Below are 60,948 nucleotides of genomic sequence, written 5' to 3'. Positions count from 1 at the left end.
GAATTGTTTTTGGGAAATTTAGAATTACGAAGTGAGATGCCGGTAAGAGATTGTTACAGTATTAAGGTAAAAAAAAGGTAAAGATTTTAAAATACCACAAAATACCAAAATTTCGGAAACATTTTCTTTAATACAAACAGTAATGTTGAAAATTTTGTAAAAGATGATTATTTTGTTTCTCGTTTTGTGTTTTCCTTTTAGATATTTAAATTATATTTTTTATTCGTTAACTTTCAGAAAATCGTTATTATCTGCCTCGGTTTGGTGTTGATATTTAATGAGATTTTGGGAAGAAAATGTGACGAGCGTTTGTTTCAGCAAGCAACTTTTGGTCTTCCTCGCACCGAAGTCAGGTGGGACAATAAACAGAAACACTTTTTACGTTACATTCAAAACTTGAATGATGTGTGTGGTTTGCTTTATACAAAATGTAAATAAAAACTCCTAATCAGTAGTTACTTTTTGTGTTTTAAAAAAAATAAGTAACGTTTTTCCGCAACCTAAATTGTTTAACCCTAAGAGCACTACGACAAGATTAATTTAGGTTTATTTTTGACATAAACTTTTGATATTTGGTGGGAAATTGTAATCACAACTTAAATAAGTTCACACTACTCATTTTTAGGTTACAAAATCGACTTGAAAAATTAATGTTAAACAATCAACTTAAATTTAAAAGTTTTAAACTGGTTAGCGAAAGACAATTATATCTGGTTTATTACAGCAAGTTAAAGAGGTTCGACTGTTGTTTTATCCCGTATCAAAACCAGGCGAGGGCACCGCCGATGATAACTCTCATAAAAGGAAGCTTTCAGTGTAGGAACTTGAAATCACACGCAATGAGCGCTGTAGCTTGTTTGAGGTGCACCTTACCGCCGGTTTGTACCGATCGAACGTATTTCGGCATAAAACCGGTTCTCCACACATTTTCGAATCAAGACAGATGGAACACAACAATCAATTTCAATTTACCTATTGCTTGTAACTGCGTTCACTACGGTGCATGGATGTAAATATGTTTAGGTGTCGACATGTTTATCCATAACTGAATGAGAAAAACCACACTTTCTACATTTTTTGTCTGATGGCTGAACTTTTATTTTTTGCGTTCTTCTTTTAATTTATGTCAAGTTCCTGTTTATTTATTTATTTATTTATTTACTTTGCTTGGTTTTTAATAAAAGGTTAGTGCAGATCATTTCTGTTTATCCTTGTTACTGCCAGAAAACCCCTTGCCCAAATCCCCAAGTAAATATAGATACCTTAGCTTAAGAAAACACTTATTTATATCATGCTGAATCAGAGGGTTCCACGGATCCCGGGTAAAGGGGGTCCGGTCTAGCCTTACTTAACTCGTTTCTATCGGAGGGTGTTTTGAGATTTAAAGCCGATGCAGTTTTTTGGATGCACCGACCACGACTCACACATTTTATATACACACACATTTTATACAAGTACATAGATGCGTTGGATGAAATTTTACTATAAAAACAAATTGTTTTCGGGTTTGAATCAAATATATTTTTCTTTGCAACTTGATTGACATAGAGCACATTGGACGTTAAACAAGAGCACATGTTTGTCGCGATTTAAAAATAGTAATTGCGATGTTATTGTAATAATCAGCATCGTAACTCCCCATTCGAAATACACTCAAACGCCATTGGTAGTTTTAGATATATGGTTCCGTTGATACGATGCGTAAATGGGACTTCTGAAAAAACTGGAACAACTTTTAGTTTTGAATCTTTTCTTAACTGCCCTCTGTTGTTTTGACGGTAGCAGTGTTTTGCGCCAATCGATATCCGATGAGTCGTAGGGTTTACATTTTTGCAGTTTAACCAACCATGTTTCCAGAAGGGTGAGCCCCTGTTGTTTGAAACGCAATCTTTCGCTATTGTAGTCACATAACAGTCTTCACGAACCAGTCTAAAATGAAATGGACCTTGATATTATAAGTGGATTTATCTCTGACTATAAGTTGCACAATAGTTCCAAACATATGGCTTGCCATACTGTATTGTTTATACGTTAGTAAAGATTTGCCTATATATGTTTTAACAGTTTTTAAAATTTTTACCTTCTGAGTTCTGCTACTTCTTGAGCCTTTGCAATCAGTTTCATCATTTTATGTATGTCGTTAAACGTTGGTTGAACACATAGAACGAAAGGACAGACGACCGATATGAATAGCATGAATATCTAATAAACATGAAAATGGAGTTTTCGATTTACTTACCTAGTTTTCGCACAGTAAAATCGAATAATATTTTGTTTCACGCCCGAAAGAGATCAAACAATAAAGTCCTTGCAAGTTAAATTATACACTAGGGCAATTTTAGTGGGCCCAACCATTGTAAAATACCAAGTTATTGCCAAGTATTCCCTGATCGGGATTCGTCCACGGGAGTGTCCTGGGTTCGAACCCTGTGAAAAAAACAAACAAAAAAACACTGAGCTTGGCTGGCCCCCGGCCTAAGAATTTCTGGTAGCGGGCGCAACAGAGCATAGGCGTTTATGGTGCTGACTCAGCAATTATTCTTACCATAAACCCAAATTGCTGTAACAGCACCATCAACACCTATGCTCTGTTGCGCCACCTACCAGAAATTCTTAGGCCGGGGGCCAGCCCAAGCTCAGTGTTAGTAGCTCTACGTACGTCAACACGTCTGCGACCTTAAACAATTCACGATCAATAGTGAGGTACTTTCCCTTGGTAAACTACCCGACTATACGTTGTCGCCGTTGTGTGAATTTTGAAGTTAAATGAACGGAATTTAGGATATCTCAACTGTTGTGTACCGGTTATGTTTCTTTTTTGACACTTTTCTGATACATTCCCTGCTTTATCCGCAACAACAGGTCACTGCTTGCTCAAACCTTGCTTTTCATATTGAAATAAATTATAGCGTTTTGTTGTGTCAAAGCGTTTTATCATGACACGGTTATGTGAGAAATCAGCATTCATATTTGCTTTACTTCTTCTTCATCCAAAAATAATTTTACGAAACAACTAATAACGATTTTGTATTTGTAGCAGCGTACCTTCGGCGTGGTCATCTTGTAAAACATTCTCTTCGACCCGTTCTCTTGGTTTTAGTCTAAAGTAACTACATCGATAGCTTCACCTTGTGATGCTTGTGACACAACTACAACAAGCTTTTATATTGTGACTGCACCGCTTTCACAATCAGTTTATCCCAACAAAATATTTCCCACAACCGGAAATGATGCAATGCGTTTTACCTAACACAATGTACATAACCTCAGATATCTGTGATGATTTTAAGTGCCCTGAAATGTTTGGTGTTGAAGGGAAATTTTCTAAAGATCAACAAACCTGTGTCAATATTTCTTTTGTCATGTTTATGTTGCGTTGTTGAGCCCAAGGTTTCGGGATAGGCCGCATTTTCCGCCTTATAGTAATACTAAACTGTACTTTATACTAAAAGATTCAATTTCCCAAAATATTGAGGTTTGGTCAAATGGTAAGGTCAACTAGATGCCGTTTCCGTCTACGTTATAGGCTTCTATCAGGAAATAACCAACAATTGCTCAATTGCTTGTAACAAAACTACACATGAGATTTGTAGTAAACTGATAGTAGTCGCATACGAAATCCCGTTCCACATTCATTTTCGCTTTACGTCGAAGATGATGAAACACTTCGTGTGATTCTAAACAATAGACTTTTCGATTAACCCAGTTTAAGGTCTATGCTTTTGATTTTTTGAGTATCCTTTAAAAAATTAAAAAAAAGATATACGTTTTATATGTGTAGACAAAATATATAACTTTAGAAAATCAACAGCTTTGTAAACAACAAATAAACACAGGTCGTTCGGTGATTCGTTTATGAGTGTGCCGCAGTTCTTGATCTGCCTAAATCCTTTAACTGTAATCTTGGTCATGAATACTCTCGTATTGTTGTTGAAACTCTCGTGAAGACTTTGTCAAATATGCCGTCATGTTTCGTGGCTATAACAACAAAACATCAAGGAAACTTTCTGATTAAAATTTAAATAGACAGGGTTGATGTTACAATATTGAACATTTCTGTGTTAAGCTATGATAAGATTTTTTTTGAGCCGGTAATTTGTGTCAAACTTTCTCATCCGTAAGTTACGCGAATCAAATTTTATCGGATATATCAAGAAAATAATCACTATCTGAAACTGACTTTATTGACTTTCAACAAATTTTTGTAGGCTTCGTCTATCTGTGGTGCCATCAAAAGCCTTTATTTATAGGTTGTATTCTGTATGCTAGAATTTTTTTGCTGTGTCATTTGCTTGGCATTTCGTGGGTTACATAACTTATGCTTAAGCGGCGATTTGGGGCATTGTCGCCATTTAACAAAGCCCTAGTTCTAACCGTTCTAACCGAGGCAGGCTTATTTATCTCATGAAGTGGTTCCCAAATGGCAGTACACGAGCAATGACTATCAAATACTTCTTAGTTTGTGTTTTAATCTTGTAATATCACCCTGGGCTGATATTTCTTAAACATTTTTTACATTTTACGTGTATTATATTTTTAATTCTTTAATTCTGGGACGAAAGCGAACACAATTTTTTATAAATCAGTGTTAAACAAGTGAAAAACATTTTCGGAAACACTGACCACCTTGTTTAGATTACTATGCAAACAAAAATGCCCGACCTGTTAATGCTATCCACTATTGACATAGCTACCACGGTGCTTTACAGGTTGGAGGTTAGATAACACTTCTACTGTCAGTTGAGTCTGAATCGCTTGGAGCAAGATTTGTTTAATTGCTAAACATTATCGAGTCGGTGTCTTAAAAAGGGGACTCTTTAAGACATGCTTTTTTTCTTGTAGATAATAACTACATTGCAGACCAGATGACTGACTTGCAAAGTCACGATCGTTGGCAAGTGAATGTTGAAAAGGTTTCACTGACTTTTTTGTAAGAAGTTTATCTGGTGCATGTTGCTAAACATGCATACTACTTTGACCAGTTAGACAAGATGGTGCATGGCAGGGTATTTGTGAAAACATACCCAGAGGTTTTATAGACAAGGTTGCAAGACTAAAACCTTAATTGTTTTGTATAATATAGTGGATTTAAAAGGTTATGAAACACTGCAGAATTGGATATGAAACATGCAGACAGCAAACAAATAGGGCAACCTGTTCGAATTCTCAGTTAGAAAAGTTCGAAACGTAATAATGCTGCCGATTCTTTACGTTGATAGTTTTAAGAGAGTGGTTCGTAACTGTTTTTGTGCTTGTGGCTAGTGATGCACCGAAGTTTCGGTTGGCCGAAACATTTCGGCCGAATCCGCTGTTTTCCAATGTTTCGGTTTCGGCCCGAACTTTTTTAAAAATTCGGCCGAAACCGAACTTTTTTATTGCATTGAATTTAGGCCTTAAACTTCATTTTCGCCCAAACGAAACATCAAGAACTAACTATTTGTTGTATCTATAAAATACGAGCCACGTTGTCTGCAAAATATTAGATGTTTACTAAAGCTTAAACATTGTGAAAGTGATTTTAGTTTGTCAAAATTGAGTTCTCTCGCATCAACAACGCAAGGTTCAATTGAAAACATCCATAAGAAAGGGGATTTTAGGTTCGGCCTGATTCGGCCGAAATTATTCGGCCTCATGGCCGAATATTCGGTTTCGGCCCGAACCTTTTTAGTCGGGTTCGGTGCATCACTACTTGTGGCCTTTGAGCTACTGTAAAAATATATCCATGCCTCTTGTCAGACAAGAGTTATGGAATCGATGTAAAATGTATTTGACATAAAATTGTATCGAAATACTTTAAATCATACTGCAACTTGAACAGCCATTGCTTTGTCACCTTATTTGGTAGGTAACTTTTCTTTGGTGTTTTGTACCCTTAGGACGTACACGTACACACTTACATGCTGGAATTGTTGCTTAGTAGGTTCAAGAATTGTTTGTTGTTAAACTTTCCAATTTTACCAATAGCCTTTGTTATTTTCTTTGTCTTGATTTTAATTGTTTGAAGGATAAAGTGGCACAAATTCTTTCAATATGAAAGTGATAGTAGCAGGTTACAATAAAACTGGCACCAAGTCACTACATGCTGCATTTAGTTATCTGGGCTACATTGTTTACGACTTTATGGAAAATTACTACTACCATAGTAAGGAATGGGATGAAATATATGCCACTGGGGGAAGCACTGAGCTCTTTCGACGAATGTACAAGGACGTTGATGTGGTAATGGATATGCCGGCCTTGTATTTCTGGAAAGAAATTCACGAAGCTTTTCCCGATGTTAAGGTATTTTTTTTATTTTTTATTTTTCGTCGTTCCCAAATTAAAGCCCGTTTCACCAGGTTATATTGACAATCCGCGATCAGGAAGAAGCTTGGGTTGAAAGTTTAGCGCGCCAGATGGAGAGTGTCAACAACAACAAAATGTATACTTTTGCCAAGACTTTTACACCTACTGGAAGAAGAATGACTAAAACCATTCAAAATTCACGTAAAGAAGCAGTTTCTTTAACCAGGTTCTGGTTACACAAAACAGCAAAACTTGGTATTTTAGATGCCATGCATAACATCTCAGTTTTTATTTTATTTTTCACATTACTGTGAGCTTAATATTTCAAGTTGCAATGCAAATGGATTTTACGGTTTATTGTGGTTTGGTAACAAATCCTATCAATACTTTTAGATTGTGTCCAGTTTGGCGCAAATATGCCATATAGTTGGAGTCCACATAGAGTAAACAAGACGGTTTTGAAAATCAAGTATCGACAACACAATGCCGATGTACTGAAGGTGGGTCTTAATTTACGGGCATAACATTCCATTATCAAATTAAGTTAAGATTGATGGCTCTTTATTCTGTTACTAATACATTTAACACTTATTAACTGTCGACAAATTTCCACAGAACGCACCAAAGGACAAATTGTTAGTGTTTCGAGTACAAGAAGGTTGGGAACCTTTGTGCAAATTTCTTGGAGTAGATGATCCGGACATTCCATTTCCACATAAAAACGTTAAATCTTCTTTACTTAAAGATTATGCCGAAGAAAATCCGCTTATGATAAAAATGATATTTGAGGCCAAAATGGCAATGTTATTGCTTGTTTTGCTTGTTGCGATTCTCATACCTACATATTTTATTGTTTTCGGAACATAATTTTTCTCTTTTTATTGACTCTTGTAACTTATGTTTCATGTTGCATATGCTTCGCAAAAGGTTAACGTTTTTACGTGAGCAATGTTTGCACTTGATGGCAGTTAACACGCTACGCGAAATATTTTTGTGTATATGATGCCATTGTGGTATAACACAGATCTACGTGAAAGTAAGTCTGTGCTGTGCAGTGGTATGGGCCATGCGTACCACAGCCAGTTATGGCTCAAACGTAAATGCCCTATGCTTTGCAGTTGGTACTGATGTGCCTATCTAGTTTTGCCAAAGTGAAAAATTTCAGCGTAACTTTTTAATTTCACATTGACAAATCAATATTGTTAGATAGTAATACAGCAGTTTTTTGGTTTCAGTCGTGCGCGACCTCTTTTTGTGCCGAGAAACGAGGCAACAAACATTCTCAGAAAGTCGGTTGGTGAAAATAGGTGAAAAAATGATGTGATGTAGCACAGAGTTTTATGGCAGCAATAGTCTGATTCACACAATAAAGTTATTGCTGTGCTTAACGCATGCAAACTAGGATCTACTGCTCAGTGTTATTTTTATAATTCCTTAGAATTTAATGGAATTTAATCCTTTGTAACAAATTATCAAGCTGTGTCATAAAGTGAATTGGAAGCAAGGGGACCATATGCCTCCGCCTAAAACTTTAAAGTTGTACACGTTTGAAATAAACTTGCTATTTTAAATTTTTATCTATTCATGCCTGATTAATGGAGGGAATACTCTCTGAATCGCCCAACAATGATAAATGTACACCCACAATGGTCATTTACACATTGGCTTCGTAGTTAATGACTAGTGATGACTAGTACTTAATTTTAAAATATTTTTTGGCATGTTTAATGGTGAAAATCTGGTTAAAGAAAAATGTCTGCGGTGGTTTCTCAAAGACGGCTTGTGAAGAGCTATAGCATGGCACTAATTAAACCTGTGTAATCATGCTGCGTCGATGTGGACTTGTAAAGGGGCGGCTACAGTGCAACTAATGATTATTACAGTTGTTTTGTGAAGTCGGTTCTTTGCATCTTAATAACAGCTGACTGATTAACAGCCACACAGAGTGTCTCTTTTTTGTATTCTTGAGTAGGCAAATTAACAGCAATACATTTCAACAAGTTCATGTCCGAAAAGTTCGCCAGAGAAAACCCTTATTTCAAATAGAAAAAAATGTATTTACAGTCTTAGTTTAAAAGTGAACCTTTTCCCTTTAAGTTGTAGAATTTATTTTATGCCAAATGTGCAATTTAATAAAGCCATAGCGCCCCCTAACCGATCTGCTATGCTTTTTCGCAGGTACGCGCGGCTGTGTTCTACTTTAAACTTGAACCGGAAACGATAATATAAACAGAAGGAAGTATGTGCAATGATGAACACCGTATGTTTGTGCAGAACATTGTAGAAGAATAAAATGACTTAATATTTCAAAAAGGGAAAAAGATTGCTAATGTTGAAGTGAGATCTGAGCTTTGTATTTATTCATTGAAGGATAAACATGCCCTTTTGTTTTATGGAGGCGACAAGATTATTTCTTTATCGGCCGGAAGTCACATGTTGAGGCGGGAAGGGGCCTTTACAAAATATATGTATATGTTAAAAGAAAAAAAAAAACTATTTCCTACCTATTGAACGAAACAGAAATGTTATATCTTATTGTGACGCGTTGAAATTCATTTCCCGTCGTTCTGTTTTTGCACACGAAAATTCAAAGTTTATGGTAAACATTACAAACAATAATATGATGGCCGCTACACACGTTAGTGAATTAAATTGGCCAAAAAATGAAATTAGGAAATAGTTATCAAAAATACCTATGGTTTCTCATTGGCTTTCTGTACATTTTTTATTAAGTGTTAAATACTCCAGTTCATTGCGATGTCAAAACTAAAAGAAGCAAGAATGTACTTTTGGCGTAGTGTGCACCTGTAGCAATGACTCACCTACAAAAGTCTAGTTGGTATTTACGTACACCTCTCGACATACTTTGTTTGAAACAAATTGCCTGAGCCTCAACAAGAGCTTGTCCTGTCTGTCGGCATAACTATGTCGCTATTTGTTTTTGTCGGATGGTGTTTTATAGCCTATAACGTTATTATATTTACCCCTCCCAAACTTCCCGTTGCCTTTGCCACTGGGTCTGGCGTCAAGTTTTATGGCAAGTTGGGTAGAGAGGCTATAGGCTTTTGGTATCTTTGGCTCAAGGACAGCGCAGTTACGACCCCGTTTGCAGTAGACCATCTTTGTATTTTCAGATCAGATCAAAACTTGTAAATATAAGAAGTGTCGAAATGGGCACACCCAAAGGTTCATAGTGCAATCAAATCAAACAAATCAAACAAATCAAAAAAATCGAGTGTTATAAATGTACAAACTCACTGCAGTAGCAGCTAATAATCATAGACTTCATCGTTTTCCGTTTGGCCGCATATACCATTAAACGTTGGGCGTGTGTCCCATTTGTGTATGACGCACACATTAGTGGTGTACAGATACAATGCGCGCATTTCTTCTGAGAACCGTGCTCACCAACTACACACTTTCCCTACGTATTTTGTCAAAAGCTCGGATTTATGTTGAACAAGCTAGAGAAGTTAAAACCGGATGCACTTTTCGTACGTGTCTTGTTTGGTACATGAATCACAGTGATGTTAAAATCGTTTACAAGCGATATAACAGCTTGTCAGAGCAAGGTACAGTGTTCACACCTGAAAGGAAGTAATTAAATTTGTTCAGAATTTGTTTCCTTCTGAAATTGCTGTGTTAAACATCGTGTATCACAAAATGCTCAATATGTTTATCATGCACTCTAAGGCAATGGTTCCAAACCCGGTAGGAATTTCTCCCAAGCCGGGATTTAAAAACTTTTGTTGAGGAACTATTTTTGTGCATGTGGTTTGTGAATATACACTTCGGCTCTGGGAAAATAACATATAAATTTTAAATTTTCAGGAATAAATTTTGTATGGTTTAGCTGCTATGTAGTCTAGAGGAATGAAAGTGTTTAGAATTGTAAAGGGAGAAATTCGTCTATTAAAATTGGAACCACTGATCTGAGGTATCAAAGTTTCAATTCTTTTGACAAGCGACGTGGGATAGCCTAAGCCAGCGGTTCTCAACCTTTTTTCTTTCGTGGCCCATTTTCATTGCTCAAAAATTCTGTGGCCCAGTAAATTTTTATGAAAGAAAAAAACAACTATAAAATAGGTTCAGAAAAAAGCAGAACATATTTCAAACAGATTATAAGTTCAAAATAACTTAATGCAAAAAAATTCATAAAACAGCACTTTCCCTTCTTTAATCCAGCACTTTCAGTTATGACCGAGTTGGACAATGGATATGCTGCTATCTGGCTTTCTTGTAATCCCAAAGTAGTTTATTACATCATAAACATAAAGTGTTGCAGAAACTCAAAGTAACTTTATGCCGTAAATAGTTAAATTCAAATTAATTTACATCCCTTCTCAATTTCTCCCCAAGCCATTTTTGTAAAACTGACTGTAGCGACATAAATGAAAGTAAATTCTTCCAAACAGCTTTCTATTTGATTGGTCTGTGGCCCAATCAAAATGCTTCCATGGCCCACCAGTGGGCCATGGCCCACTGCGGTTGAGAACCGCTGGCCTAAGCCAAACAACACTTAAAAAGACGGTTGGTACATCAGTTAATGAACATATGTGCTGGTGTAACGTTTCCAGCTAGCCTATTAAGATCTCATTATCTATCTCAAGTCTAAACTAGCGTCACAAACTAAAATATGATTTTATATTAACAAAGATTATGTCTTTTAATTTATACTCAGTCAAGCGTGAATTCACTCTTACGCTTATTGATCTTTGTGCGCTAATTTCAGTTTAAATTAGAGTTAAACTAGTTAGCAGGGCAATACCTCTAAATAAGTTTACATTAAACCAGGGGTGGCCAACCTTCTACATACCATTCGCCAACTTTTTAACATACTGTGTTGGATGCGCCATATTTATGTGTTTTTCCCTATACCTGCTGTATTAATTTGGACACAAAATGGCGTCCATGAGGCTCTATCGCGTAACAATGGGTTGGACTACTTATGTTTTACATACACTTTGACCGGAACGAGCCGCAATTGTAAACTGACAAAAAATGTGGTGACTGGTGATTATATATATATTTTTTTTTTAACTGCAAGAAGAATAGTGGAAATAAAGATATGTTTGAATAATGTCGGGCATGAATATATATATGTATAAATTTATATATATATATATATATATATAATTAATAGGGCTGGCTTACTTAATTTATTTATTAGTTTATTAAATTGATTTTCATGATTATCAAAAGAAGGCAATGCGCCCTTTCTAATCATGCAATGCGCCACGTTTGGCGCATGCGCCATAAGTTGGCCACCACTGCATTAAACCTTTTACACACCAACATCTAATTTTAATACCTAAAATACGAGCCTTGTGCAAAGGCCATGACATCCTGCTTTCTGTTGGCAAAACGTTCAGCATTTACTATGAAACCTGCGGGAAATGCGTCGTTGTCTGTGTCGCCATAAGGTGTGTTGGCTTAATCACACCATGTTGGATTAAGTCAGGGGTCGGCAACCTTTTTTGCAATGCGGACCGTTTTTGAAAGTGTAATTTTATCGCGGACCGGTCTTCAAAAAACTACAAATATTTAGCAATAAAAAAGCTTAAATTAATTATCATTCCCGGGATACATTGGGAGAATATGGAATAGCATTTAACCGAAAAAATTATATGGCCCGCTACCGGTCCGCGAGGAGTTCGTTGCCGACCACTGGATTAAGCAATATCATACCATGTGGAAATACTCCACAGTAGGCATTAATCTTGGGCTGATTTTTGGACTTACTAAGTATCCTATCTTAAAGTTGTCAGCAATATCCGTGAGGTTAAGATAAACAACTTTGCTTTACCTATTTGCAAAATGTATACAACCATTCTGTTAGTTGCAGCTTACAGGAAAGCTGATGAAATTTTCGACTGAGTAGAAAGGAAATGTAACATCTGGAGGGACACGAAATTATTTTCGTTTCACCACATTGATCCAGCAACTTTTTGACTAGTTGTCTGTGTGTATAATAAGTTTAGCACATAAAAGTGTTATGGGTTAGTTTTCGTGATAACACTTTATGTTTGATTGTTTTTGTGTTTTTTTTTGCATTATAAGTTAGGTATGGTTGCGTCATTAGTCAACTAAATACGTTTGACAAAGGTTGTGGGACACCACTTTAAAGGTTGGTCCTATTTACAGTTAATGGATATACATCAGAACAAACAATTGTATGCTGTCCGATATATCTTTAAAGGATCATTGATTAAACACTGAAGGCACATTTCTTGTCAAACGTTTTATTTTTAACTGGGCATGTTTGACACATGTTTTTTTTTTATTCAAAAACGTGCACTGACTATCAAACCTACGGTATGTATCTTGAAACTGATTGGTGATATCCTGCAAAAATATTGCTCGTTTTTTCGTTTCGAAAAGATTTTCTGATTTCTCTGCATATGTAGAAAAACCATCCTCAGTCTGCACATTTAGGCCTCAGTATGAAAGTTATAATGGCCGGTTATAACAAAACTGGCACCAAGTCGATGAGTGCTGCATTCCGTCAACTGGGTTACACTGTTTTTGATTTTATGGAAAGTTTTTATCTACATCGTGACGAATGGGATGAGATCTATTCTAAGGGAGGAAGCACTGAGCTTTTTCGACGCATGTATGAAAATATTGACGTGGTGGTCGACATGCCAGCGTTCTATTTCTGGAAAGAAATTCACGAAGCTTTTCCTGAAGCAAAAGTAGTTTTTTCTCGAACTCGGTGCTTTTGATTGTTGCTCTAATTTGAATTATGTTTTTGCCAGATAATACTTACAATTCGCGACAATGAAGATAGTTGGGTGAAAAGTTTTGCACACCAGCTGCGAACCACAAACGGAAACATGATGTATAACTTTGCCAGAACTGTGACACCGACTGGGAGAAGAGCAACAGATACAATTCGACATTCACGTGAGCAATTCTGAAGTTATATAGATTGTCTTTGTTTCTTTGTTTAACATGTTGTTATCAGTTTGTAATTCAACATGAGTCATTTTTAGGCCCTGTCATGTATGGCGTACTTATGCCTCACAACTGGAGCGGGTATCAAATTAATGAAACAATTTTAAAAATCAAATACCGGGAACACAACGCAGATGTACTGCAAGTGAGTCATAACTAACTTTTCCTTAGAATGTGGTCGTCCTATGCCGTACTGTCTTTGCACAACATTTTGCAGAACGCCCCAAAGGACAAACTGTTAGTGTTTCGAGTACAAGAAGGTTGGGAACCACTTTGCAAATTTCTGGGAGTAGACGTTCCGGATATTCCTTTTCCACACAAGAACATCAAAGGTTGTTTGCACCAAGATCAGGCCCAAAATAATCCTATTATGATGAAAATGTTGTTCGAGGCCAAAGTTGCACTCTTCTTGCTTGTATCGCTTGGTGCTATTCTTGTACCTGTATGTTTCATTGCGTTTGGAAATTGATCAACAGTTCTGGGAAATGTTAATTTGAATATCTAATTTACAATATTTGAATATTTAATTCACAAAAGGGCGTAGATATGACCGATTCTTATAAATCAGGTTTGTGCAACTGAAATTAAATCAACGAATAAAGTGATGTTCTATATATAACTATCGAAAATAAAATAAATCAATGGTGTGGTGTATTTGATATTTCAATGGTTTATTTGAATGTGGTGAGAGTTCACAACGGTAGAGCTACTAACACAGGAACTCACATCACAAGTTCGCTGATTTCCGGTAGGTGGCGCAACGAAGCATAAGGTTTGCGATGACAAAAATAGGCAATAAGCTTAATTTCAAATAGAAAAAAATACCTTTATATTTATAGTAATGCAAAATCTTAGTTTGAAAGTGAACCTTTTCCCCTTTAAGTTATAGAATTTATTTTATGGGAAATGTGCAATTTTATGAAGTCATAGCGCCCCTCAACCGAGCTGCTATGCTTTTTCTCAGGTGCGAGCGACTGTGTTCTACTTTGAACTCAAACCGGAAACGACAATATAAACAGAAGGAAATATGTGCAACGATGAGCAAACACCTTATGTTTGTGCAGAACATTGTAGAAGAACAAAATGACTTAATCTTTCAAAAAAGGGGAAAGGATTGCCAATGTTGAAGTGAGATCAGAGCTATTTATTTATTTATTGGGGGATAAACATGCCCTTTTGTTTTGTGGAGGCGACAAGATAAATTTTTATCACCCCGTCGTCACATGAAATGTATATATAACGTCTTCAAATATTGGGACGATAAAGATTTGCTGCTGAAAAACGCTCTTCTTATGGGACGAAAGACTCTCGACTTGTTCGTCTTATCAGCTTGTGAAGGAACAGGGGTTCTGGCTTAAGGTGACAGAGAGCAAGCAGTGGACGGACATCAGCACACAGATGGGATTGGGATCAACATCCACATCAGGTTTTACACTGAAGAAGCAATATTGCAAGTATTTGTATTCATGTTCAAAACTGTTTATATATATATGTTTCAAAAGAAAGAAAAAAAATATTTCTCAGCTATTGATCGAAACGGAAATTTTATATCTTTGAACGGAAATGTTCTATCTTATTGTGACGAGTTAAAATCCATTTCCCGTCGTTCTGTGAAATGCTTTTGCACGCGGAAATTCAAAGTTTATGGTAAATATTGTAAACAATAATATGATGGCCGCTACACGTGTTAGTTAATTAAATTGCCTAAAAAATGAAATTAGGAAATAGTTATCAAAAATACCTATGGTTTCTCATTGGCTCTCTGTACATTTTTATTAAATGGTAAATACTGCAGATGCGATGTCAAGACCAAAAGAAGCAATAATGTACTTTTGGCGTAGTATGCACCTGTAGCAATGACTCACCTACAAAAGTATAGTTGGTATTTACGTACACCTCTCGACATAGTTTGTTTGAAACAAATTGCCTGAGCCTCAACAAGAGTTTGTCCTGTCTGTCGGCATAACTATGTCGCTATTTGTTTTTGTCGGATGGTGTTTTATAACCTATAACGTTATAATATTTACACCTCCCAAACTTCCCGTTGCCTTTGCCACTGGGTCTGGCGTCAAGTTTTATGGCAAGTTGGGTAGAGAGGCTATAGGCTTTTGGTATCTTTGGCTCAAGGACAGCGCAGTTACGACCCCGATTGCAGTAGACCAGTGCTTCCCAACCTTTTCCAGCTCGCGCCCCACTTAAAATTTTTTTGAGGGAAGGCGGACCACCGTATAATATTGCGACAAAACCACAATGGAAAAAGAACTAAAATTCAGACAGAGAAATAATAACTGCACAAGCGATGCTTCTGTTAATGTGAAGTCTGAGCTTGCTGATTTGATGATGACATCACTACAACTTTCTGGGATTTTTTTGATTTTCTTTACTTTCCTTGCATTTTCTTTTTGTAAAAAAAAACTATCCATTTTGTAGCTACGCAACGACCAAATAAAGCTTACAAAGACAGTTCTAGAATCAAGATTTTACAAGAGTACAATTACTGTTGTGACGCGACAATTGTATTTTGTTTGTGTAATAAAGCTTTGTTTAACGTGATATCTTATGCGGCTTTTATAGTAAGTAATATTATATTTTTGAGAAAAATGGTTAAATTTGAAAGCACGTTCTCACAAACTGTGTAACTTTTTTGAACTTCTTCATATATGGTTGCAGTAGTTTGAAAAGCTTCGCGGCCCACTAGAAAGTACGTCGCGGACCACCAGTGGGCCGCGGCCCACCGGTTGGGAAGCGCTGCAGTAGACCATCTTTGGTCGAAATGGGCACACCCAAAGGTTCATAGTGCAATCAAAAAAATCGAGTGTTATAAATGTACAAACTCACTGCAGTAGCAGCTAATAATCATAGACTTCATCGTTTTCCGTTTGGCCGCATATACCATTAAACGTTGGGCGTGTGTCCCATTTGTGTATGACGCACACATTAGTGGTGTACAGATACAATGCGCGCATTTCTTCTGAGAACCGTGCTCACAAACTACACACTTTCCCTACGTATTTTGTCAAAAGCTCGGATTTATGTTGAACAAGCTAGAGAAGTTAAAACCGGATGCACTTTTCGTACGTGTCTTGTTAGGTACATGAATCACAGTGATGTTAAAATCGTTTACAAGCAATATAACAGCTTGTCAGAGCAAGGTACAGCGTTCACACCTGAAAGAAAGTAATTAAATTTGTTCAGAATTTGTTTCCTTCTGAAATTGCTATGTTAAACATCGTGTATCATGAAAAGCTCAATACGTTTATCATGTAATCTAAGGCAGTGGTTCCAAACCCAGTAGGAATTCCTCCCAAGGTAGGATTTAAAAACTTCAGCTCTGGGAATATAACTTATAAATTTTCAATTTTCAATTAAAAATATAAATTAAATAAATTTTGAAATTTTGGAATAAATTTTGTATGGTTTAGCATCTACTATGTAGTCTATCAAGAGCAATGAAAGTGTTTAGAATTGTAAAGGGAGGAATTCGTCTATAAAGGTTGGAACCACTGATCTGAGGTATAAAAGCTTCAATTCTTTTGACAAGCGACGTGGGCTAGCTTAAGCGAGACAACAACAATCATAAGTGATTGTTTTTTTTACATTAGAAGTTTGGTATGGTTGCGTCATTAGTCAACTAAATACTTTTGACAAAAGTTGTAGGACACCACTTTAAAGTTGGTCCTATTTACAGTTAAAGGATATACATAAGAACAAACAATTGTATGCTGTCCGATATATCTTTGAATGATCATTGATTAAACACTGAAGGCACATTTCTTGTCAAACATTTTATTTTTAACTGAGCATGTTTGACACATGTGTTTTTGCCTTCAAATACGTGCACTGACTATCAAACCTATGGTATGCACCTTAAAACTGATTGGTGATATCTTGCAAAAAAACTTGCTCGTTTTCGTTTGAAAAGATAATCTGATTTCTATACAAATGTAGAAAACCCATTCTCAGTCTACACATTTAGGCCTCAGTATGAAAGTTATAATGGCAGGTTATAACAAAACTGGCACCAAGTCGATGAGTGCTGCATTCCGTCACCTGGGTTACACTGTTTTTGATTTTTTAGAAAGTTTTTATCTGCATCGTGACGAATGGGTTGAGATCTTTACAAACGGAGGAAACATTGAGCTTTATCGACGCATGTATGAAAATATTGACGTGGTGGTCGACATGCCAGCGTTCTATTTCTGGAAAGAAATTGACGAAGCTTTTCCTGAAGCCAAAGTAGCATATTTTTTCAAGCTCGGTCCTTTTGATTGTTGCTATAAAGTATGTTTTCGCTAGATAGTACTTACAATTCGTGACGATGAAAATAGTTGGGCAAGTTTTGCATACCAGCTGCGAACCACAAACGGAAACATGATGTATAACTTTGCCAGAACTGTGACACCGACTGGGAGAAGAGCAACCGACAATTCGACATTCACGTAAGCTAATCTGAAATTACACTGTTTTTTCTTGTTTAACAATGTTGTTATTAGTTTGTAATTCAACATTGTAGGCCCTGTCATGTATGGTGTACTTATGCCTCACAACTGGAGCGTATATCCAATTAATGAAACTGTTTTGAAAATCAAATACCGGGAACACAACGCAGATGTACTGCAAGTGAGTCATAATTCACTTTTCTTTACAATGTGGGAGGGTTGGGTAACGAGTCATTAGTCGAGTCTCAAGTAAAGTCAAGTCAGGGGGGGTTCGAGTCTCAATTCAACTCAAGTCATTAGCAGTTCGAGTCAAGGCAAGTCCAAAAAAGGTTTTGGAAGGAAAGGTGAAAGGTTTGGATAGTTATTCTATTCGAATGGTTCATCGCGTCTTTTTTCCCCCAAAACGGACACTACTTCATTGCAGTGAACAAAACAAAACAATGCAGTCGATCCATATTCTATTCCGTTCTGTTGTTTGTCCTTACTGTCTTTGCACAAAATTTCCCAGAACGCCCAAAAGGACAAACTCTTGGTGTTTCGAGTACAAGAAGGTTGGGAACCACTTTGCAAATTTCTTGGAGTTGATGGTCCGAACATTCCTTTTCCACATAAGTATATCAAAGGTTGTTTGCACCAGGATTAGGCTAAAAATAATCCTATTATGATGAAAATGATGTTTGAAGCTAAAGTGGCACTCTTCTTGCTTGTGTCGCTTGTTGCTATTTTTGTACCTGTATGTTTCATTGCGTTTGGAAACTGATCAACAGTTCTGGCGAGTGTAAATTTAAATATTTAATTTACAATATTTGAATATTCAATTTACAAAATGATGTAAGTATGTCCGAATGCAATTAATTAGTATTTGCCTTCATGTCCGCCTAATTTAGGTCAGATTTGTGCAACTGAATTTTGATCAACGAGTAAAGTGATGTACTATAAACCAGGGGTGTGCAACCTTTGTTACTGTGGGGCCAAACACAATTGCCAAAATTAGATCGCGAGCGGCACCGGTGTATAACACAAGTGCTTTTTCTTTGTTGCTTGCCAAATATGCTTAACTACAAGTAAAATTCGCATTGAATTCTAGCCACAAATTGCCAGTTGGCAGAAAAATAGCATCGAGTGCATTAATATGCTTAAAAATATATAAAAGTTGGTCTCGTTCGCCAGGACAATTGAAATTCAAGCGTCTCTGCGGGCCGCACAAACTTTAACTAAGGGCTGCATTTGGCCCGCGGGCCGCAGGTTGCACACCCCTGCTATAAACCATCGAGGAAACTGGGAAAAAAATTAAAAACAAATAATTTCAATGGTGCATTTGAGCGTGACCAGTTCACAACGGTAGAGCTACTAATACAAGAAATCACATCACAGGTTTGTGAGTTTTTTTTATTTCCGGTAGGTGGCACAATGGAGCATCAGGTTTGCGATGGCAACAGTAGGCAACAGCACATGTTCCATTGCAAACGCCAATGCTCCGTTGCGCCACTTATCGGAAATTTGCAAACATGTGATGTGAGTTCCTGTGTTAGTAGCTTTACCGTTCACAACTGTTTCTTTAGCGCAGGGGTTGGGAACCTGCGGCCCGCTTCCCTTTTTAAGGTGGCCCGCGTCACAATTTTGATAAAGTATACAAAATAGGATCTAGAGAATAAAATTTTGATGTACAGATTTTTGATTTCCTTGAATGACTTCGACATTATCGGTGATTTATATTCGATATTTCCCCTTTCAACATTATGACGTCAAACTTTCATAAAAAATTACACACATTCAACCACGTGCTATATACGTTGTGCAACATCGAAATTGATATTTCCTCAGTATTTAAGAAAACGACCAAAATATTGCTTAATGCCTAACCGTTGCGTTTGGTTTGTCGCCTCGAGTCGTTGTGAAACCAGTCTTTTTTTGCCGTTACGTCTATTTGTCCATCGTCTGACATGTGTAGCTTTTTGGTTCTGGTTATACATTAACATTTAAACAACATGAGAGCACTATACGGTACAAACAATTTTTTAAACTTTTCCAAACACTATTTCGTAGGGCTGTAGTAATGCAATTTGCGAAAGTATTGAAATAAATAGGTCATGAGCAACTTGATGAGCAGCGCTAGTGCGCTACCAAATAGTTTCAGTCTGTACAAGTAACGGCGTGCAAACCTAAAGAGAGCGTTTTGATACAATAGCCTGGTACCATGTTGCATACTTAAGCAACAGTTTTGTCGTTGACTTACGAGTATTTGCTTCATTACAAATTTAGAACAAGTTTTATATTATAAAATAATTCAGATTCTAAAGCATTAGAGAAGCCAAATAATTAAAGCTTTAAAATGGCAGAAGTCATGTTAGCAAATAGTTTTGTGCAACAGCAAGTAAAAATGGCTCTGCTAAAGGGCACGTACCGGCTGGTTTCCTGTTGTATGCTTTGTTCGGTTCACTGTTTTGAAAGATATATATATCGTTTAATTATGGACACCTTTTCACGAAGGTACAAAGCGCATTATTTGTTTGTTTTTTCTTGCAGTGCACATTTTGGCATGTGTGGTCAAAGCAGCGCATTAATTAATTATGGGTATGCATGTATGTTTGCATTCAGGGCCACTGGTATGTCCAGAAGTTAACATGGAAAAGCTATTTCATTTAATAGTGCAACTGTCAGTAATTAACGCTCCCAATGAAACAAATTCCCACCGTTGCAACCGTTGCGCCATACATCCATTGTTACGTCATAACTGTCGACCTTGCATGCGCCTCTTTAACGGTTTCCTTTGTTTGTGCACGTGCTGTCTAGTTAGTGTTGCTGTGGTATTTGAGTCTTTCATGTGGTGGATAATTTCATGTGATGCAAGTCAGATTATTTCTACTGTTTTGCAGTTGCGATGTTCTTAATTCTATTTAGTTTATGTGGTTGAAAATTGTTTTAAATCACTCTTCCTTTCAATAAAATGCAAGTGAAATTGACCACTTTTTTTCTGCCAGACTGAAAGGTAGAACTAGCACAAGGCTTCACAAATAGCGTTGAGTTGAGTTTATTTGTAGAGCAAGGCTAGGGTTACACCGTGTTAGTTGGTTTGTTTGAGCCTAAACAATGTTTTACAAAATGGTTATCTTTGTGAGTCATCCTTTTGATTTCGGTAAACACAATGAATGACTAACTTTTTTCGAATGACAGAAAAATGGTTTGCATTGTAAGGTAATGACACATTTATTTTCAGGTTTATAATTAGTCGATCGATTGTGAATATGTTCTAACAATGCAAAGTCCTAGTTTTTAGACACATCTTTCGCACTCTAAAAACTTGGTTTGGTTGTCAAGAAGCAAATGTAAAAATTGAAGGTAAACGCAGACTGAATCTACAAAGATTTTGCTTGTGCATCAGCTTTCAGGATGAAAGTTATAGTCGCAGGTTACAATAAAACTGGCACCAAATCGGTTCATGCTGCATTCAGTCACCTGGGTTACACGGTTTACGATTTCATGGAACATTTTTACTGTCACCACAAGGAATGGAATGAAATCTTTACAAAAGGAGCAAGTACGGAGCTTTTTCGACGGATGTATGAAAACGTTGACGTGGTAGTGGACACGCCAGCATTGTACTTTTGGAAAGAAATTCACGAAGCTTTTCCTGAAGCCAAAGTACAATAATTGTGGACTTTGGTGTGCTTTCGGTTGTAAGTTTAAATCTGGATTTTGTTTTGAAAAGATATTGTTCACAATTCGCGACAATGAAGAAATTTGGGCTAAAAGTTTTGCGAGGCAGATGCGTAGCACAAATGAACACAGGATGTTCACATTTGCCAAAACTTTTACTCCCATTGGAAGAAAAGTAGCAAATACTGTTCGATACGCACGTGAGTAAAAGTTATTTTATACCACTAAAACCAAACTGGCCGATCACATCAACCATGTAAACATGAGGGATACAAACTGTTTACATCAATCCGAAGTTTGACCATTTAAACCCCTACTATTTTTGCAGGCGCTGTTCAATTTGGAGTAAATATGCCCTATAACTGGAGTCCATTTCCGATCAACGAGTCTATTTTAAAACTTAAATATCGACAACACAATGCGGATGTACTGAAGGTATGTCATATTTCACTCTACATTATTAATGTTACAGTACTAACCTACAGACTATATTTTTTCCGGTTTTTCCTCCACTGCCTAAATCTAACGTTTACCAGAATGCCCCAAGAGACAAATTGTTGGTGTTTCGAGTGCAAGACGGTTGGGAACCTCTGTGTAAGTTTCTTGGAGTAGATATTCCGGACATTCCATTTCCTCATAAAAACGTTAAATCTTCATTGCTAAAGGATCAAGCCAAAGAAAATCAACTCATGATAACAATGTTTTTTGAAGCAAAAGTGGTGATGTTTTTCATGTTGATGTTTGTAGCAGTTCTCATACCTGCATGTTGCATGATGTTTGTAAGTTAAGCTTATTCGTCTATCATTTAATTGTTTTGTGATTCATGTCCACATTTTTGGTTATTTAGATACTTTTGACCCCTTTCTCAACTTTTTTGACATTTTTTTCGCAACACATTGTCTTGTTTTTTTGCTTCCAAGAAAGCTTTGAGCCCATGTTTCTTTCTTTAACCACTCGTTACGTTATACATGATGCAACTTCGATACTATTCATCTCATTTGCGCGTTGCAACACAATATAAAACACACATACTTTTACGTGAAAGAAATTTACAAAAATGATTCAAATTCTTTCACCATTTAATACAGTCGAAAATGGAAATTCTGTTTCTAATGCGAAGTGGGATATTAGTTTCATGTTGAAAGACGATTATTTAGGCCCAAAAGTTGAAAAGAGACCGCGATTGACTAAAATATGTAAAGCAGCTACGCAGGTGATAAAGGCAATATACTACTGTTGCAAAAGGTAGCGAAAAAGCAAGAAATTACAATTATAGAGCAATAACAAATAGCTTAGGTTTGCGATTTGAGTATACTCAAATTTAAAGTTGCCGGGACTGCTGATCAATTTCCAAACGCAATGAAACATATAGATACAAGAACAGCAACAAGCGACACAAGCAAGAAGAGTGCAACTTTGGCCTCGAACAACATTTTCATCATAATAGGATTACTTTCTGCATGATCTTGGTGCAAAGAACCTTTGATGTTCTTGTGTGGAAAAGGAACGTCCGGAACATCAGCTCCAAGAAATTTGCAAAGAGGTTCCCAACCTTCTTGTACTCGAAACACTAACAGTTTGTCCTTTGGGGCGTTCTGCAAAATGTTGTGCAAAGACAGCAAGGACAAACAATAGAGCGGCATAGAATATGGATCGACTGCATTGTAAACGAAAGTGAATTATGACTCACTTGCATTACATCTGCGTTGTGTTTTCGGTATTTGATTTTTAAAATAGTTTCATTAATTGGATATCCGCTCCAGTTGTAAGGCATATGTACGCCATACATCATAGGGTCTGCAAAAACAACTCGTGTTGCATTAGGAACTGGCAACAAAATGTTAAAACAACATGTTCAACGAGCAAAACCTGTTTCACTTAAGATTTTTGTTTCACAGGGTTCGAACCCAGGATGCTACCGAGGACGAATCCCGCTCAGGTCTTTTTATAATCTGTTTGTGGGTCTTACGTGCATGACGAATCGTTTCTGTTGCTCTTCTCCCAGTCGGTGTCACAGTTCTGGCAAAGTTATACATCATGTTTCCGTTTGTGGTTCGCAGCTGGTATGCAAAACTTTTCACCCAACTATCTTCATCATCGCGAATTGTAAGTACTATCTGACAAAAACAGAATTCAGATTTAAAGCAATAGTCAAAAGCATAGAGCTTGAAAAAATATGCTACTTTGGCTTCAGGAAAAGCTTCGTGAATTTCTTTCCAGAAAAAGAACGCTGGCTCGTCGACCACCACGTCAATATTTTTATACATGCGTCGAAAAAGCTCAATGTTTCCTCCGTTTGTAAAGATCTCAACCCATTCGTCACGATGTAGATAAAAACTTTCCATAAAATCGAAAACTGTATAACCCAGGTGACGGAATGCAGCATTCATCGACTTGGTACCAGTTTTGCAATAACCTGCCATTACAACTTTCATACTGAGTCTCAAATGTGCATGGGAATAGTTTTCCTACAGTTGTACAAAATCAAACTATTGTCTTTTGAAAAGAAACAGGAGCGACAAAAAGTTACAAGGCATTACCAATCAGTTTTAAAATGCATGTCATAGATTTGTTAGTCCGTAATGTTTCTAAAAGCAAAAAATCATATAGACTTATAGAGGTTAGAACATCACTGCAACAAAATAGACCAACATATAACTTGGCATCCCACGAATTTCTGTACTAACTGTTTGTTCGCACCAATTACACAAGCAAATCATGTATTTTCATGTACCATTATACACACATACAGCTAAACAAAAGACTGCTGGTTCAATATGGTAAAACGGAAACAATGTCGCGCGTCTTCTTCTCACTGTCACATTTCCATTATGATCAGTCAAAATCCCATCAGCTTTCCTGTTAAGCTGCAACTGATTGCAAAAAGTTTATTCAAATCGCTAATCTAACATGACGAATATTTCTGACAACATATGATAGGATATTTAATAAGTCGAAAATGAGCTCAAGTTCTATGTCATGCTGATTTACTGTTGTACCAAACGTTATTTGGTCACGTGTTGGTGAGGAAAGTCTGACGTACCCAAAACAAAGAAGGGACACATGCCAAACGTTTGATGGCATATGTGGCGCCAAACGGAAAACGAGGTCGATCATCATTAGCTGCCACTGCAATGACTTTGTACACTTATGTATATTCAAGCCTTTTTTGTTTGATTTGAATGCACTATCTTTTTGCGTGCCCATTTCGACACTTCTTATATTTCAGTGTATTTTGCATCGACTGTTGGTATGCAATATTCTGTTTGATATTAGCACATTTCTTATGTTTTTACTGTTTTTGTTTGACAACACTCATGTAACGCTGCCTTTAACCGTCTTTGTCCTGTACCTGCCACGAACGGTTTTTAGGTTGAAGATGTTAAAGCGTATTCACAACTTTTCGAGAAATTCTCATTTGACCTGTTGGTGCATGTTTTGTTTTGGAGATATGGCGGTGGACTTCTGAGCTACACAAACCAATCATAAAAGAGAGGGTTATACCATAGAGCACTAATACTAGAGGCGACACTCCCAAATATCGCCAGATCGTTCACGCTTGGATGACCCGGGTTAGATCGCCGATTTCCAGTAATGAATCACTGCAAAGTACCTTGGGAATGCCTGGAATTGTGTTTTTTCTGCTAACTTCAGTGAACTGTGTTGTCAAACTTGCACATGTTGTGGTGTAATGATACATAATAAACATCCCATGTACAAACACTTGTAAATGAATTATGTGTGTACAGGTATTTAGTAAACATTAGAATAAGTCCGTAAATTGTCAAGATTGTCAATAATTTTTATTGAAAACAAGTTTCATACGCTCAAAACCATTAATTTTATCCTTTACTACAGAAAAATAAGAAACTAAATTTGATCATTATGACGTCATTAGGCTAATTAATGACGTCATCGAAAAACATACATCAAGTTTTGTAAGGAATTGTTTGTAAAACAACTTGGAACTAATAATTGTAACGAAAAACATCAATAAACTGCAATTTTTTGAAAAAATAGATTTGAAATGACGTCATTTCGTAAGTGATGACGTCATCGAAATTTTTTTTATCTTCAAATTGTAGAAAATGTTATACCCAACAACTTTTCCGGAGAAAGTTTTTGCCTATCTTCTATCGATTTTTTATAAAACCTTAAAGAGCAAGAGCATGTCTAAACATTAATTTTTGTCAAAAAATATTCAGCAGTTAAAGAAGCGAAAAGTTGTTAGTAGTGATCTTGAAAGGGCACTCGCATGTCCCTGATTGTCATAAAACTAATTTGTCAGGGTTATTTAGGTCTGTTGTGTGTATTATAACAACACGAGCTGGAAAAAATGATCATGAAGGCTAAGTTAAAGACAGTGCACTCTGTTTTCACGTGTAAGGTAACATCAGTACAGCTGGTGACAAGACATTACCGGCATACAGGGTAGCCACTAAAATTGTGACATACGGAAGCGTGAGTTACGCTTACTTCAATAAAGATGTACATGAAAATCACTTGGCAGTGACCAAATAATTGTACTTTTCAAGACAAAGTTTTGCGATTGGTAAATTCTGGCCCGAAATTTGTCCCAATTATGTCAAGGCTGATGTTTTCAAAGAAACCATTTCTACTTTTGTAACCCTTGAATAGGTATGTTGTTGTTATTTCTTTTGTTTTATATGCCAACTGCACCATGTGTAACTGTAAGTAAGTTTCTCAGCGAATATAATCCAAACACCTACCACAATTATCCCGAAGCTGGAAATAGAAATTAGTGGCAAAGCGGTTCTACTTTTTTTTTATAATTCACTGAATTTTAGTACTTTTCTAAAATTGCCATACAAAAGTTTCCCTTATTAAATTTTTTATATGAGTTTCTTGTGATTTAAACTATGATGGCATAGCTGCAGACAGGTGGGGTGTAAAATCCACACTGCATTTATTTCCAAAAGGAGACACGTACATTTTACTCTAGGACATGCAAAAACTGTATGGTCTTTCAGAATCCTACCCAAGCAAATTACAAACGCCAGCCTAGTATAACATTACTGTACTAATATCTTCAAACAACTTACATTTGTTTGCAGATACCAATGTTATGATATGTACAGTTAAGCTTTAAAGCTAATGGAATGAACAAAAATATGGAGTCCCTACCAAAGTTATTTACTTTTATAATAAACATAGATTTTTTTGCAGGGAGCACCAGAACAAACCTATTATATTTCAACTTGATTGATGACATTTACTCTGGCAAACAATTGTGTAAATAAAATTAAGAATGGAAATTTAACAGAGGACTTGAACAAAATATATATAGTAAAGGTTTTCAAAGAAGGAAGATAGAAAACAAATCATTTCGCTTTTAATATGCTGTACTTTTTATTTTACTTGTATTCATTGCCACCAAAAATATACATTGCTTGGGCATAAGTTTTTTTTTGTTTTAAGACAGTTTTATGAAGGTGTCCAATAAGTTTCAAATAAAATAAATCTTCATGTTGACTTTTTTAGTAACCTTTTTGTTGAATTGAAAAATTTATGAAACTTGATTGTCCAATAGTTTAAACTCTGTGGTGCAAGTAGAAATGTATCCTGAATAGCATTTTGTGAAAGTGTGTTGCATTCCAATAACTTCACATGCATTTTTGCGAACTTGTGCATATTTTTGTACGGATGTTCTGGTTTGGTGCTTAATAAATATTGCTGTATAGTTGATTAAATGAAAGACCTGCAGACATAAGGACAAACGTCTGGTACATCTACTACTACAATTTTAGCCATTTTTGCAGCAATAGAATTGATATCTTTCACATCTTGAGTTGATACATCGGTCTTGGTAGCATTGAGACAACCTGTACGCTGTTCCTGGACATTCAACCCTGGTTGCCCTGGTCTCTTAATCAATTTCGACAACAATTAGGTCGATTTTCTTCTCTAAGCATGTTATTTCTTCTAAATTCATCTTTAGGTATGCTTTGCATCAAAAAAAAATAAGTACCGGCTGGCTGGCTATTATTTATTAGAACAAACTTTAAGAAAAGTTTAAAGCGTCCCATGTAATTACTAGCAAAAACGGTAGAGCTACTAACACTGAGCTTCACGTTTGGCTCGACCTGGGAACTTCTGGTAGGTGGCACAAAAGAGCATAGGCGTTTATGGTGCTGTTACAGCAATTTGGGTTTATGGTAAGAATAACAGCTGAGTCAGCACCATAAACGCCAATGCTCCTTTGCGCCACCTACCAGAAGTTCCCAGGTCGAGCCAAAGGTGAAGCTCAGTGTTAGTAGCTCTACCAGCAAAAACAAACAAAAATGATCACGTGGCAACGGTTTAACCAAGCGTGACCAATCTGCAGAGGTTGATCAAAAACAAAGTCGCCGCAACTCTTTATTTGTTTGTTTTTTTTGCAAAACTAAAACTCTATTCCAAAGAATAAAGTTGTTAAATACCTTCTTGCTTCAAAAATTATATGTATTTGCTAAACAAGAAATGTTATAATTGATTTCACGCTTGAGTGAACAATCAGTTACCTCTCTAGTATTAGTGCTCTATGGTTATACATGCTTTTAAAACCGCAATTCATTCTTGTTCGTTTTCGTTTTTTTTTCATAGGGGGCCTACTCAACATTATTCGTCAAAGTTGTTTCTACAATTAGCATATTATAATATTGATACTGGATTAAAACGTTTAAACCCTTTATACCTTGCTTCAAAAATTCGTTCCCAGAAAGCAAACGCAGGTTGATTAACAACTGCATCAATATCTTTATACCTGACATTCTCACCGTTTAATAGAATTTCCTTCCACTTATCGTATTGATATAAAAAGTGGTCAAGAATATTTTACACTTTATAACGGAGTGTGTTAGACGTCGTTCATCGCAGAGTTGTAAGTCGGGCCGGGCTTTCCGGCAGGGTTCGGGTCGGGTTCAGGTTTAGGTTTCGTCCAAAAAACGGGTCTGATTCGCGCCTTACTTTACACTCTGTATCAATGTTTTTTTAATAAATTTAACTAGCTAAGTAGCCAGTTTTGCTGGCCCTGACCTATTATTAAACAGCCCTATAACGCCCTTTTCAAGACCAAAGTACATTGTGTTTGTTGTTTTGGTCTTTCCTGGGGCTTCAATGTATATGCCTGTCAATCAAACTTTCGGGTCTAAATGGGCTTCTCAAAACCTATTAGGGTTCGGGCCAGGTTTCGGGCTGGTACGTTTTTTGGGTTGCTTACTATTGCAACGCACTGCAAACAACTACACAGATATTGCAGGCAATGTACTTTACTGTGGAAAAACAGTAGCGAAAAAGCAGGCAATAGCAATTAAAAAGAAAGACATAAAAATAACAAATAGTTTCGTTTCTAGGATCATTTTTCTCATCACCGAATTTTCTTGTGCTGCTTCTTTTATAACCGAACCTCGTTTATTTCGATGCGGAAAAGGTGAATTGGGAATTTTTTTGCCCAAAAACTTACAGAGAGGCCGCCAGCCGTCTTGTATGTTGAAAATCAACAGCTTGTTTCTTGGTGCTTTCTAAATAAAACTGTTTACACCACAATCTACCTCAAACATGGTCAATGAAGAAATAGTGCTTCAAGCAAAAAACAGACCAGAAAGGCTTTAAATATCTACAATGTTGTTCTTTTTGTAACAAGGAGAATTTTTGATCAATCTAGCATCCAAATTTAGCTTTTTGAAAACAAACAATAGTGTTTCTTTGAGTGAAAATATATTTTAGGCATTTACAGTTACATTTACATTTGCGAACAATAAAAATGATTGAATGTATTTTAGAAAACCGGAGAACCAACCTGAGAGACATAAAGATTGTGTTGCTTAAACCTGGATCTCTCCACAACTTCGTTAGTTGGTGAAGTCCGCCAAGCTGAAGGCAAAAGTCTATTTTTCCATTCATTCCACTCTTGGGCTTGATGAAGACGGCTTTTAAACCACGAATCCTCATCTCGACTCAGGAGAATTATCTAAATGCAATTTCAGTTTCATTTTTATAAAGCATTGAAAGTGGAGACGCTATTTTCGAAAGTTACCTAACGGTTTGTGTGATGTTATCTGTTTCTATGACTAGCATATTATAATCGTGACACTGGATAAAAAAAGTTCAAAAGCTCTTTACCTTAGACTCCGGAAATGCTTTACAAATTTGTTCCCAGAAAGCAAATGCAGGTTGATCAACAACCGCATCAACATCTTTATACATTTTTCGAAATGTTTTGACATTTCCCCCATGCGTTAGAATTTCCTTCCACTCGTCGTAGTGATACCAGAAATGTTCAAGAAAATCGTATGCCTTATAACCGAGTTTGCTTAAGGCGGCGTTCATCGACTTTGTGCCGGTTTTAGGCATGCCAGCTACAATCACTTTCATATTTAATGAATTTGTTGTTCCGCTATATTACACCAAATGAAAGCATTGAAATTCAATATCTATACAGTCAAACTTCGATACTATGCCACCTTGCTATTATGCCACCCTCGGTACTATACCACCTAATTACTATGCCACCTTGCTATTATGCCACCCTCGGTACTATACAACTAAATTCAATAGAAAATATATTTACTATGCCACCCCTTACCCTTGATACTATGACACATGAGAGTACATTATTACACTGTATTAACGAAACAATAAACGCTACGAACGATTAAACGGCTTCGAAACGGCATAAGTATATGTATGTGCATGTAATGTGTTCGCTCAAGTTATCTACTGTAGCTCGGCCCAAAACTCTGTGGAATCGTCAGCTGGCGCATGTTGTTTCGGCGGATTTCGTGCACCTCGTCTTTTTTTGTAATAAATTATACTGTATACTGTACCTTATCTGTATACTGTAATAATTTATAATCTTACAACACAACGTGGCATTACAGTACATTGTCACGTCACAAGGCTATTTTTACAAACAACTCTCGCTATTATGCCACTCTCGCTACTATGCCACTTTCTCTCGGTCCCAAAGGGTGGCATAGTATCGAAGTTTGACTGTATCTAACTCTTCACTTCACTGGTGCGTAAGCAAAAACTGACTGCAACGAGATCAAAACAACCACAGTCATACCAGGAAAGCTGTTTGTTAAACTTTTATCCGGTTTTTCGTTTGCTTAAACCGGGCATTCATTTTTGTCGCCAACGCTGTTTGTGAAACATCACCATATTGTAGACAGAAACTTGATACGGGGGAACTGGCATATCCCCATTTTTAAAGCTTGAAATATGTGGTAGACACCAGTTGCCCAATATGCAACATTTGCCCAATCGCCGTTTGTTGCTCAATGTTTTTAAAAATGGTAAAGCCGCGCTATGTAAGAAAGATAACTTTTCCACAATATATACATTTGTCCACCCGTGCAGCCATGAATAGAATAACCTTCAACACCTTCGCGACCTTTAACCCCTAAACGGTTATTGTTTTGTTTCGCTCCAATTGCATAATAGTTAGATATAGGATAGAAATCGAACTGTTTTTATTTTATTTTATGTATTGTTTATTATACTGTAGTAAGCCAGGGCATATTTTTAAGTTTTCTGGGACTTTTTGTTGTTAAGCTAATGACAGACATAGGACGCAAACATACTAAAAGTGCCTATTGGAACTTCTGTCATATACCATCGTTTTAAAAATTCACATCTTTAATAAAATATGTAAGTTTTACTTGTTAGTGCTTCTTTTCCAACAAATGATTGGTAATTTCACCAAAAACTTATTCTTAATTTACCAACAACAAAAACAATTTTAAACATGGAAAAGTCCAAATTTAAATTTAATTTACCTTTTGCAAAAAAATTAGTAACGTATGTGATTTTTAGGAAACCAGTCCAACTGCTGCTTATACCATAGAAATAATAGGCCACAGTTATCAGTCAATGAACTTGATAGTCAAATGTCATATGCTATCAGTGATAGAATGAACACAACTAAGTAAACATTCACTCCAGGTTCGTGGTAAACAGAGGTAAGCAAACAACTTTGTGCTTACTCGACATCTAATTTCCTGAGGGAACTGCTGTCTTTGTCTGCTGCAAAACCAGTAGTTGTAGTGACATATATTGATTTGGCGTAGCAAATAGGAAGATATATTTTGCATAATGAAAGTTATTGTAGCTGGGTTCAGCAAAACCGGCACAAAGTCGATGAACGAAGCCCTAACTACACTTGGTTATAAGGTGTACGATTTTCTTGAGCATTTCTGGTATCACCACGACGAGTGGGAGGAAATCTTAACAAGAGGTGGAAGTGTTCAAATGTTCAAAAGAATGTACAAAGACGTCGATGCAGTTGTTGATAGTCCTGCTTTTGCATTTTGGGAACAAATTCACGAAGCTTACCCTGATGCAAAGGTAAGTATAGCGCGAATATGTTCATTGCTGAAAAAGTTTTTAATTCATATGCACTTGTTATCCGGTGCAAAGTTAAACAAGACAGCTTACAAAGTTATCAGGCAAACACTCTTTGTAAACAGCAATGAGGCGAAGATTGTACGCTGTGTTGAACATAACCATGTTTGTACGTACTGGATAAGTGTTTTAGGTGTAGAACAGCGGTTCTCAAACTGGGGTCCGCGGTCCTTTAGGCCTAGGGGTCCGTGGGGCAATTTTGTGGGGATCGCGAAAATATTAAGGTACTTCTATAATCTTATTTGGAGTCAGTTTGTGCCACTGAATCAGTTCAAATCAAAGTAAAATTGAGAATCGACTGTCTCCATTGCAAAACATTTGTTGCATGATAACTAACAAAAAAGCAATTGTTCGCGCACAATCGAAATGTTTTCGTCTTGTCTGTGATGTCACAACCAGTTTTTGGATCATTGTTATGCGCATTTTTGCATAACTAGGTAAAATCCTGCAATCAACTTTCGTTTTTCTGAAATGCACATTCAGGCTTAAGGACCGCGAGCCCTCGAAATAATGACAAAGGGACCGTTTTGAAAAAGTTTGAGAACCACTGGTGTAGAAGGTTATATTTCTTGATTTTTAGATTATTATTCTTACTCGAAATGAGGATTCGTGGCTTAGGAGTCTTTCTTACCAAGTCGAAGAGTTGAACGAATGGAACATGTTTAGAATCTCTCGACTATTTACCCCAATTGGCAGGAAGTTTATGAAACATCTTGAAAAATGCTGTAAGACATGATTGATTATAAAAAAACGATTCATTTGATTTATGTGGTACCGAAACAATGAACCTAAAATTGTCACCTAAAGGAATCTATTCATGTACAATCACTAAAACACAAAGCAAAGTTGTCATCAAATGTATTCTGTATGGCTATTGGAATTTATGAACACCCAAAAATATCCTGCTGAACGCCGTTATTGCTTATTAAAAAAGAAACAAAAGTCAATATTATTTAACTTTGCCTGAGTCCAAAAACAGCGGGGATATCAGGCCCTAATCTGATAGTTTGGAATTTCAAGACTGACAAAAAGGTGCCATTATCAAAACAAAAATACTATAAAGTGGTAACTTCACTTATGTTCAAAATGTAAGCAGGATATTTTCTTGTGCAGCCGCCGCTTGCTACGGTGTTATCATGCCTTCTGCTTGGTACGACGCAACACTTAACAACACCCTGACAAGGAAGAGTTTTAGACAACACAATTTCTACGTTTCACAGGTGCGCTAATTACTTCTCATTTTATTGCTGTTGGCTTATAAAAACTTATACAGCGACATTTTGCTTCCAATTAATGGTATTGGTCAGAGCAGAATCTTTGTGTTGGACTTTATGAGAAGGTGAATCAGTCGGCAAAAACTGGCGTTTGGGTTGAGTTTATTACGCTTAGTGAAACAAATTGCAAAAAAACATTTTGATTTATATTTTGATTTATTTATTTTCACCCTGTTACTTACCATTTACAGGTGTCTTCTTGGTAAAAACTTTATTCAATCTGTCCAACTTTTTGTTATGTTAATCGAAAGGTCTGAAACTTGTAATGTCAACGCAAGTTTCCGACTTTTCGATTAACATGCAACTTTATATACAATACAGTTGGTTCGGTATATACAACCTTAATTTATTTTTGTAGAAGGCACCGAAAGACAAGTTACTGGTTTTCAAAATACAAGATGGCTGGGAGCCTCTCTGTAAATTTCTGGAAACAGATGTTCCCGATATTCCCTTTCCTCACAAGAACGTGAGGGGGTCGGCCATTAAAGAAGCTGCAGAAGAAAACCCGCTCATGCAAACGATTATTCAAGAAGTCAAAATCCTTTTTGGGTGTGTTTCTTTTGTAGTGATTGTTTTTTCCTGTATTCTGGCATACGTTGTTTTAAATTAAAATGACCAATATTATTTAAGTGAAAATTTGTTTGTCATACAAACTTCAACGAAACTTATGGGAATGTATAAGCAGTAAATTTTGGACACAATTATAAACTTTCAACATTGACTCATATAGTTGAGTATATGTGAAGAAACCTACAAAATTGGACTGATATTGTAGTATGGTCTGGTCCAGCATCATGAACAAGTAATGATTTTATGTACAGTAACTTTGCTCTTTGCGTTGCAAACATTGGTTTACTAAAAGGACAATGGGTTGATACGAAACGAAATAGTATGTTGTTATTTAAAGCAACGATGCTGCTCAAGTGTCAATCGAGCTAGAAGCAGTGCACGGCAAGAAATGAGATTTACAACCGGCTTCGAGCTAGAACCAGTTTGAAACTGGAATATTACGACGAAAAGGCACCGAAAACCGAATTTTACTTCAATTTTTCTTCGTCAAAAAATCAAAAAAGACGGAAAGCCTACAGCCTTAGGGTTTTTTCGAAAATCGGGTCAAAATTTCCGACTTTCAAATCCGGTTTAAACCGGTTTGGTGGTTCGGTAGGAGGCAGAAACCGGTTTAAACCAGTTTGAAACTGGAATATTCCGGCGAAAACCCCACAGAAACCGGATTTTTCCTTAATTTTTTACCCCCCAAAATCGAAAAAAACGGAAAAGCTATAGGGTTTAGGTTTTTTTTCGAAAATCGGGTCAAAATTTTCGATTTTCAAAATCGGTTTAAACCGGTTTGGAGGTTCAGTAGGAGACAAGAACCGGCCATAACCAGTTTGAAACTGGAATATTCCGGCGAAAACCCAACGAAAACCGGATTTTTCTTCAATTTTTTGACCCCCAAAAATCGAAAAAAACGGAAAGGCTGTAAGCCTTAGGGATTTTTCAAAATCGGGTCAAAATTTCCGATTTTCAAATCCGGTTTAAACCGGTTTGAAGGTTCGGTAGGAGGCAGAAACCGGTCATAACCAGTTTGAAACTGGAATATTCCGGCGAAAACCCACCGAAAACCGGATTTTTCTTCAATTTTGTGACCCCCAAAAATCGAAAAAAACGGAAAGGCTATAGCCTTAGGGATTTTTCGAAAATCGGGTCAAAATTTCCGATTTTCGAAATCGGTTTAAACCGGTTTGGAGGTTCGGTACGAGGCAGAAACCGGTCATAACCAGTTTGAAACTGGAATATTCCGGCGAAAACCCAACGAAAACCGGATTTTTCTTCAATTTTTTGACCCCCAAAAATCGAAAAAACGGAAAGGCTATAGCCTTAGGGCTCTTTCGAAAATCCGGTCAAAATTTCCGATTTTCAAATCTGGTTTAAACCGGTTTGGAGGTTCATTAGGAGGCAGAAACCGGTCATAACCAGTTTGAAACTGGAATATTCCGGCGAAAACCCACCGAAAACCGGATTTTTCTTCAATTTTGTGACCCCCAAAAATCGAAAAAAACGGAAAGGCTATAGCCTTAGGGATTTTTCGAAAATCGGGTCAAAATTTCCGATTTTCGAAATCGGTTTAAACCGGTTTGGAGGTTCGGTACGAGGCAGAAACCGGTCATAACCAGTTTGAAACTGGAATATTCCGGCGAAAACCCACCGAAAACTGGATTTTTCTTCAATTTTTTGACCCCCAAAAATCGAAAAAACGGATAGGCTACAGCCTTAGGGACGAAAACCGGATTTTTCTTCAATTTTTTGACCTCCAAAAATCGAAAAAAACGGAAAGGCTATAGCCTTAGGGATTTTTCGAAAATCGGGTCAAAATTTCCGATTTTCGAAATCGGTTTAAACCGGTTTGGAGGTTCGGTAGGAGGCAGAAACCGGTCATAACCAGTTTGAAACTGGAATATTCCGGCGAAAACCCACCGAAAACCGGATTTTTCTTCAATTTTTTGACCCCCAAAAATCGAAAAAAACGGAAAGGCTGTAGCCTTAGGGATTGTTCGAAAATCGTGTCAAAATTTCCGATTTTCGAAATCGGTTTAAACCGGTTTGGAGGTTCGGTAGGAGGCAGAAACCGGTCATAACCAGTTTGAAACTGGAATATTCCGGCGAAAACCCACCGAAAACTGGATTTTTCTTCAATTTTTTGACCCCCAAAAATCGAAAAAACGGATAGGCTATAGCCTTAGGGCTCTTTCGAAAATCGGGTCAAAATTTCCGACTTTTAAATCCGGTTTAAACCGGTTTGGAGGTTCGGTAGGAGGCAGAAACCGGTCATAACCAGTTTGAAACCGGAATATTCCGGCGAAAACCCACCGAAAACTGGATTTTTCTTCAATTTTTTGACCCCCAAAAATCGAAAAAAAACGGATAGGCTATAGCCTTAGGGCTCTTTCGAAAATCGGGTCAAAATTTCCGATTTTCAAATCCGGTTTAAACCGGTTTGGAGGTTCGGTAGGAGGCAGAAACCGGTCATAACCAGTTTGAAACTGGAATATTCTGGCGAAAACCCATCGAAAACTGGATGTTTCTTCAATGTTTTGACCCCTAAAAATCGAAAAAAACGGAAAGGCTATAGCCTTAGGGTTTTTTCGAAAATCGGGTCAAAATTTCCGATTTTCGAAATCGGTTTAAACCGGTTTGGAGGTTCGGTAGGAGGCAGAAACCGGTCATAACCAGTTTAAAACCGGAATATTCCGGCGAAAACCCACCGAAAACTGGATTTTTCTTCAATTTTTTGACCCCCAAAAATCGAAAAAAACGGATAGGCTATAGCCTTAGGGCTCTTTCGAAAATCGGGTCAAAATTTCCGATTTTCAAATCCGGTTTAAACCGGTTTGGAGGTTCGGTAGGAGGCAGAAACCGGTCATAACCAGTTTGAAACTGGAATATTCTGGCGAAAACCCATCGAAAACTGGATGTTTCTTCAATTTTTTGACCCCAAAAATCGAAAAAAACGGAAAGGCTATAGCCTTAGGGTTTTTTCGAAAATCGGGTCAATATTTCCGATTTTCAAATCCGGTTTAAACCGGTTTGAAGGTTAGGTAGGAGGCAGAAACCGGTCATAACCAGTTTGAAACTGGAATATTCCGGCGAAAACCCACCGAAAACCGGATGTTTCTTCAATTTTTTGACCCCCAAAAATCGAAAAATACGGAAAGGCTATAGGCTTAGGTTTTTTTCGAAAATCGGGTCAAAATTTCCGATTTTCGAAATCGGTTTAAACCGGTTTGGAGGTTCGGTAGGAGGCAGAAACCGGTCATAACCAGTTTGAAACTGGAATATTCCGGCGAAAACCCACCGAAAACCGGATTTTTCTTCAATTTTTTGACCCCCAAATATCGAAAAAAACGGAAAGGCTATAGCCTTAGGGTTTTTTCGAAAATCGGGTCAAAATTTCCGATTTTCAAATCCGGTTTAAACCGGTTTGGAGGTTCGGTAGGAGGCAGAAACCGGTCATAACCAGTTTGAAACTGGAATATTCCGGCGAAAACCCACCGAAAACTGGATTTTTCTTCAATTTTTTGACCCCCAAAAATCGAAAAAACGGATAGGCTATAGCCTTAGGGCTCTTTCGAAAATCCGGTCAAAATTTCCGATTTTTAAATCCGGTTTAAACCGGTTTGGAGGTTCGGTAGGAGGCAGAAACCGGTCATAACCAGTTTGAAACTGGAATATTCCGGCGAAAACCCATCGAAAACCGGATTTTTCTTCAATTTTTTGACCCCCAAAAATCGAAAAAACGGAAAGGCTGTAGCCTTAGGGTTTTTTCGAAAATCGGGTCAAAATTTCCGATTTTCAAATCCGGTTTAAACCGGTTTGGAGGTTCGGTAGGAGGCAGAAACCGGTCATAACCAGTTTGAAACTGGAATATTCTGGCGAAAACCCACCGAAAACTGGATTTTGCTTCAATTTTTTGACCCCCAAAAATCGAAAAAAACGGAAAGGCTATAGCCTTAGGGTTTTTTCGAAAATCGGGTCAAAATTTCCGATTTTCAAATCCGGTTTAAACCGGTTTGGAGGTTCGGTAGGAGGCAGAAACCGGTCATAACCAGTTTGAAACTGGAATATTCCGGCGAAAACCCACCGAAAACCGGATTTTTCTTCAATTTTTTGACCCCCAAAAATCGAAAAAACGGATAGGCTATAGCCTTAGGGCTCTTTCGAAAATCCGGTCAAAATTTCCGATTTTTAAATCCGGTTTAAACCGGTTTGGAGGTTCGGTAGGAGGCAGAAACCGGTCATAACCAGTTTGAAACTGGAATATTCCGGCGAAAACCCATCGAAAACCGGATTTTTCTTCAATTTTTTGACCCCCAAAAATCGAAAAAACGGATAGGCTATAGCCTTAGGACTCTTTCGAAAATCGGGTCAAAATTTCCGATTTTCAAATCCGGTTTAAACCGGTTTGGAGGTTCGATAGGAGGCAGAAACCGGTCATAACCAGTTTGAAACTGGAATATTCAGGCGAAAACCCACCGAAAACTGGATTTTTCTTCAATTTTTTGACCCCCAAAAATCGAAAAAACGGATAGGCTATAGCCTTAGGGCTCTTTCGAAAATCGGGTCAAAATTTCCGATTTTTAAATCCGGTTTAAACCGGTTTGGAGGTTCGGTAGGAGGCAGAAACCGGTCATAACCAGTTTGAAACTGGAATATTCCGGCGAAAACCCATCGAAAACCGGATTTTTCTTCAATTTTTTGACCCCCAAAAATCGAAAAAACGGAAAGGCTATAGCCTTAGGGCTCTTTCGAAAATCCGGTCAAAATTTCCGATTTTCAAATCCGGTTTAAACCGGTTTGAAGGTTCGGTAGGAGGCAGAAACCGGTCATAACCAGTTTGAAACTGGAATATTCCGGCGAAAACCCATCGAAAACCGGATTTTTCTTCAATTTTTTGACCCCCAAAAATCGAAAAAACGGAAAGGCTGTAGCCTTAGGGTTTTTTCGAAAATCGGGTCAAAATTTCCGATTTTCAAATCCGGTTTAAACCGGTTTGGAGGTTCGGTAGGAGGCAGAAACCGGTCATAACCAGTTTGAAACTGGAATATTCTGGCGAAAACCCACCGAAAACTGGATTTTGCTTCAATTTTTTGACCCCCAAAAATCGAAAAAAACGGAAAGGCTATAGCCTTAGGGTTTTTTCGAAAATCGGGTCAAAATTTCCGATTTTCAAATCCGGTTTAAACCGGTTTGGAGGTTCGGTAGGAGGCAGAAACCGGTCATAACCAGTTTGAAACTGGAATATTCCGGCGAAAACCCACCGAAAACCGGATTTTTCTTGAATTTTTTGACCCCCAAAAATCGAAAAAACGGATAGGCTATAGCCTTAGGGCTCTTTCGAAAATCCGGTCAAAATTTCCGATTTTTAAATCCGGTTTAAACCGGTTTGGAGGTTCGGTAGGAGGCAGAAACCGGTCATAACCAGTTTGAAACTGGAATATTCCGGCGAAAACCCATCGAAAACCGGATTTTTCTTCAATTTTTTGACCCCCAAAAATCGAAAAAACGGATAGGCTATAGCCTTAGGACTCTTTCGAAAATCGGGTCAAAATTTCCGATTTTCAAATCCGGTTTAAACCGGTTTGGAGGTTCGGTAGGAGGCAGAAACCGGTCATAACCAGTTTGAAACTGGAATATTCAGGCGAAAACCCACCGAAAACTGGATTTTTCTTCAATTTTTTGACCCCCAAAAATCGAAAAAACGGATAGGCTATAGCCTTAGGGCTCTTTCGAAAATCGGGTCAAAATTTCCGATTTTTAAATCCGGTTTAAACCGGTTTGGAGGTTCGGTAGGAGGCAGAAACCGGTCATAACCAGTTTGAAACTGGAATATTCCGGCGAAAACCCATCGAAAACCGGATTTTTCTTCAATTTTTTGACCCCCAAAAATCGAAAAAACGGAAAGGCTATAGCCTTAGGGCTCTTTCGAAAATCCGGTCAAAATTTCCGATTTTCAAATCCGGTTTAAACCGGTTTGGAGGTTCGGTAGGAGGCAGAAACCGGTCATAACCAGTTTGAAACTGGAATATTCCGGCGAAAACCCACCGAAAACTGGATTTTTCTTCAATTTTTTGACCCCCCAAAAATCGAAAAAACGGATAGGCTACAGCCTTAGGGACGAAAACCGGATTTTTCTTCAATTTTTTGACCTCCAAAAATCGAAAAAAACGGAAAGGCTATAGCCTTAGGGATTTTTCGAAAATCGGGTCAAAATTTCCGATTTTCGAAATCGGTTTAAACCGGTTTGGAGGTTCGGTAGGAGGCAGAAACCGGTCATAACCAGTTTGAAACTGGAATATTCCGGCGAAAACCCACCGAAAACCGGATTTTTCTTCAATTTTTTGACCCCCAAAAATCGAAAAAAACGGAAAGGCTGTAGCCTTAGGGATTGTTCGAAAATCGTGTCAAAATTTCCGATTTTCGAAATCGGTTTAAACCGGTTTGGAGGTTCGGTAGGAGGCAGAAACCGGTCATAACCAGTTTGAAACTGGAATATTCCGGCGAAAACCCACCGAAAACTGGATTTTTCTTCAATTTTTTGACCCCCAAAAATCGAAAAAACGGATAGGGTATAGCCTTAGGGCTCTTTCGAAAATCGGGTCAAAATTTCCGATTTTTAAATCCGGTTTAAACCGGTTTGGAGGTTCGGTAGGAGGCAGAGACCGGTCATAACCAGTTTGAAACCGGAATATTCCGGCGAAAACCCACCGAAAACTGGATTTTTCTTCAATTTTTTGACCCCCAAAAATCGAAAAAAACGGATAGGCTATAGCCTTAGGGCTCTTTCGAAAATCGGGTCAAAATTTCCGATTTTTAAATCCGGTTTAAACCGGTTTGGAGGTTCGGTAGGAGGCAGAAACCGGTCATAACCAGTTTGAAACTGGAATATTCTGGCGAAAACCCACCGAAAACTGGATGTTTCTTCAATGTTTTGACCCCTAAAAATCGAAAAAAACGGAAAGGCTATAGCCTTAGGGTTTTTTCGAAAATCGGGTCAAAATTTCCGATTTTCGAAATCGGTTTAAACCGGTTTGGAGGTTCGGTAGGAGGCAGAAACCGGTCATAACCAGTTTGAAACCGGAATATTCCGGCGAAAACCCACCGAAAACTGGATTTTTCTTCAATTTTTTGACCCCCAAAAATCGAAAAAAACGGATAGGCTGTAGCCTTAGGGCTCTTTCGAAAATCGGGTCAAAATTTCCGATTTTCAAATCCGGTTTAAACCGGTTTGGAGGTTCGGTAGGAGGCAGAAACCGGTCATAACCAGTTTGAAACTGGAATATTCTGGCGAAAACCCATCGAAAACTGGATGTTTCTTCAATTTTTTGACCCCCAAAAATCGAAAAAAACGGAAAGGCTATAGCCTTAGGGTTTTTTCGAAAATCGGGTCAATATTTCCGATTTTCAAATCCGGTTTAAACCGGTTTGAAGGTTAGGTAGGAGGCAGAAACCGGTCATAACCAGTTTGAAACTGGAATATTCCGGCGAAAACCCACCGAAAACCGGATGTTTCTTCAATTTTTTGACCCCCAAAAATCGAAAAATACGGAAAGGCTATAGGCTTAGGTTTTTTTCGAAAACCGGGTCAAAATTTCCGATTTTCGAAATCGGTTTAAACCGGTTTGGAGGTTCGGTAGGAGGCAGAAACCGGTCATAACCAGTTTGAAACTGGAATATTCCGGCGAAAACCCACCGAAAACCGGATTTTTCTTCAATTTTTTGACCCCCAAATATCGAAAAAAACGGAAAGGCTATAGCCTTAGGGTTTTTTCGAAAATCGGGTCAAAATTTCCGATTTTCAAATCCGGTTTAAACCGGTTTGGAGGTTCGGTAGGAGGCAGAAACCGGTCATAACCAGTTTGAAACTGGAATATTCCGGCGAAAACCCACCGAAAACTGGATTTTTCTTCAATTTTTTGACCCCCAAAAATCGAAAAAACGGATAGGCTATAGCCTTAGGGATTTTTCGAAAATCGGGTCAAAATTTCCGATTTTCGAAATCGGTTTAAACCGGTTTGGAGGTTCGGTAGGAGGCAGAAACCGGTCATAACCAGTTTGAAACTGGAATATTCCGGCGAAAACCCACCGAAAACCGGATTTTTCTTCAATTTTTTGACCCCCAAAAATCGAAAAAAACGGAAAGGCTGTAGCCTTAGGGATTGTTCGAAAATCGTGTCAAAATTTCCGATTTTCGAAATCGGTTTAAACCGGTTTGGAGGTTCGGTAGGAGGCAGAAACCGGTCATAACCAGTTTGAAACTGGAATATTCCGGCGAATCCCACCGAAAACTGGATTTTTCTTCAATTTTTTGACCCCCAAAAATCGAAAAAACGGATAGGCTATAGCCTTAGGGCTCTTTCGAAAATCGGGTCAAAATTTCCGATTTTTAAATCCGGTTTAAACCGGTTTGGAGGTTCGGTAGGAGGCAGAAACCGGTCATAACCAGTTTGAAACCGGAATATTCCGGCGAAAACCCACCGAAAACTGGATTTTTCTTCAATTTTTTGACCCCCAAAAATCGAAAAAAACGGATAGGCTATAGCCTTAGGGCTCTTTCGAAAATCGGGTCAAAATTTCCGATTTTCAAATCCGGTTTAAACCGGTTTGGAGGTTCGGTAGGAGGCAGAAACCGGTCATAACCAGTTTGAAACTGGAATATTCTGGCGAAAACCCATCGAAAACTGGATGTTTCTTCAATTGTTTGACCCCCAAAAATCGAAAAAACGGATAGGCTATAGCCTTAGGGCTCTTTCGAAAATCGGGTCAAAATTTCCGATTTTTAAATCCGGTTTAAACCGGTTTGGAGGTTCGGTAGGAGGCAGAAACCGGTCATAACCAGTTTGAAACTGGAATATTCTGGCGAAAACCCACCGAAAACTGGATGTTTCTTCAATGTTTTGACCCCTAAAAATCGAAAAAAACGGAAAGGCTATAGCCTTAGGGTTTTTTCGAAAATCGGGTCAAAATTTCCGATTTTCGAAATCGGTTCAAACCGGTTTGGAGGTTCGGTAGGAGGCAGAAACCGGTCATAACCAGTTTGAAACCGGAATATTCCGGCGAAAACCCACCGAAAACTGGATTTTTCTTCAATTTTTTGACCCCCAAAAATCGAAAAAAACGGATAGGCTGTAGCCTTAGGGCTCTTTCGAAAATCGGGTCAAAATTTCCGATTTTCAAATCCGGTTTAAACCGGTTTGGAGGTTCGGTAGGAGGCAGAAACCGGTCATAACCAGTTTGAAACTGGAATATTCTGGCGAAAACCCATCGAAAACTGGATGTTTCTTCAATTTTTTGACCCCCAAAAATCGAAAAAAACGGAAAGGCTATAGCCTTAGGGTTTTTTCGAAAATCGGGTCAATATTTCCGATTTTCAAATCCGGTTTAAACCGGTTTGAAGGTTAGGTAGGAGGCAGAAACCGGTCATAACCAGTTTGAAACTGGAATATTCCGGCGAAAACCCACCGAAAACCGGATGTTTCTTCAATTTTTTGACCCCCAAAAATCGAAAAATACGGAAAGGCTATAGGCTTAGGTTTTTTTCGAAAATCGGGTCAAAATTTCCGATTTTCGAAATCGGTTTAAACCGGTTTGGAGGTTCGGTAGGAGGCAGAAACCGGTCATAACCAGTTTGAAACTGGAATATTCCGGCGAAAACCCACCGAAAACCGGATTTTTCTTCAATTTTTTGACCCCCAAATATCGAAAAAAACGGAAAGGCTATAGCCTTAGGGCTCTTTCGAAAATCCGGTCAAAATTTCCGATTTTCGAAATCGGTTTAAACCGGTTTGGAGGTTCGGTAGGAGGCAGAAACCGGTCATAACCAGTTTGAAACTGGAATATTCCGGCGAAAACCCATCGAAAACCGGATTTTTCTTCAACTTTTTGACCCCCAAAAATCGAAAAAACGGAAAGGCTGTAGCCTTAGGGTTTTTTCGAAAATCGGGTCAAAATTTCCGATTTTTAAATCCGGTTTAAACCGGTTTGGAGGTTCGGTAGGAGGCAGAAACCGGTCATAACCAGTTTGAAACTGGAATATTCCGGCGAAAACCCACCGAAAACCGGATTTTTCTTCAATTTTTTGACCCCCAAAAATGGAAAAAACGGATAGGCTATAGCCTTAGGGCTCTTTCGAAAATCCGGTCAAAATTTCCGATTTTCAAATCCGGTTTAAACCGGTTTGGAGGTTCGGTAGGAGGCAGAAACCGGTCATAACCAGTTTGAAACTGGAATATTCCGGCGAAAACCCATCGAAAACCGGATTTTTCTTCAATTTTTTGACCCCCAAAAATCGAAAAAACGGATAGGCTATAGCCTTAGGACTCTTTCGAAAATCGGGTCAAAATTTCCGATTTTCAAATCCGGTTTAAACCGGTTTGGAGGTTCGGTAGGAGGCAGAAACCGGTCATAACCAGTTTGAAACTGGAATATTCAGGCGAAAACCCACCGAAAACTGGATTTTTCTTCAATTTTTTGACCCCCAAAAATCGAAAAAACGGATAGGCTATAGCCTTAGGACTCTGTCGAAAATCGGGTCAAAATTTCCGATTTTTAAATCCGGTTTAAACCGGTTTGGAGGTTCGGTAGGAGGCAGAAACCGGTCATAACCAGTTTGAAACTGGAATATTCCGGCGAAAACCCATCGAAAACCGGATTTTTCTTCAATTTTTTGACCCCCAAAAATCGAAAAAACGGAAAGGCTATAGCCTAAGGTTTTTTTCGAAAATCGGGTCAAAATTTCCGATTTTCGAAATCGGTTTAAACCGGTTTGGAGGTTCGGTAGGAGGCAGAAACCGGTCATAACCAGTTTGAAACTGGAATATTCCGGCGAAAGCCCACCGAAAACCGGATTTTTCTTCAATTTTTTGACCCCCAAAAATCGAAAAAAACGGAAAGGCCATAGCCTTAGGGATTTTTCGAAAATCGGGTAAAAAAAAATCGAAAAATACGGAAAGGCTATAGCCTTAGGGCTCTTTCGAAAAGCGGGTCAAAATTTCCGATATTCAAATCCGGTTTAAACAGGTTTGAAGGTTCGGTAGGAGGCAGAAACCGGTCATAACCAGTTTGAAACTGGAATATTCCGGCGAAAACCCAACGAAAACCGGATTTTTCTTCAATTTTTTGACCCCCAAAAATCGAAAAAAACGGAAAGGCTATAGCCTTAGGGTTTTTTCGAAAATCGGGTCAAATTTCCGATTTTCAAATCCGGTTTAAACCGGTTTGAAGGTTCGGTAGGAGGCAGAAACCGGTCATAACCAGTTTGAAACTGGAATATTCCGGCGAAAACCCAACGAAAACCGGATGTTTCTTCAATTTTTTGACCCCCAAAAATCGAAAAAAACGGAAAGGCTATAGCCTTAGGGATTTTTCGAAAATCGGGTCAAAATTTCCGATTTTCGAAATCGGTTTAAACCGGTTTGGAGGTTCGGTAGGAGGCAGAAACCGGTCATAACCAGTTTGAAACTGGAATATTCCGGCGAAAACCCACCGAAAACCGGATTTTTCTTCAATTTTTTGACCCCCAAAAATCGAAAAAAACGGAAAGGCTATAGCCTTAGGGATTTTTCGAAAATCGGGTAAAAAAAAATCGAAAAATACGGAAAGGCTATAGCCTTAGGGCTCTTTCGAAAATCGGGTCAAAATTTCCGATTTTTAAATCCGGTTTAAACCGGTTTGGAGGTTCGGTAGGAGGCAGAAACCGGTCATAACCAGTTTGAAACTGGAATATTCCGGCGAAAACCCATCGAAAACCGGATTTTTCTTCAATTTTTAGAACCCCAAAAATCGAAAAAAACGGAAAGGCTATAGCCTTAGGGTTTTTTCGAAAATCGGGTCAAAATTTCCGATTTTCAAATCCGGTTTAAACCGGTTTGAAGGTTCGGTAGGAGGCAGAAACCGGTCATAACCAGTTTGAAACTGGAATATTCCGACGAAAACCGGATTTTTCTTCAATTTTTTGACCCCCAAAAATCGAAAAAAACGGAAAGGCTATAGCCTTAGGGTTTTTTCGAAAATCGGGTCAAATTTCCGATTTTCAAATCCGGTTTAAACCGGTTTGAAGGTTCGGTAGGAGGCAGAAACCGGTCATAACCAGTTTGAAACTGGAATATTCCGGCGAAAACCCAACGAAAACCGGATGTTTCTTCAATTTTTTGACCCCCAAAAATCGAAAAAAACGGAAAGGCTATAGCCTTAGGGTTTTTTCGAAAATCGGGTCAAAATTTCCGATTTTCAAATCCGGTTTAAACCGGTTTGAAGGTTCGGTAGGAGGCAGAAACCGGTCATAACCAGTTTGAAACTGGAATATTCCGGCGAAAACCCATCGAAAACCGGATTTTTCTTCAATTTTTTGACCCCCAAAAATCGAAAAAACGGAAAGGCTATAGCCTTAGGGCTCTTTCGAAAATCCGGTCAAAATTTCCGATTTTCAAATCCGGTTTAAACCGGTTTGGAGGTTCGGTAGGAGGCAGAAACCGGTCATAACCAGTTTGAAACTGGAATATTCCGGCGAAAACCCACCGAAAACTGGATTTTTCTTCAATTTTTTGACCCCCAAAAATCGAAAAAACGGATAGGCTACAGCCTTAGGGACGAAAACCGGATTTTTCTTCAATTTTTTGACCTCCAAAAATCGAAAAAAACGGATAGGCTGTAGCCTTAGGGCTCTTTCGAAAATCGGGTCAAAATTTCCGATTTTCAAATCCGGTTTAAACCGGTTTGGAGGTTCGGTAGGAGGCAGAAACCGGTCATAACCAGTTTGAAACTGGAATATTCTGGCGAAAACCCATCGAAAACTGGATGTTTCTTCAATTTTTTGACCCCCAAAAATCGAAAAAAACGGAAAGGCTATAGCCTTAGGGTTTTTTCGAAAATCGGGTCAATATTTCCGATTTTCAAATCCGGTTTAAACCGGTTTGAAGGTTAGGTAGGAGGCAGAAACCGGTCATAACCAGTTTGAAACTGGAATATTCCGGCGAAAACCCACCGAAAACCGGATGTTTCTTCAATTTTTTGACCCCCAAAAATCGAAAAATACGGAAAGGCTATAGCCTTAGGGTTTTTTCGAAAATCGGGTCAAAATTTCCGATTTTCAAATCCGGTTTAAACCGGTTTGAAGGTTCGGTAGGAGGCAGAAACCGGTCATAACCAGTTTGAAACTGGAATATTCCGGCGAAAACCCATCGAAAACCGGATTTTTCTTCAATTTTTTGACCCCCAAAAATCGAAAAAACGGAAAGGCTATAGCCTTAGGGCTCTTTCGAAAATCCGGTCAAAATTTCCGATTTTCAAATCCGGTTTAAACCGGTTTGGAGGTTCGGTAGGAGGCAGAAACCGGTCATAACCAGTTTGAAACTGGAATATTCCGGCGAAAACCCACCGAAAACTGGATTTTTCTTCAATTTTTTGACCCCCAAAAATCGAAAAAACGGATAGGCTACAGCCTTAGGGACGAAAACCGGATTTTTCTTCAATTTTTTGACCTCCAAAAATCGAAAAAAACGGATAGGCTGTAGCCTTAGGGCTCTTTCGAAAATCGGGTCAAAATTTCCGATTTTCAAATCCGGTTTAAACCGGTTTGGAGGTTCGGTAGGAGGCAGAAACCGGTCATAACCAGTTTGAAACTGGAATATTCTGGCGAAAACCCATCGAAAACTGGATGTTTCTTCAATTTTTTGACCCCCAAAAATCGAAAAAAACGGAAAGGCTATAGCCTTAGGGTTTTTTCGAAAATCGGGTCAATATTTCCGATTTTCAAATCCGGTTTAAACCGGTTTGAAGGTTAGGTAGGAGGCAGAAACCGGTCATAACCAGTTTGAAACTGGAATATTCCGGCGAAAACCCACCGAAAACCGGATGTTTCTTCAATTTTTTGACCCCCAAAAATCGAAAAATACGGAAAGGCTATAGGCTTAGGTTTTTTTCGAAAATCGGGTCAAAATTTCCGATTTTCGAAATCGGTTTAAACCGGTTTGGAGGTTCGGTAGGAGGCAGAAACCGGTCATAACCAGTTTGAAACTGGAATATTCCGGCGAAAACCCACCGAAAACCGGATTTTTCTTCAATTTTTTGACCCCCAAATATCGAAAAAAACGGAAAGGCTATAGCCTTAGGGTTTTTTCGAAAATCGGGTCAAAATTTCCGATTTTCAAATCCGGTTTAAACCGGTTTGGAGGTTCGGTAGGAGGCAGAAACCGGTCATAACCAGTTTGAAACTGGAATATTCCGGCGAAAACCCACCGAAAACTGGATTTTTCTTCAATTTTTTGACCCCCAAAAATCGAAAAAACGGATAGGCTATAGCCTTAGGGCTCTTTCGAAAATCCGGTCAAAATTTCCGATTTTCGAAATCGGTTTAAACCGGTTTGGAGGTTCGGTAGGAGGCAGAAACCGGTCATAACCAGTTTGAAACTGGAATATTCCGGCGAAAACCCATCGAAAACCGGATTTTTCTTCAATTTTTTGACCCCCAAAAATCGAAAAAACGGAAAGGCTGTAGCCTTAGGGTTTTTTCGAAAATCGGGTCAAAATTTCCGATTTTTAAATCCGGTTTAAACCGGTTTGGAGGTTCGGTAGGAGGCAGAAACCGGTCATAACCAGTTTGAAACTGGAATATTCCGGCGAAAACCCACCGAAAACTGGATTTTGCTTCAATTTTTTGACCCCCAAAAATCGAAAAAAACGGAAAGGCTGTAGCCTTTGGGTTTTTTCGAAAATCGGGTCAAAATTTCCGATTTTCAAATCCGGTTTAAACCGGTTTGGAGGTTCGGTAGGAGGCAGAAACCGGTCATAACCAGTTTGAAACTGGAATATTCCGGCGAAAACCCACCGAAAACCGGATTTTTCTTCAATTTTTTGACCCCCAAAAATGGAAAAAACGGATAGGCTATAGCCTTAGGGCTCTTTCGAAAATCCAGTCAAAATTTCCGATTTTCAAATCCGGTTTAAACCGGTTTGGAGGTTCGGTAGGAGGCAGAAACCGGTCATAACCAGTTTGAAACTGGAATATTCCGGCGAAAACCCATCGAAAACCGGATTTTTCTTCAATTTTTTGACCCCCAAAAATCGAAAAAACGGATAGGCTATAGCCTTAGGACTCTTTCGAAAATCGGGTCAAAATTTCCGATTTTCAAATCCGGTTTAAACCGGTTTGGAGGTTCGGTAGGAGGCAGAAACCGGTCATAACCAGTTTGAAACTGGAATATTCAGGCGAAAACCCACCGAAAACTGGATTTTTCTTCAATTTTTTGACCCCCAAAAATCGAAAAAACGGATAGGCTATAGCCTTAGGACTCTGTCGAAAATCGGGTCAAAATTTCCGATTTTTAAATCCGGTTTAAACCGGTTTGGAGGTTCGGTAGGAGGCAGAAACCGGTCATAACCAGTTTGAAACTGGAATATTCCGGCGAAAACCCATCGAAAACCGGATTTTTCTTCAATTTTTTGACCCCCAAAAATCGAAAAAACGGAAAGGCTATAGCCTAAGGGTTTTTTCGAAAATCGGGTCAAAATTTCCGATTTTCGAAATCGGTTTAAACCGGTTTGGAGGTTCGGTAGGAGGCAGAAACCGGTCATAACCAGTTTGAAACTGGAATATTCCGGCGAAAGCCCACCGAAAACCGGATTTTTCTTCAATTTTTTGACCCCCAAAAATCGAAAAAAACGGAAAGGCCATAGCCTTAGGGATTTTTCGAAAATCGGGTAAAAAAAAATCGAAAAATACGGAAAGGCTATAGCCTTAGGGCTCTTTCGAAAAGCGGGTCAAAATTTCCGATTTTCAAATCCGGTTTAAACAGGTTTGAAGGTTCGGTAGGAGGCAGAAACCGGTCATAACCAGTTTGAAACTGGAATATTCCGGCGAAAACCCAACGAAAACCGGATTTTTCTTCAATTTTTTGACCCCCAAAAATCGAAAAAAACGGAAAGGCTATAGCCTTAGGGTTTTTTCGAAAATCGGGTCAAATTTCCGATTTTCAAATCCGGTTTAAACCGGTTTGAAGGTTCGGTAGGAGGCAGAAACCGGTCATAACCAGTTTGAAACTGGAATATTCCGGCGAAAACCCAACGAAAACCGGATGTTTCTTCAATTTTTTGACCCCCAAAAATCGAAAAAAACGGAAAGGCTATAGCCTTAGGGATTTTTCGAAAATCGGGTCAAAATTTCCGATTTTCGAAATCGGTTTAAACCGGTTTGGAGGTTCGGTAGGAGGCAGAAACCGGTCATAACCAGTTTGAAACTGGAATATTCCGGCGAAAACCCACCGAAAACCGGATTTTTCTTCAATTTTTTGACCCCCAAAAATCGAAAAAAACGGAAAGGCTATAGCCTTAGGGATTTTTCGAAAATCGGGTAAAAAAAAATCGAAAAATACGGAAAGGCTATAGCCTTAGGGCTCTTTCGAAAATCGGGTCAAAATTTCCGATTTTTAAATCCGGTTTAAACCGGTTTGGAGGTTCGGTAGGAGGCAGAAACCGGTCATAACCAGTTTGAAACTGGAATATTCCGGCGAAAACCCATCGAAAACCGGATTTTTCTTCAATTTTTAGAACCCCAAAAATCGAAAAAAACGGAAAGGCTATAGCCTTAGGGTTTTTTCGAAAATCGGGTCAAAATTTCCGATTTTCAAATCCGGTTTAAACCGGTTTGAAGGTTCGGTAGGAGGCAGAAACCGGTCATAACCAGTTTGAAACTGGAATATTCCGACGAAAACCGGATTTTTCTTCAATTTTTTGACCCCCAAAAATCGAAAAAAACGGATAGGCTATAGCCTTAGGGCTCTTTCGAAAATCGGGTCAAAATTTCCGATTTTTAAATCCGGTTTAAACCGGTTTGGAGGTTCGGTAGGAGGCAGAAACCGGTCATAACCAGTTTGAAACTGGAATATTCTGGCGAAAACCCACCGAAAACTGGATGTTTCTTCAATGTTTTGACCCCTAAAAATCGAAAAAAACGGAAAGGCTATAGCCTTAGGGTTTTTTCGAAAATCGGGTCAAAATTTCCGATTTTCGAAATCGGTTTAAACCGGTTTGGAGGTTCGGTAGGAGGCAGAAACCGGTCATAACCAGTTTGAAACCGGAATATTCCGGCGAAAACCCACCGAAAACTGGATTTTTCTTCAATTTTTTGACCCCCAAAAATCGAAAAAAACGGATAGGCTGTAGCCTTAGGGCTCTTTCGAAAATCGGGTCAAAATTTCCGATTTTCAAATCCGGTTTAAACCGGTTTGGAGGTTCGGTAGGAGGCAGAAACCGGTCATAACCAGTTTGAAACTGGAATATTCTGGCGAAAACCCATCGAAAACTGGATGTTTCTTCAATTTTTTGACCCCCAAAAATCGAAAAAAACGGAAAGGCTATAGCCTTAGGGTTTTTTCGAAAATCGGGTCAATATTTCCGATTTTCAAATCCGGTTTAAACCGGTTTGAAGGTTAGGTAGGAGGCAGAAACCGGTCATAACCAGTTTGAAACTGGAATATTCCGGCGAAAACCCACCGAAAACCGGATGTTTCTTCAATTTTTTGACCCCCAAAAATCGAAAAATACGGAAAGGCTATAGGCTTAGGTTTTTTTCGAAAATCGGGTCAAAATTTCCGATTTTCGAAATCGGTTTAAACCGGTTTGGAGGTTCGGTAGGAGGCAGAAACCGGTCATAACCAGTTTGAAACTGGAATATTCCGGCGAAAACCCACCGAAAACCGGATTTTTCTTCAATTTTTTGACCCCCAAATATCGAAAAAAACGGAAAGGCTATAGCCTTAGGGTTTTTTCGAAAATCGGGTCAAAATTTCCGATTTTCAAATCCGGTTTAAACCGGTTTGGAGGTTCGGTAGGAGGCAGAAACCGGTCATAACCAGTTTGAAACTGGAATATTCCGGCGAAAACCCACCGAAAACTGGATTTTTCTTCAATTTTTTGACCCCCAAAAATCGAAAAAACGGATAGGCTATAGCCTTAGGGCTCTTTCGAAAATCCGGTCAAAATTTCCGATTTTCGAAATCGGTTTAAACCGGTTTGGAGGTTCGGTAGGAGGCAGAAACCGGTCATAACCAGTTTGAAACTGGAATATTCCGGCGAAAACCCATCGAAAACCGGATTTTTCTTCAATTTTTTGACCCCCAAAAATCGAAAAAACGGAAAGGCTGTAGCCTTAGGGTTTTTTCGAAAATCGGGTCAAAATTTCCGATTTTTAAATCCGGTTTAAACCGGTTTGGAGGTTCGGTAGGAGGCAGAAACCGGTCATAACCAGTTTGAAACCGGAATATTCCGGCGAAAACCCACCGAAAACTGGATTTTTCTTCAATTTTTTGACCCCCAAAAATCGAAAAAAACGGATAGGCTATAGCCTTAGGGCTCTTTCGAAAATCGGGTCAAAATTTCCGATTTTCAAATCCGGTTTAAACCGGTTTGGAGGTTCGGTAGGAGGCAGAAACCGGTCATAACCAGTTTGAAACTGGAATATTCTGGCGAAAACCCATCGAAAACTGGATGTTTCTTCAATTGTTTGACCCCCAAAAATCGAAAAAACGGATAGGCTATAGCCTTAGGGCTCTTTCGAAAATCGGGTCAGAATTTCCGATTTTTAAATCCGGTTTAAACCGGTTTGGAGGTTCGGTAGGAGGCAGAAACCGGTCATAACCAGTTTGAAACTGGAATATTCTGGCGAAAACCCACCGAAAACTGGATGTTTCTTCAATGTTTTGACCCCTAAAAATCGAAAAAAACGGAAAGGCTATAGCCTTAGGGTTTTTTCGAAAATCGGGTCAAAATTTCCGATTTTCGAAATCGGTTTAAACCGGTTTGGAGGTTCGGTAGGAGGCAGAAACCGGTCATAACCAGTTTGAAACCGGAATATTCCGGCGAAAACCCACCGAAAACTGAATTTTTCTTCAATTTTTTGACCCCCAAAAATCGAAAAAAACGGATAGGCTGTAGCCTTAGGGCTTTTTCGAAAATCGGGTCAAAATTTCCGATTTTCAAATCCGGTTTAAACCGGTTTGGAGGTTCGGTAGGAGGCAGAAACCGGTCATAACCAGTTTGAAACTGGAATATTCTGGCGAAAACCCATCGAAAACTGGATGTTTCTTCAATTTTTTGACCCCCAAAAATCGAAAAAAACGGAAAGGCTATAGCCTTAGGGTTTTTTCGAAAATCGGGTCAATATTTCCGATTTTCAAATCCGGTTTAAACCGGTTTGAAGGTTAGGTAGGATGCAGAAACCGGTCATAACCAGTTTGAAACTGGAATATTCCGGCGAAAACCCACCGAAAACCGGATGTTTCTTCAATTTTTTGACCCCCAAAAATCGAAAAATACGGAAAGGCTATAGGCTTAGGTTTTTTTCGAAAATCGGGTCAAAATTTCCGATTTTCGAAATCGGTTTAAACCGGTTTGGAGGTTCGGTAGGAGGCAGAAACCGGTCATAACCAGTTTGAAACTGGAATATTCCGGCGAAAACCCACCGAAAACCGGATTTTTCTTCAATTTTTTGACCCCCAAATATCGAAAAAAACGGAAAGGCTATAGCCTTAGGGTTTTTTCGAAAATCGGGTCAAAATTTCCGATTTTCAAATCCGGTTTAAACCGGTTTGGAGGTTCGGTAGGAGGCAGAAACCGGTCATAACCAGTTTGAAACTGGAATATTCCGGCGAAAACCCACCGAAAACTGGATTTTTCTTCAATTTTTTGACCCCCAAAAATCGAAAAAACGGATAGGCTATAGCCTTAGGGCTCTTTCGAAAATCCGGTCAAAATTTCCGATTTTCGAAATCGGTTTAAACCGGTTTGGAGGTTCGGTAGGAGGCAGAAACCGGTCATAACCAGTTTGAAACTGGAATATTCCGGCGAAAACCCATCGAAAACCGGATTTTTCTTCAATTTTTTGACCCCCAAAAATCGAAAAAACGGAAAGGCTGTAGCCTTAGGGTTTTTTCGAAAATCGGGTCAAAATTTCCGATTTTTAAATCCGGTTTAAACCGGTTTGGAGGTTCGGTAGGAGGCAGAAACCGGTCATAACCAGTTTGAAACTGGAATATTCCGGCGAAAACCCACCGAAAACTGGATTTTGCTTCAATTTTTTGACCCCCAAAAATCGAAAAAAACGGAAAGGCTATAGCCTTAGGGTTTTTTCGAAAATCGGGTCAAAATTTCCGATTTTCAAATCCGGTTTAAACCGGTTTGGAGGTTCGGTAGGAGGCAGAAACCGGTCATAACCAGTTTGAAACTGGAATATTCCGGCGAAAACCCACCGAAAACCGGATTTTTCTTCAATTTTTTGACCCCCAAAAATGGAAAAAACGGATAGGCTATAGCCTTAGGGCTCTTTCGAAAATCCGGTCAAAATTTCCGATTTTCAAATCCGGTTTAAACCGGTTTGGAGGTTCGGTAGGAGGCAGAAACCGGTCATAACCAGTTTGAAACTGGAATATTCCGGCGAAAACCCATCGAAAACCGGATTTTTCTTCAATTTTTTGACCCCCAAAAATCGAAAAAACGGATAGGCTATAGCCTTAGGACTCTTTCGAAAATCGGGTCAAAATTTCCGATTTTCAAATCCGGTTTAAACCGGTTTGGAGGTTCGGTAGGAGGCAGAAACCGGTCATAACCAGTTTGAAACTGGAATATTCAGGCGAAAACCCACCGAAAACTGGATTTTTCTTCAATTTTTTGACCCCCAAAAATCGAAAAAACGGATAGGCTATAGCCTTAGGGCTCTTTCGAAAATCGGGTCAAAATTTCCGATTTTTAAATCCGGTTTAAACCGGTTTGGAGGTTCGGTAGGAGGCAGAAACCGGTCATAAACAGTTTGAAACTGGAATATTCCGGCGAAAACCCATCGAAAACCGGATTTTTCTTCAATTTTTTGACCCCCAAAAATCGAAAAAACGGAAAGGCTATAGCCTTAGGGCTCTTTCGAAAATCCGGTCAAAATTTCCGATTTTCAAATCCGGTTTAAACCGGTTTGGAGGTTCGGTAGGAGGCAGAAACCGGTCATAACCAGTTTGAAACTGGAATATTCCGGCGAAAACCCACCGAAAACCGGATTTTTCTTCAATTTTTTGACCCCCAAAAATCGAAAAAACGGATAGGCTACAGCCTTAGGGACGAAAACCGGATTTTTCTTCAATTTTTTGACCTCCAAAAATCGAAAAAAACGGAAAGGCTATAGCCTTAGGGATTTTTCGAAAATCGGGTCAAAATTTCCGATTTTCGAAATCGGTTTAAACCGGTTTGGAGGTTCGGTAGGAGGCAGAAACCGGTCATAACCAGTTTGAAACTGGAATATTCCGGCGAAAACCCACCGAAAACCGGATTTTTCTTGAATTTTTTGACCCCCAAAAATCGAAAAAAACGGAAAGGCTATAGCCTAAGGGTTTTTTCGAAAATCGGGTCAAAATTTCCGATTTTCGAAATCGGTTTAAACCGGTTTGGAGGTTCGGTAGGAGGCAGAAACCGGTCATAACCAGTTTGAAACTGGAATATTCCGGCGAAAACCCACCGAAAACCGGATTTTTCTTCAATTTTTTGACCCCCAAAAATCGAAAAAAACGGAAAGGCCATAGCCTTAGGGATTTTTCGAAAATCGGGTAAAAAAAAATCGAAAAATACGGAAAGGCTATAGCCTTAGGGCTCTTTCGAAAAGCGGGTCAAAATTTCCGATTTTCAAATCCGGTTTAAACCGGTTTGAAGGTTCGGTAGGAGGCAGAAACCGGTCATAACCAGTTTGAAACTGGAATATTCCGGCGAAAACCCAACGAAAACCGGATTTTTCTTCAATTTTTTGACCCCCAAAAATCGAAAAAAACGGAAAGGCTATAGCCTTAGGGTTTTTTCGAAAATCGGGTCAAATTTCCGATTTTCAAATCCGGTTTAAACCGGTTTGAAGGTTCGGTAGGAGGCAGAAACCGGTCATAACCAGTTTGAAACTGGAATATTCCGGCGAAAACCCAACGAAAACCGGATGTTTCTTCAATTTTTTGACCCCCAAAAATCGAAAAAAACGGAAAGGCTATAGCCTTAGGGTTTTTTCGAAAATCGGGTCAAAATTTCCGATTTTCAAATCCGGTTTAAACCGGTTTGAAGGTTCGGTAGGAGGCAGAAACCGGTCATAACCAGTTTGAAACTGGAATATTCCGGCGAAAACCCAACGAAAACCGGATGTTTCTTCAATTTTTTGACCCCCAAAAATCGAAAAAAACGGAAAGGCTATAGCCTTAGGGATTTTTCGAAAATCGGGTCAAAATTTACGATTTTCGAAATCGGTTTAAACCGGTTTGGAGGTTCGGTAGGAGGCAGAAACCGGTCATAACCAGTTTGAAACTGGAATATTCCGGCGAAAACCCACCGAAAACCGGATGTTTCTTCAATTTTTTGACCCCCAAAAATCGAAAAAAACGGAAAGGCTATAGCCTTAGGGATTTTTCGAAAATCGGGTAAAAAAAAATCGAAAAATACGGAAAGGCTATAGCCTTAGGGCTCTTTCGAAAATCGGGTCAAAATTTCCGATTTTTAAATCCGGTTTAAACCGGTTTGGAGGTTCGGTAGGAGGCAGAAACCGGTCATAACCAGTTTGAAACTGGAATATTCCGGCGAAAACCCATCGAAAACCGGATTTTTCTTCAATTTTTTGACCCCCAAAAATGGAAAAAACGGATAGGCTATAGCCTTAGGGCTCTTTCGAAAATCCGGTCAAAATTTCCGATTTTCAAATCCGGTTTAAACCGGTTTGGAGGTTCGGTAGGAGGCAGAAACCGGTCATAACCAGTTTGAAACTGGAATATTCCGGCGAAAACCCATCGAAAACCGGATTTTTCTTCAATTTTTTGACCCCCAAAAATCGAAAAAACGGATAGGCTATAGCCTTAGGACTCTTTCGAAAATCGGGTCAAAATTTCCGATTTTCAAATCCGGTTTAAACCGGTTTGGAGGTTCGGTAGGAGGCAGAAACCGGTCATAACCAGTTTGAAACTGGAATATTCAGGCGAAAACCCACCGAAAACTGGATTTTTCTTCAATTTTTTGACCCCCAAAAATCGAAAAAACGGATAGGCTATAGCCTTAGGGCTCTTTCGAAAATCGGGTCAAAATTTCCGATTTTTAAATCCGGTTTAAACCGGTTTGGAGGTTCGGTAGGAGGCAGAAACCGGTCATAAACAGTTTGAAACTGGAATATTCCGGCGAAAACCCATCGAAAACCGGATTTTTCTTCAATTTTTTGACCCCCAAAAATCGAAAAAACGGATAGGCTATAGCCTTAGGGCTCTTTCGAAAATCGGGTCAAAATTTCCGATTTTCAAATCCGGTTTAAACCGGTTTGGAGGTTCGGTAGGAGGCAGAAACCGGTCATAACCAGTTTGAAACTGGAATATTCCGGCGAAAACCCATCGAAAACCGGATTTTTCTTCAATTTTTTGACCCCCAAAAATCGAAAAAACGGATAGGCTATAGCCTTAGGACTCTTTCGAAAATCGGGTCAAAATTTCCGATTTTCAAATCCGGTTTAAACCGGTTTGGAGGTTCGGTAGGAGGCAGAAACCGGTCATAACCAGTTTGAAACTGGAATATTCAGGCGAAAACCCACCGAAAACTGGATTTTTCTTCAATTTTTTGACCCCCAAAAATCGAAAAAACGGATAGGCTATAGCCTTAGGGCTCTTTCGAAAATCGGGTCAAAATTTCCGATTTTTAAATCCGGTTTAAACCGGTTTGGAGGTTCGGTAGGAGGCAGAAACCGGTCATAAACAGTTTGAAACTGGAATATTCCGGCGAAAACCCATCGAAAACCGGATTTTTCTTCAATTTTTTGACCCCCAAAAATCGAAAAAACGGAAAGGCTATAGCCTTAGGGCTCTTTCGAAAATCCGGTCAAAATTTCCGATTTTCAAATCCGGTTTAAACCGGTTTGGAGGTTCGGTAGGAGGCAGAAACCGGTCATAACCAGTTTGAAACTGGAATATTCCGGCGAAAACCCACCGAAAACCGGATTTTTCTTCAATTTTTTGACCCCCAAAAATCGAAAAAACGGATAGGCTACAGCCTTAGGGACGAAAACCGGATTTTTCTTCAATTTTTTGACCTCCAAAAATCGAAAAAAACGGAAAGGCTATAGCCTTAGGGATTTTTCGAAAATCGGGTCAAAATTTCCGATTTTCGAAATCGGTTTAAACCGGTTTGGAGGTTCGGTAGGAGGCAGAAACCGGTCATAACCAGTTTGAAACTGGAATATTCCGGCGAAAACCCACCGAAAACCGGATTTTTCTTGAATTTTTTGACCCCCAAAAATCGAAAAAAACGGAAAGGCTATAGCCTAAGGGTTTTTCGAAAATCGGGTAAAAAAAAATCGAAAAATACGGAAAGGCTATAGCCTTAGGGCTCTTTCGAAAATCGGGTCAAAATTTCCGATTTTTAAATCCGGTTTAAACCGGTTTGGAGGTTCGGTAGGAGGCAGAAACCGGTCATAACCAGTTTGAAACTGGAATATTCCGGCGAAAACCCATCGAAAACCGGATTTTTCTTCAATTTTTTGACCCCCAAAAATGGAAAAAACGGATAGGCTATAGCCTTAGGGCTCTTTCGAAAATCCGGTCAAAATTTCCGATTTTCAAATCCGGTTTAAACCGGTTTGGAGGTTCGGTAGGAGGCAGAAACCGGTCATAACCAGTTTGAAACTGGAATATTCCGGCGAAAACCCATCGAAAACCGGATTTTTCTTCAATTTTTTGACCCCCAAAAATCGAAAAAACGGATAGGCTATAGCCTTAGGACTCTTTCGAAAATCGGGTCAAAATTTCCGATTTTCAAATCCGGTTTAAACCGGTTTGGAGGTTCGGTAGGAGGCAGAAACCGGTCATAACCAGTTTGAAACTGGAATATTCAGGCGAAAACCCACCGAAAACTGGATTTTTCTTCAATTTTTTGACCCCCAAAAATCGAAAAAACGGATAGGCTATAGCCTTAGGGCTCTTTCGAAAATCGGGTCAAAATTTCCGATTTTTAAATCCGGTTTAAACCGGTTTGGAGGTTCGGTAGGAGGCAGAAACCGGTCATAAACAGTTTGAAACTGGAATATTCCGGCGAAAACCCATCGAAAACCGGATTTTTCTTCAATTTTTTGACCCCCAAAAATCGAAAAAACGGATAGGCTATAGCCTTAGGGCTCTTTCGAAAATCCGGTCAAAATTTCCGATTTTCAAATCCGGTTTAAACCGGTTTGGAGGTTCGGTAGGAGGCAGAAACCGGTCATAACCAGTTTGAAACTGGAATATTCCGGCGAAAACCCATCGAAAACCGGATTTTTCTTCAATTTTTTGACCCCCAAAAATCGAAAAAACGGATAGGCTATAGCCTTAGGACTCTTTCGAAAATCGGGTCAAAATTTCCGATTTTCAAATCCGGTTTAAACCGGTTTGGAGGTTCGGTAGGAGGCAGAAACCGGTCATAACCAGTTTGAAACTGGAATATTCAGGCGAAAACCCACCGAAAACTGGATTTTTCTTCAATTTTTTGACCCCCAAAAATCGAAAAAACGGATAGGCTATAGCCTTAGGGCTCTTTCGAAAATCGGGTCAAAATTTCCGATTTTTAAATCCGGTTTAAACCGGTTTGGAGGTTCGGTAGGAGGCAGAAACCGGTCATAAACAGTTTGAAACTGGAATATTCCGGCGAAAACCCATCGAAAACCGGATTTTTCTTCAATTTTTTGACCCCCAAAAATCGAAAAAACGGAAAGGCTATAGCCTTAGGGCTCTTTCGAAAATCCGGTCAAAATTTCCGATTTTCAAATCCGGTTTAAACCGGTTTGGAGGTTCGGTAGGAGGCAGAAACCGGTCATAACCAGTTTGAAACTGGAATATTCCGGCGAAAACCCACCGAAAACCGGATTTTTCTTCAATTTTTTGACCCCCAAAAATCGAAAAAACGGATAGGCTACAGCCTTAGGGACGAAAACCGGATTTTTCTTCAATTTTTTGACCTCCAAAAATCGAAAAAAACGGAAAGGCTATAGCCTTAGGGATTTTTCGAAAATCGGGTCAAAATTTCCGATTTTCGAAATCGGTTTAAACCGGTTTGGAGGTTCGGTAGGAGGCAGAAACCGGTCATAACCAGTTTGAAACTGGAATATTCCGGCGAAAACCCACCGAAAACCGGATTTTTCTTGAATTTTTTGACCCCCAAAAATCGAAAAAAACGGAAAGGCTATAGCCTAAGGGTTTTTTCGAAAATCGGGTCAAAATTTCCGATTTTCGAAATCGGTTTAAACCGGTTTGGAGGTTCGGTAGGAGGCAGAAACCGGTCATAACCAGTTTGAAACTGGAATATTCCGGCGAAAACCCACCGAAAACCGGATTTTTCTTCAATTTTTTGACCCCCAAAAATCGAAAAAAACGGAAAGGCCATAGCCTTAGGGATTTTTCGAAAATCGGGTAAAAAAAAATCGAAAAATACGGAAAGGCTATAGCCTTAGGGCTCTTTCGAAAAGCGGGTCAAAATTTCCGATTTTCAAATCCGGTTTAAACCGGTTTGAAGGTTCGGTAGGAGGCAGAAACCGGTCATAACCAGTTTGAAACTGGAATATTCCGGCGAAAACCCAACGAAAACCGGATTTTTCTTCAATTTTTTGACCCCCAAAAATCGAAAAAAACGGAAAGGCTATAGCCTTAGGGTTTTTTCGAAAATCGGGTCAAATTTCCGATTTTCAAATCCGGTTTAAACCGGTTTGAAGGTTCGGTAGGAGGCAGAAACCGGTCATAACCAGTTTGAAACTGGAATATTCCGGCGAAAACCCAACGAAAACCGGATGTTTCTTCAATTTTTTGACCCCCAAAAATCGAAAAAAACGGAAAGGCTATAGCCTTAGGGTTTTTTCGAAAATCGGGTCAAAATTTCCGATTTTCAAATCCGGTTTAAACCGGTTTGAAGGTTCGGTAGGAGGCAGAAACCGGTCATAACCAGTTTGAAACTGGAATATTCCGGCGAAAACCCAACGAAAACCGGATGTTTCTTCAATTTTTTGACCCCCAAAAATCGAAAAAAACGGAAAGGCTATAGCCTTAGGGATTTTTCGAAAATCGGGTCAAAATTTACGATTTTCGAAATCGGTTTAAACCGGTTTGGAGGTTCGGTAGGAGGCAGAAACCGGTCATAACCAGTTTGAAACTGGAATATTCCGGCGAAAACCCACCGAAAACCGGATGTTTCTTCAATTTTTTGACCCCCAAAAATCGAAAAAAACGGAAAGGCTATAGCCTTAGGGATTTTTCGAAAATCGGGTAAAAAAAAATCGAAAAATACGGAAAGGCTATAGCCTTAGGGCTCTTTCGAAAATCGGGTCAAAATTTCCGATTTTTAAATCCGGTTTAAACCGGTTTGGAGGTTCGGTAGGAGGC

General features: G+C 38.7%; 6 protein-coding genes across 6 annotated transcripts; 5 read left to right on the top strand and 1 right to left on the bottom strand.

Annotated features, from left to right (window-relative positions):
- Positions 1–6,008: 6,008 nt before the first annotated feature.
- Positions 6,009–7,519, top strand: LOC145213875 (uncharacterized). The gene is made up of 4 exons (XM_080082284.1): positions 6,009–6,282; positions 6,339–6,486; positions 6,679–6,785; positions 6,901–7,519. Exons 1-4 carry the CDS (start codon positions 6,031–6,033, stop codon positions 7,150–7,152), a joined length of 759 nt encoding a protein of 252 aa, XP_079938410.1. The 5' UTR covers positions 6,009–6,030; the 3' UTR covers positions 7,153–7,519.
- A 5,181-nt stretch (positions 7,520–12,700) lies between these two features.
- Positions 12,701–13,883, top strand: LOC145213665 (uncharacterized). The gene is made up of 4 exons (XM_080082031.1): positions 12,701–12,980; positions 13,044–13,191; positions 13,281–13,387; positions 13,460–13,883. Exons 1-4 carry the CDS (start codon positions 12,729–12,731, stop codon positions 13,709–13,711), a joined length of 759 nt encoding a protein of 252 aa, XP_079938157.1. The 5' UTR covers positions 12,701–12,728; the 3' UTR covers positions 13,712–13,883.
- Positions 13,884–17,238: 3,355 nt separating this feature from the next.
- On the top strand, positions 17,239–17,685 carry LOC145212976 (uncharacterized). Its single transcript, XM_080081221.1, has 2 exons — positions 17,239–17,478; positions 17,539–17,685. Exons 1-2 carry the CDS (start codon positions 17,239–17,241, stop codon positions 17,683–17,685), a joined length of 387 nt encoding a protein of 128 aa, XP_079937347.1.
- Positions 17,686–21,048: 3,363 nt separating this feature from the next.
- Positions 21,049–22,248, top strand: LOC145212975 (uncharacterized). The gene is made up of 4 exons (XM_080081220.1): positions 21,049–21,323; positions 21,391–21,538; positions 21,667–21,773; positions 21,824–22,248. The coding sequence occupies exons 1-4, from the start codon at positions 21,072–21,074 to the stop codon at positions 22,124–22,126; spliced, it is 810 nt and encodes a 269-aa protein (XP_079937346.1). The 5' UTR covers positions 21,049–21,071; the 3' UTR covers positions 22,127–22,248.
- A 48-nt stretch (positions 22,249–22,296) lies between these two features.
- Positions 22,297–23,937, bottom strand: LOC145213480 (uncharacterized). Its single transcript, XM_080081769.1, has 4 exons — positions 23,522–23,937; positions 23,308–23,455; positions 23,029–23,135; positions 22,297–22,933 (listed from the first exon to the last, which is right to left on the bottom strand). Exons 1-4 carry the CDS (start codon positions 23,771–23,773, stop codon positions 22,682–22,684), a joined length of 759 nt encoding a protein of 252 aa, XP_079937895.1. The 5' UTR covers positions 23,774–23,937; the 3' UTR covers positions 22,297–22,681.
- Positions 23,938–31,433: 7,496 nt separating this feature from the next.
- LOC145212973 (uncharacterized) lies at positions 31,434–33,978 on the top strand. The gene is made up of 5 exons (XM_080081219.1): positions 31,434–31,685; positions 32,323–32,467; positions 32,856–32,962; positions 33,375–33,565; positions 33,924–33,978. The coding sequence occupies exons 1-5, from the start codon at positions 31,434–31,436 to the stop codon at positions 33,976–33,978; spliced, it is 750 nt and encodes a 249-aa protein (XP_079937345.1).
- Positions 33,979–60,948: the final 26,970 nt, after the last annotated feature.

This window comes from Phallusia mammillata, chromosome 2 (assembly GCF_965637545.1).
Source record: "Phallusia mammillata chromosome 2, kaPhaMamm4.hap1.1, whole genome shotgun sequence".
Classification (NCBI taxonomy): domain Eukaryota; kingdom Metazoa; phylum Chordata; class Ascidiacea; order Phlebobranchia; family Ascidiidae; genus Phallusia; species Phallusia mammillata.
This window is presented reverse-complemented; position numbering and strand designations above follow the sequence as displayed.

Excerpts from the sequence above, each read along its gene's own strand:
- LOC145213875 (XM_080082284.1), top strand. The coding sequence starts at position 6,031 with ATGAAAGTGATAGTAGCAGGTTACAATAAAACTGGCACCAAGTCACTA. Across the intron at positions 6,283-6,338 it reads AAGCTTTTCCCGATGTTAAG|GTTATATTGACAATCCGCGA; the intron begins GTATTTTTTTTA and ends CCGTTTCACCAG. Across the intron at positions 6,786-6,900 it reads ACAATGCCGATGTACTGAAG|AACGCACCAAAGGACAAATT; the intron begins GTGGGTCTTAAT and ends AAATTTCCACAG.
- LOC145213665 (XM_080082031.1), top strand. The coding sequence starts at position 12,729 with ATGAAAGTTATAATGGCCGGTTATAACAAAACTGGCACCAAGTCGATG. Across the intron at positions 12,981-13,043 it reads AAGCTTTTCCTGAAGCAAAA|ATAATACTTACAATTCGCGA; the intron begins GTAGTTTTTTCT and ends TGTTTTTGCCAG. Across the intron at positions 13,192-13,280 it reads AGATACAATTCGACATTCAC|GCCCTGTCATGTATGGCGTA; the intron begins GTGAGCAATTCT and ends AGTCATTTTTAG.
- LOC145212976 (XM_080081221.1), top strand. The coding sequence starts at position 17,239 with ATGGCAGGTTATAACAAAACTGGCACCAAGTCGATGAGTGCTGCATTC. Across the intron at positions 17,479-17,538 it reads AAGCTTTTCCTGAAGCCAAA|ATAGTACTTACAATTCGTGA; the intron begins GTAGCATATTTT and ends TGTTTTCGCTAG.
- LOC145212975 (XM_080081220.1), top strand. The coding sequence starts at position 21,072 with ATGAAAGTTATAGTCGCAGGTTACAATAAAACTGGCACCAAATCGGTT. Across the intron at positions 21,539-21,666 it reads AAATACTGTTCGATACGCAC|GCGCTGTTCAATTTGGAGTA; the intron begins GTGAGTAAAAGT and ends CTATTTTTGCAG. Across the intron at positions 21,774-21,823 it reads ACAATGCGGATGTACTGAAG|ACTATATTTTTTCCGGTTTT; the intron begins GTATGTCATATT and ends ACTAACCTACAG.
- LOC145213480 (XM_080081769.1), bottom strand. The coding sequence starts at position 23,773 with ATGAAAGTTGTAATGGCAGGTTATTGCAAAACTGGTACCAAGTCGATG. Across the intron at positions 23,456-23,521 it reads AAGCTTTTCCTGAAGCCAAA|ATAGTACTTACAATTCGCGA; the intron begins GTAGCATATTTT and ends TGTTTTTGTCAG. Across the intron at positions 22,934-23,028 it reads ACAACGCAGATGTAATGCAA|AACGCCCCAAAGGACAAACT; the intron begins GTGAGTCATAAT and ends AACATTTTGCAG.
- LOC145212973 (XM_080081219.1), top strand. The coding sequence starts at position 31,434 with ATGAAAGTTATTGTAGCTGGGTTCAGCAAAACCGGCACAAAGTCGATG. Across the intron at positions 31,686-32,322 it reads AAGCTTACCCTGATGCAAAG|ATTATTATTCTTACTCGAAA; the intron begins GTAAGTATAGCG and ends CTTGATTTTTAG. Across the intron at positions 33,566-33,923 it reads GAAGTCAAAATCCTTTTTGG|CAACGATGCTGCTCAAGTGT; the intron begins GTGTGTTTCTTT and ends TGTTATTTAAAG.